The following is a 72,089-nucleotide window of genomic DNA, read 5'->3' on the forward strand; positions in this document are numbered from 1 at the left end:
AGGGTTAACAATTTAAATTAGAAAATGTTAATCAGTATGTGATTATCTGATATATTAAATTAGTATATGTTAGATTTCCACATTATTTTTTAAATTTTGTGCAGGTGCACTGAACCTTTGAGCAAGGGACTTCAGAAAAATAAATAAAATATTGAGCTGATTCAAAGATAACTGAGAAGACAGGTGATGTGATGTCTGCTGAAATAAGTCTTGAATCAAATACTTCAATTGAGCAAAATACAGTCAGATAATAGGAGAATCAGTGCCAAGATACAGAGTAATCTTGCCAAAGGTAAAATGAATTAAAATTTTTAATTTTTTGCAGCTTTAAGTTTTTACAGCTCAGGTAACACAGTGTAATATCTCTGTTCCTAGCATAAGTAAAGGTGTCTTATCAATATTCACAGTCTTTGGCTCATGATCTTAATGTATTTAAAAACAAAGTAAAATATCTAATTGCAGAGTGTTTTGAAAACTTCTGTGTCACTATCAGAAAAGTAACTGAGTGCACCATCCTATTCTAAGTCAGCCCAACCTTTGGTAAAGGCTCTCCCCACAGACATCATCAAATGATTCCACCAGTCTTCATTATTGCAGTAATAGCAACAAATGCTACTGGGACAAATCAGCATTCATTGACATCATTGATCTGACATGTTGAATTATAACTTAAGTTACAGTTAAATTCCCTGCACATGGTCAAATGGAAATCCCATCACAGGGATTAACATCTCAGTATTACTGAGCAGAATAAAAATGATAGGCAACAGATACATATAAACTTCCCTGATATTTCTCAGTTCTTAAGCCTGAAGAGGTTAACAGTAAAATGGTATCTTGGCTTCTACTCAGCTTCTTCTGTCTCAGCTAGACTATCCTCCTTATTCTTCACTGTTATGAGACAACGCTGATAACTCTATGTGTAGTTTTTTCTTAAGAGTCTTGAACAAATACTGTATGAGGGCTTTTTTCCCCCCTTCCTAACAGACTTCTCCTCTGAGACTTGAAGTACAATTTCACTCATTATTTTCTGTCATATTTTATTAGAAGTTACAGCTGAGCTGAATAAAGCATTGTCTGTGTTGTTTCATGAGACAGGAAAACTGTGATTTTGCATAATCTTTTGCATTTAATAAGAAATGAAATGCACGTGTGATTTCACTTGACTTTGGCCCTAACTCAGTGGAAATGCTTAATGTTGTGTCTTGGCCTCCCAATGTGAGAGTGAGGGAGCTTCAGTCTGAATCCAGTGGACCTGGGTCAGAGGTGGATCTGAGCACAGCTGCTTAAAATTCACTGTACTCTCTCCAAGTGTTGTGAATTCACAGGCTTCAGGTGACTCCTGAGTAAATGCTCAGGCCATGTTGGAACCACTTTTTTGGTTATTCTTCATGTTCAAAACTTGCAAGGAAAAAAGTTAATGAGGAAAACTGAATAGCTAACAGGAGAATGAGACTGTCCAAGGGCAACATAGCTTTACTTTTACTTTTGTTTTATTTCAAAATAAAAGTTCCCCTGACCCTTTAGAGGCTAATATTTAGTGACTAGGTCTCCGTTTCATGTGTCTTCCTAAATTCTGCTTAGTTTAGAGACTGATATAACCAAGCCCATGTCCATATAAACATAAACAGAGACGCATCCAACAATGAGTGCTTTTACATTTTGCTTTTAGATGACTCCAGCCCTCTGTTTTCACAGAGAATTTCCCCTCAGACCTAGCTTTGAGATAAATAAACAGTGTTAAAGATGCTCATTTTACTCATTCCAATATAATAAAAATAATAACACCTCACTATTTTCTTTGGAGGTTGATAACTGGATCCAGATCACAGGCTCTGTAAGTCTTTCCCTTTGGTGACCTCTTACTTTTTTTTTACTTATGCTAGCTTTTGTTTTTAATCTCCTTCCATTTGTTTTACGTTTTCTTCCTCTCCTTTTACTCCTGCCTACCATTTTCAATGGGAAAAGAGCACACATCAGCAGAGCTTTTCAGGTAGTAAACTTTTTCAAATTCTTTCCAGCAAAGCCTTTCAAATTTTTGCTTTGGATATATAATAGAATTTCAAATCTGAATTCTTTCTGGATATCAAATTTTAAAACATCTAAATTGAGCCCAGATGAACTATTAAATTTAAGTACTCATTTATGGTGGAAAACATTCACCCAAATTTAATTTTGATGTTAATTAGAGGTATAGAATTGTATATAAAATCAATATTGTGCCAAAATATGCCTATGCAATACTCACTTTAGAATTTTATTTTAGTCACAGCAGGATGAGTTTAAACTCTAAAAAAAAATCCCATTTACTTTGGTATGGGAAAAAGTAGGATAGAGTTTTTAAAAAACACCCAGTAAAAAAGTAGGTTAGAGAAAATCAGCAGGCATGACAAGCCTAGACACCATAGGGAGCAGTACCACAACATGAAAAACAATTAATCTCACCTATTACAGACACCTATATCAACTATATAACTTAAATCTTGGGCGTGCACAAATATATGCCTACTTTTTGGCATGTTTGTAGTTTTGCACAAGTCAAAAGGCCACTTGTGTAAGAGGGAGAGTAGGGGCAACCCACTGCTGGATCAAAAATTTTGAAAACTGGAATAAATGATGCAGTCAATGTTGTAGTGGGAGGCAATGGAAAATTATACCAACCTCAATGTTTAAAAATACATCACTGTAACAATCTACTTTTACAGGCAGCATAGAAAAGGGAATTTGAAAATAAACCTTAAAAGTGGCATGGTAAAAAATGCATTTCAGGCAAACTAATTCAGAAGTGGAGGATAATGGTATTTCATTTGAATGAAATGAAATCTAAATAAGCAGCAGCATTACTGAGCTTTGAAACACCAATGTTTACATAAAATTTAAAAGTATTTCTACTATAAATGCAGAAGAAAAGAAAAATCAACTCAAACCCAAGAAAATAGTGCCCATTCCTCTGTACCCTACCTTACTAACAGAACAATTTCAATTTAGAGACATCCAGTTGGAAGAAACAAAAGCTCATCCTTGTAGACTTAAACAACCAAAGAACACAAGAGTAAATCCTGGTTAACATCCATGTAATATTTGTATACAAATGAAAAAGTATACTATTAAGACAGAAAGAGTCAATGAAAGGCCAAATGTAAATTGAGAAGCTGAGGACTGCAATTTAAACCCCTGGAGATATCTCCACAACAGATTCTGCATGGAAGATGAAGGGATAGCCCCAAACTATATCAACATATTGTTTGTTAATTGGCTGCCATGTGTGGCAAAATCTTTTTGTATTAATCCCATAGCAGATGCTGGTGAATATTCAGTATAAAGTAGAGAAGAGTTCATGTTAGCATTCCTAGAACTGTGATTATAGCTCATAGAATCATGGTTGTAAATGGCCCCTTGGGATAATCTGTGTGTAAAAGAAGGACTCCAGATTGAGAAAATAAATCATGATCAAATATTACATAATTTACACTATGTGCTAACGAAGAGAGAACATTAGGCCATTAGTCCACATAAATAGAAGAACAAATTAACAAAAATGATAGCCAGGGGCATTTGAGCATTCAGCTTAGTTTTGTATTTGATGTGATCAATACTATGCAAAAATCTATCTTGACTTTTGTCCTTGCGTCTTTTTATCTCGTAATGGTGGTATGAAGGCAAAAGACAGCACTGTATTACTAATAATAGTGATTTGTGTGCTATGTCAGCTATCCTAGATCGGCTACAACGCTATGCCCCTACCTCTGCTCTAGCAAGCTGAGCAGCTGCCATTCCCACAGCCAACAAAAATAACTGCTGCCACAACAGGCAACAAAAGCAATGCTGTGGCACCTGCTACCTTGGCCAGCTGAGGCGATGGTAGGCTATCATTCAAGCCAGTGGCAATAAGGCCACATAAAGCCAAATACACACCCTTGCTAGCTCAGCTGCTGTCCTATCTGGGCACAGACACGTGCCCACCAGCCAGCTTCCCTCTCCCAGTTGCAGCCCTCAGGAAGATATTCAAATATCTTCCTTCTGAAAAGGAGAAAGAAAGAGCAGGCAGGGTGGTCTACCCTCGTGGCAGAGAGCAGCTCCCAGGACTTCAGCAGGACTGCATCAATTTTTGCTGCCTGAGCACTTTGTTTTCATGTCATATCATGCTGTCATGAAATAAAGACTCTGACAGGCTCTTCACGTCCTGCCGTAAGGTTGTAACATTTAGAACTGTACAGGTTATTATTCCATAGCCAGTTCAATGTCTCTCATAATTATTTCTTATGGAAACAGAGGAGTATGACTACAGACTGTTTGTCCTAGATTCTGTCCTTGGTTTCTCAGCATCGGAGGGGTGTGTAGCACAACCCTCTGGAGAATGACAGCCTCTGTCCTGCATCCAGATCTTAGTCTTAGCAACTCTAAAAACCAATGAAGTGAATACAATTAAATTCTTGCTGTTCTTACTGGTATGTGGAAATAACACAAAGGTAATTTTGCGTCATATAAAGTAACACCTGACTCTCCTTCATGTTACCAAGAGTGACAACCTCCAGGAGAAAGTTCAGAGTTCAAACTTCCCACTTAAAAACTTCAGATGGGTACACCTAATTTTCTTTGAACATATCATGGCTTTAGATCTCTGGAGGACCTACAGAGGGAGTTCATTTAAAGGAAAATCAGTAAAATTATATTAACATGCTTATTGTTTGATTTTGAGCACTGTAAATCAGAATGATTAGCATGACTGTATTTTCAATATCCTAAAATTATTCAGGACATGGGATGGAAAAATCTAGGAATGAGTAAAAACTTAACCTCAATGAAGTTTGGCTCTCAAAAGTTTTCAAGAGCTAAAGAACTTGAAAGGGAAATATACAGCCTTACACTTTACTAAACCAATTACCTTGCCATAGACTGTTTACCCACTTCTTTTTTATCAAAAAGGCAGAAATGCAGACAGGATGAACATGGTAAATCTCTTCATCTGAGGAAATAATGTGAAAAGGAGGCATCTGTAATGGCAAACTTAAGAGATGTTGGCTCTATACTCTCCTGAAGGAGCACGATTTTATTAACTAAAAAGAATGGGAATTGGACTCACAATTCATGGCCCAAGTAAAGTTCTGAAAAGAAAACAGAAATAATTTTGGTTTTCACCCAGTATTTTATTCCAGAAGGAGTCAATCCAAAATGAATATTATTGCCCTTATCTCTAGAATGGAATGGGACTCTTAGATGAAGCGAGTTTTCATTAAAAAGTGACAGTTTCTCAAAACTGGAATGTTTTATGAAAACACAAAAGGCTTTCACAAATTTCCAAAAGAACAGCAGCAGGATTCCTGTTGAGCTGAGCCTGAAGTCCAGCCAGCTTACCTGGCATGCTAGTTGAGAAGTCTGGGATTTCTGGCTCCATGTCACAAAGCTGAGCGTCTGGGTACCTGAGCATCCTGGTTGCCACCCTGTGAAGCCAAGTCCTCTTTGTTCTAGAAGGGCTGGAAAACATAACTGAGATGAAAATTTCGGAACAAAGTATTTTGATTATGTAAATACTAATCACATTTGGGTTTTCCTCTCCATGGAAAATTTCCAGGAAGATTCGATATCTAAACTTAGGTGGAAGGGTTTTTCTTTTGTCCCCAGAATCTTCTAATGAATACAATTTCTGGCTTTTGACCAGGCCCTGTAAGAGGTAGTTCCAAAACATGTCATGGAAAAGGAGAATTCAAAGCCATTGAGGCAGTTGATACAGTCTGAGGGGTGAGTTTTGAGGATGAAAAAGTGTTCTCTTGCCAGTCCTTAATTTTAAATTAGTCTTTATGCTACAGCTGACTGACTTCATGACACTTTTTCCACCAGCTGAGACCTTGCTTCTAATATTCAGGACTGCAGAACTCAATGGAGATAGATATTTTGACACCTGCTAAATGTACATGGTTACAATAGGGTAAAGTTGCTCTAGTTTCTCTTATTGGCACCTTCTGCTTCACCTAAGTCCACTTACAATCTGAACGCCTTCTGCAGGATCCTACCTCGCTAAGCAGAGCAAGTCTCTGTGCTACCTTCCACCCTGGAGTAATTTGTTCACGGTGTTATTCACATGGTGCTATGCTATTTTTGCAGCTAAACTGACATTTTATTTTTTGTTCTCTAAGTATAACTTGATTTTCTTTTCATATCTCAGGTTTTCCCCGTATTTTTTATCCATTCTCAACTCTTCTTTTCAGTTCATTTTTATAAATACATAGCGAACATACCATATCAAAAAGTAAACATTTACCATGACTTGGTATAAATACAGTCCTGTGGTATACATACATTCTAAATTTAGGAAATATTGTGGTAAAGGCAATGCCACAGAAGAGTATTTGTTTACCTTTTAGAGGCGCCCTAGTTATTTAAGTATAATTAAGTTAGAATCTTTTTTATAGGTTTTTGTCCATCACTGGAAAGTATTATTGGCACTAACAAAATTAACAACAAACCCCACACATTTTTCGCTATGCTTTAGAAGGAAGTTTTCACCCACATTGAGAAGCAACATGACACATTCTTCATATCATGTTTCAGCTTGGATGGATTGTTTTCACAGCTATAAAAAGGGAAATTGTAAGAAATATGGGTAATAAGTCTATGGTAAAACAAAAATAATTAGATGCATGATCAATTTGTTACTAATATTTATTCTTGTGGAAAAATATCATTCTGACTTTTAATTAAACATACACATTACAAACACTATTTGACTGTCAAAATTTTCAAAGAATGTCATTAACTAAAGAAATAAGGCTGGTTGAATTATTTGCTTAGCAACATTTGGCCAGCAAGTAATTTCCATGTCAGCCATGCTCTCTGGAAACAATTTTTTCTCTTAAGTATTTGCCAAAATAATTTCTGCCAATAATTTCAGATTTTTTTGTGATTCGTTTCTACAGTGCTAAATTCCTACAAATCTTAATCACTTCAGACACATAAAATTGTTTCTGACATATATTTCTAATTGTATTTTTCTCATAATATCTATTTGTTTATTGAGGAACTTTTTGAAAATATCAAATATTCCAATATACTTCTGGTATGAGTTTTTAGTCAAATAAAATATTTGTGTAAAAAATTAGCTTTATGATTTGGAGCATCTCAGCCTACAGTGAAGGGACACAAAAGAACCATGCCTTCCAGCTCAAATGGAAGGAAATAACAGTAATCCAATCAATTCAGGTCAGAAGCATAATACCAATAATTTATTTTTTTCTTGAGTTTATTATCACAACTACACTTTTCAATGAAGCTTATCAGGTGAATGAGATTCTTATTGCTATGATTTCTTTCCTATTTTGACTTGAAAACAGTGATTCCTTTTGTGTCTGAGGGGAAAAAAAATTGAACCGAAAAGTTACTGAGCTTTTAATTTTGAATGCATACAAATATCAGCTGCTTTTTATATTTTGACTCTTTTTTATTTGCTTTAAAAGGACCTATAAAATAACTTACAAATATTACAATTTTTCAAACAAGGTTTAAAATGCAAAATATTTCATTTTAAACCAAACATATTTTCTTTGTTTCCAGCAAACTGTGTAACAGAACTTGTTAAAATTTTCCTTCATTACATAGCTGATATGGCTATGACCTGTTTCTGCTTAAAGAAGATACTAGAATACTCAAAATATACTTGCCTTGGCTATGAGATATCCATTCCTGAATCCCTCCTCTACCTGACATGGAGTTGGATCTGAAACAGGTTTCCCATATCACAGGAGAACAAGTCAGGTATTAGACTTGTAAATACTTCAATGGTTCTCTGCATATTAACTGTGGAATCTGCTCTGTTGTTTAAAAAGAAGCATTTATTAGAATACATAAGAACATAGGAATGAATGTGATGGGTAAGGGCAGAAGTCCACCTAGCTTTGTGACAGTGGCCAGCAACGGACACATCAGAGAACAGTGGAAGTACAAAGCGACCTTTCCCAGACAGTGTCTCCCACTTCCTAACCTGCAAGATACCTGGAGCCACAAGTGGTATCAGGATCATGACATTCAATAACCCTTGACAGAGTTTTATTCTCTGATTTTGCCTATCTTTTTGATCTCATTTATGCTTTTTACATGTGATTTTTCCTTCGGAAAAAGAACTTCCTTTGGTTTTCTTTATACGTGCTATCTGATCATTTCATTTGGTGTCTTCCACATCCTGAGCTATGTGAAACATCAAATAATTGTTTCCCGTTCATCTTCTCTCTGCCTTTCAGGATATTATATTCTTCTCTCATATCTATTGCCTGCTCAGTTGAGTCATTTCCAGACAGGACTGTTCTGGTCTATTTAATTTCTTCTTATCTTCTTGTCATCTCTTTCATCCTTCTCTGTACTGTTTTTACTGTATCCTGTTTGATATGTTGCAACCATAACTCCAAGAAGTGTTAAAGATTTTTTTTTGCTTAGTTGTCTATTCCTTCTTCGTAGTAATAAGTCGCAGCACCCTGCTTCCTTTTTGACCACTGAGGAGTACTGAGGTGATAAAGTCAGAAAACTATCTATAGTGACTCTAAGATCCCTTTCATGAGTGAAAGTATCTAATTTATAGTCCATTGTCTGGCCTCTGGCTGAATGCTTACAGTTATTTTTCCATTAGTGCATTATTTTGCACGCACTGACATTGAATTTAATCTGCCATTTCATCGCCTACTCACTCAGTAGTTTCTATCAATTCACTTATCTCTCACTGCCACACACTGATATTGTTACTGCAGTGCTTGCCCTTAGTATGAACATACTAAGCACCACATGTTGAAAGGCAGATCCTTAGGAGAAGCTAGTGGCAAATTCCCTGTCATAAATGCTGACTATTTATTAAATGGTCTTCATCAAAGAAGGAAAAAAAGTTTAATGCTCAAAGTTGGTAGTTAGTGTGCTAATCTAAGAGACACAGATTCCAGGCACTGAGCAATGTGTGTTTATTTATAAATAATAATTTAATTTGCATCATTGGGGTGCATCTTTTGGGTGTACCCCTATAAAACCAATAATCTGGTGGTGAAGGCACTCTCCTGAGAGTTGGGTGGTCTTGGTTCAAATCAGGCAGGTGTATGTTTGAAGACAGATCAGCAGTCCTGGAGCTGAGTGCTCTAATCACCAAACTACTCAGCACTCCCTAGGGGTACTTCATGTCTTTGGGATTCTTTTTTATTCATTTGGTTCTTGAGATTTGTGAAGGATTTTTTGTGAAAGGGTGACTTGATTTTGGTGCCAAAAGATGGTTCGGAGCAAAGAACCTCAACTTTCTCTACAATTCCAATATATGCCACTATTAAGTCTGGAGGAAAGCACCTGAAGGTGTGTGAAGGGCAGGGATTAGTCCTTGCCGGTTCCTTTGTGTACTTTTTTATTCAGAATTTTGATCTGGATATATTTTTAGGTAGCTCTCTTCCTAGTTTTCTGGCCCCTGTCTCTCTTGTGTGGCAGGTTTCCTCCAATTTTTGAGTGGGGAACTTGGCTGAGGGCCCTAAATTACGCCTCTGGGCAGGACAGTGTTGATGAGTTAAGAGGTCACAGATCTTGCTGTGAATGTAGACCAGAAGCCTTTTTAGAAAGTGCCTTGACAGGAGCTATGGTATATTTGGCTATAGCTTCCACCTGCCACGGCCAGTTCGACTCTGTTTTGATCCCTGGTTAACAACTGATCTATCACGATGTTAACCACCAACAGTGTAATGGTGAGCGTAGTTTTATTTTTTTAAATATGTTAATGAATAAATAATACAAAAAATATGGCCTTGTTTCTGATGGAAACATGGCTTTTAGATTGGGGGACTGGAGTGGGAGTGAGGATGGAGGGACAGGCTCCCTCCTCCATCCTCCCTCCATCCCGTGGGTGAGTTCCAGTATTATTGAAGCCAGGACAGCTGACGTGGGAGAAAGATCTTGTAACTAGCCCAGGCAGGGAAATGTTTAACTTGGTGTTTACATGGCTTAGCTACTAAAGCCAGTGACAAGACTGAAAGGCACAGGAAAGCAGGTATCAGTAATTCTGGTGGTCATGAAGCCATTTGTCAAACAGTGATATCGTTGAATTACTTTGTGTTTGCTTAATACATTGAAATACAGAAATTAGACATGAAGATTACATACATTGCTATAATTGTTATGAGTTGTTGGATATTCTAATGACAGGCAAAATTTGATGATTTTTTGGGGGTATAATTACTTGAGCCTAAGGAGTTTAATAACCTAGACAGCTTAGTTTTCCACCTCCTTTTTCAGAGGAAAAATGAATTATCTGTTGAAACCAACAACAAAAGTGCCTTCATCTTGTCTGGGCTGACTGTGAAAGGATTTATAACAAATTGTTGTCAGAGCATTGTGACCAGCATTGAAATAAGTATGCCTGCTTGAGGTTTGTGTGTGTGTCCGTAATCTTGATGCTAAGATTGAACAGCTGCTGTGTACCTGTTGGTAGTGTGTGTTTGCCAGGGTAAAGCAATCTTTCTTTTCTTGTGCTTTCCTCTGCTGGAATGGAGCCAACCAAGTTCTGTAGAAAGAAATGGGAGGGAATGAGAATATGTAAATCAACATCCAGTAAGGGGTTATATTATGTAAGTACACTACTGACATCCTTCTGTATCATTGTTCTCTCTCCATATTGCTAAAAAAACAAACATGGGGCTGTCAAAGTTTTTATTCTTGCAGTAGGAACTCTGCATTGTCCTGACTAAGCCTGAGGTGACAATCAATGGCTCAGTCTTTGGAGAGTGGTCCAAAGACCTAGAGACAGCCCCTAAGTCCTCTAAAAATATTTTAGATGCATGTGGGGAACACGTAAGAGTCTAATAATTACAGAGCCATTGGACCAAGGAGAGAGAAAAGCTCAAACAACTTCACCGCAGGTGGCAAGGTAATGTATGGCAGTATTTCTGTCCGTTAATAAGGCACATCCAGCACATGGCTGAAAGAGGGCAAAATACTACATATTCCATCCTGTAGAACATGTTTCCTCCGTGTAAAATTTTTGAAAATAAGGAATAACCTATTATCTTTTTTATCTTTGGAAGGGATAACTTCAAGCAAGTGAAATACACATAATGAAAAAGTGCTAGTAAAGAAGACCTGAAAGTAGTCTAAATGAAGCAGTTCAGAACTCCAACATGTGGTTAGAAATGCTTTATAACGAGAAATGAACAGTTCCCACTGGCTTGCGTGACAGGAATCTACCTTGCAATTCTCTCCAGTTAGAGCACACAGCTGAGAGGTCACACACTGTCATTCAAATGCCTGCCCCTACTGAGAAAGAGGGAGATCTTGACTGTTGTTTTCTCCACCCAGCTGAGTGCCTTAACCACTACAGGCTATATGATATTCTGAGGTTGCCCTCTTGTTGGAGCCTTTATACAAAATGCTAAACAGCATGATGATTGGGATGCTTGGCATCATGATGTGAATTCTAATCCCTTCAGGAAAAAGGGAAATTAAATGCTTACAGTGCTTACAATTGGGGCAGAGATCAATGAGATGAATGAAGTCTCTCCCTTCCTGCACTTTTGGCACTCGTATTTTGACTTAATCTATATTCTTCCTTTTCACTCAATTATTCAATAAATTTGACTATAATTTGTAGACAACTTTGAGATGACCTAAAATATTTTTAACATATTGACTTTTTGCAAAAAAGTATTTTCTTTGGCTCTAGTTATCAGCACAGTAGGAAGAGTGGGCCAAGAAATCAGCAGTGCAAATCAGGGTAACCAGATAGCATGTTATCTAGTAGAATGTAAATATGAGCAGCAACTGCAAGATTGGAAGGGGTTATGAGGTTGTCTGTCAATCAGTACAGATGACAGTACACACTGATACCAAAGGGACGTGTCACTAGGAACTGCAAGGTTAAAAGATGACTGTGAGAATTTGGGAAGAGATTTGAGCAAGAAATAGAGAAACTAATGATTCTTCAAGTACCATGCACAATAGATAAGAAAAAATAGACAATCATGAACATTGAGTGTGATGGCATTTAAGGACCGCTGGACCACAGTCCCAGGGAACGGTACGTGGCAAGCAGCGTGGATTGCATCTGATCACAGTGATAATTAATTGTACTGGAAAATTATCATAACCAGCCATGGGAGCATCAGACTAACCATAAAATAAGGTAAATGCAGTCATGAGTCTAACTCAGCATGTGGTGAACAAATTGAGCACAAGATGGAAAAGAACATAAAATGAAGAAGCTTTATAATGACGGGTATTATTCCTAGATGTCTGAGAAATGAAAAAAAAAGGGTTCTGACTGATGAAAATAAATTTGATGGAATTGGCATTTTCTGAAACCTAATTGGACAGTTCACATACCTGGACAGTTAAAGGTCCTGGTCATAACCTGTTTAGGAAGGATAACATGTTCAAAAGGAGGTGCTGAGCTGGCCTTTTATTGTGGGATTGCCATAGCCTATTTCATGGGTGCATGTGGCTTCATGTATTAACTAATGTAGCCCAAGATGGGGCTTGGTGGAGGACACCGAATCAAATCAGAGAAAAGAACTATTTATTCCTTCAGTACCTGTCTGTATTATCTGGAATTACCTGTTAGGGGGATGTAATTTTTAGCTGATAATTTTCTAATGCAACAAGGTAGACAACTACATCTAAACTAACTCTGGATTTACTTATATAGATATTACAAATTTGTCTACTAGATGTTTGTGGTTGCTTGGAGGACCAGTGATCTTGACATCATTACACTGAGAAGAGGCAAAAATAAAATGTCCTCAGGGAGACTAAGGGTAAGATACAGGAAGACATGAAATGTCATTTCAAGATATGCAAAAGATACCTTTTCATTGGAAGGTAACTCAGAGAAAAGAAATAGTCTCAAAGAAATAGGTTCCTGGTCTATCAGTGGGGAAGAATTAGGTATCATTAGACAAAGGTTTGGAAAGCTGACATGCTACGCAGACAACTGCCTTGATCAGGCTAATGGGGAATCCCTGAGGATAGGAGGAATGCCTGAACTCCCATTTTTCCCTTGAGTTCCCAGAACTGCTTCTTTGTTATTTATTAGGCACTTCTACCCATTCAAAAATTAACATAATGTCTTAAGATAACAGTGAAGAGGAACTCGTTCCTCCAGAGTCTTTAACAGTTATAACTGGGACACTTGCCTAGCAAGTAGGCGACTTGATCTAGACAGGCCTCCTTTAGGTTAATGGGGTCAAAAAATTCCTTTCTGTAGGATGTTACCATAACTTCTCAGTGCAGGAGAAAAGATGCTCCTCCACTGGAGCACATTAACATGCTAAAATGAATACCAGAGTTGAAGAGTAGGTAATTTATTCCATTGCTCTGTAGCATATTGATTAGACCTTACTGGGCAAGGTAAAAAGAGGATTCCAAACACATATTCCTAGATTGTTGTTGTTGGGGTTTTTTTAATTTCAAATTAAGCAGTTATAGGATTGCTAGTCTGGGCAACGTCCACCATAACCCAGGCTTCCTCCCCTTTCTAAGGAGCTAAACATTCCAGATGAGTGTTTAAGGCCACTACCTGAGGCGGGACCAGCACACACCCCCTTCCCTGTCTGGCCATCTCTTAAAAAAGCAAAGCCAGAGATTAATTTGATTAAAATGGTCACATGCCAGTGCCATGTTTGGCATGCTATAGAAAGCTGGTATAGAATTTCGGTTTTAAGGGGTATAGAAAAACTTACATAGAAGAGTGATGACAATATATTCCACGGTGAAGAAAAAGATGTAGTTTCTACTGGCTGTAAAACAGAGTCCGTTAGTCATGCTAAAAAGAAAGTTGAAGAGTGACTTGATAACAATGCAGAAATACTTTTTTGGGAAAAGGAAAAAAACACCCTGAATACTAAAGTTTTTGTGAGGACAGGGGAAAAAAGTGCAACAAAAAGCAGTGGGTGAAACTGAAGCCAGGCAAGTTAAGACAAATCGGCAGTGCTTTTAGCAATTGCTTTCTTAATTATGGGGGAAAACTGTGAAGCTGTAAGGTCATTCCTACCCTTGAAGCCTGGACACTTTCTGGAAGGTATGCTGTAGCCAAAACCATGTCAAGCATGGCACTGCACATCTGGCTATGTTCTGAGCTGAACCAAGAGCTTTCAGGATAGGCATTGGGCAGTAAAGACATTCTGTCTGTGAGTTAGAACAGCTTTACAGGGAAGACAACTGAAAGCTTTTCTGGGCATTCACAGTAGCACAGCTTTTGCAGCCACAGAAAGCTTTGGAAGAAATGTAGGACATCAAGATTCCAGGTAGGATTTGTAGAACCACTTTCTCTGACTTCATGCATTTGCATTCTCCCCATGTTGTGTTTCAGGTGCCAAAGTGATATTTCAAAACACTCTGAAAAACTAAGCAGCATCTGAACAGTTTTTTTGAATAACTAATTTTGGAGGTGTGAGGGTCCAGAAATGGAAATTGAAACAGAAATAGCAGACAGTGCCACTCCCTTAGCATATCTATTATTTTTCACTTTTCATAGAATCATAGAATCACAGAATAGTTTGGGCTGGAAGAGACCTTTAAAGGTCATCTGCAATGAGCAGGGACATCTTCAACTAGATTAGGTTGCTCAGAGCACCGTCCAGCCTGACCTTGTATGTTCCCAGGGATAACATGCTGCTTTTATAAAAAGCTGCTGTTTTCTTTGACTCCCAGGCAGGGCTAAAATGAAAAGTGATGGGTAAGAGAATTAAATTGTATATCCTAACATAGAAAATAAATCCTTAAAACATTTCCCATTGAAATAGGTATTAAAACTTTGTTTTCCCCATCACTAATTTCTAGTTATTAACATCTTGAGCTAATTCCACTAGTCTGAAGCAGTACATCATGCTACAAAAACTGGACCCATAACCAGTGTGGAGCCAGGCTCTATGTGCTCTAAGAAGCTGGGTAGCTGGTAAATCTTCTGCTGTAGGATGTGGGCCTTATCACCCCACATCATCCCTGCCAGACAATTTGTGCACCAGCATGTAGCAGCAGTTAAATGAAAAAGCCTTTAGGCAACCCTCTGGAGTTGAAGGTGAAGCACCTGCTGCACAGGAGGCAAAATTGAGAAATGAAAAATAAAAATGTCACTGCAGAACAAGTAGGAGAAATCCATAATTATTTCTACTTTATGAAGTGTTACAGGAAAATCCTGCTGAGGGAATAAGTGGGCTGAAATTTCAGCAGAAGCTGGGCAGATGTCCCTCATCTTAATGAATAAAAGTTATCCTTATTAGATAAATCAGTCATTTGTTTTCAAAAATATTGTACTTTGATGCACTACACATTATTTACATGATTCTGGAAGCCCCCTATTTGTGCTGCACATGGATTATTTTGTCCCTTCTGGTATGGTGGCATATCTGGGGAGAACCATGGAAGCTGTGACCAGGAGAGACTTATAAAGTATCTCAGCAGGACAGGAGAGCAGAGTGCACAATGGGACAGGCAGCCTCACTCGCTTGTGGGAAGAGCAGGACTTGCAATATCGTTCTAATGGACATCACAGTAGGATTTGGGAATTTTCAGCCAAATGATTTGAGGTTAAAAAGTGTTGCCATTTTCCCTGTGAAAAAAATATTTCATGAAAATTTCTCGGTATTGGAATTTGATTTTATTCTTTATCAAAATGAAACTATGAAAGAAAATCTAATAGTTCAGTGGTAAGTCACTTGTCTGAGATACGAGAAACCTATATTCAAGTGCATCTTTTAGGGTGATTCTGTTTCTCAGATAAGAGTCCATTAGGTTTATAGTTTGAATGAATTAGTGCTTGCAGACAGTCAAATACTTTCCCAAACATTTTTTGATCAGTCATGACTATGCTAAAAAAAGTGGGTAGGCTGTGTTGTAAGAAGGGAATTTCCAGGCAAAGATGCATTTCTGAGATATGTCTATGGTCATGGTCATCCCTGACAGCTAAAATAGTCAACAAAAAGTTACAACAGCTCTGAGGCAACTCTGCTTTGGGCCCCTCTCAGTGCTCAGAACCAGGGTGGCATGAAGCTACATCTGCTTCCACTTTGGTCCTTACCTCACCTAGATCTGATGTTCTGCGCGTATGAATATTCTTTCACTTCCTATGGTGTGAGATCTTGTTCTCCTGGCTCCTGTAAACCTGCTTATCAAATCAAAGTTTAGGACTGGTTACAGGCACATTGCATAGAATCAGCAAGAAGTACTAGGTTAAAACGGATTTGACACTCTGGTTTATGTTAAATTCATCTGTTTGTATTGGTGTTAAAACTTCAGTAGCTGCCTGGTAGTCTTATTTCTTTACTCGTCTTCCACTGCTTCTATCCCCCAGGTACAAGGCCCTCTTGCACCCCAAAAACTGTGATAATACTGTGGGGTGCTAAAACTAATAGGATGTGTTCCACATCTCCTCAAAGTCAAATAGCTAATGTTAAGAAAATCTGTAATTGCATTAGCATTACCTATGCCCTACATCAGTGCAGGAAAAAATTATGCATCCTTTTCTTATAAACAAAAGTATGACCTCAGGTAATAGGAAATACAGAAGGCATTTAGTGTGATTTTCAGAGCACCCCTCAGTGAGTTAGGAACAAGAAAGTGAAATTTAAAAATCATGCTGTGGCGGTGCATTCCCCGCTCCCCCTTTTCTCTTGTACACCTGGCAGAGTATGGGAAGAAAAGATGCTTTACAGTCTCAGTAACTCCTGTCAAAACTTGGCCTTTGTGTAACAAGTTTGGCAGTTGAGCGTCCCTTGACTGTATCAGAAACTCTTACATGGCTGAGGTGGGAGCAGCACTGTCTGTACCAGGGAGGCAGCCCTGACAACCTTGGAACATATTTTTCGTCTGTATCAATCGCCTCGTGATAGCCTTGGGGCCTATCTTATCTGTGCTGTAACTCGGGAGGATCTGTACCAGCATCACTGAAATTTTTGAGAACTTTAGTAATTTCCAACACGGGCTGTGAAAGTAGAATGGAAATTTACTGATGCTTAAAGTCAATCATCTTGTGACCCTGTAAACAGCGGTACCAACTGAGAACCTTTGAGCTCTCCTGGAGCGCAGCAGGCTGCACCAGAATCTCCCTCCGAGTGGGACGCCTCTCAGAGTTGTGAACTTTAAGTCACATACAGAGGCCTGACAACAGGACCTGGGATGATCGCTGGTGCCTTTCACTCCTTGAGCCTTGACCTTCGCCCATTGAGACAATCATCTGAAGTGAGTATTTCACTGAACTCAAGGGGAATTTTTACTAGGTACCTTTATATATGCATATTGTCAGTATTTCACTAAAGACGCGACAAATTACTAGGCCTATTGTGTGTGTGTATCGATACAAATATTGTAGTAAACCCCATTTAATCACTTTGTAGATGCTAGATTAATTAATGATTAGTTATTGCTAAATTCTTGTGATTTTCTCCTTGCTGCAAACAAACCTTAAATTGCTGCTAGCGATTTTCTTTTTTTCTTTTCTCCTTTTTATATATATTCCATTCATTTAATAAGTAATAGAGTGAACCTTGCCATCAAACTCTGTTGAATCACACTTTTATAGATTTCTATTAAAATCACTATTTGCAAATATCTTTGATGGTGATTCTTTGAGCAGCCTAACCACTCATCCATGACACACGCCCATAATGAATTAGCAAAAAACCAATTTTCTCTAGCATAGACAATGTAAAGGTACTTTAAATGCAGAGCTTGCAGTACCTTTACCCTTGTTTGCACAAAATAACTGGCCATTGGACAGTAAAACCTTGTGGAAACCTGGAACTTCTGCAACAGAATATCATGTTTTTCTGAGAGTAACAAGTAGAAGAAAAACATTTCATATCTTTCCCTTAGTGCAAAACAAATCATGAGTCTGTTTTCAAAAATGTCTGCAGAGTACAGCTTTCTTTTCAAAAGTAATTCAGCTGCTTGGCCCAATCTGCAGGAGATTTAGATAACCAAGTCCCATAGACCTCTGCAAAACAACCTGTGTCTTAATGACCTGCTAGAGCAGTGGGGCAACTACCATTTGTACCTTTCCAGATCTCGCCCTTGCCTCAAAGCTGTTCTTATTCATCAGTAGAACAAGAAGGAATGAAGTGTAGGCATGCTGCAGTATTAAGAATGAAGTATAAGCATGCTGCAGTATTAAGACACTATAACGTGCCTATGTCTTCTCCAAAGAAAAATAAATACCCTGGTATTCTGATGTCCAGGTATGCGTTTCTGTGGTTGTTACCCCTCCAGCATTTGAGGACTCTTAGGGTTCAGTTTATGAAATATAGCTAAGAATTTGGATCTTGGAGAGTTTGGTGCCTCCCATGTCACTGATTCTTTCTGCAAAGGGAAAGATGTAGTGGAGAAACTTGTAGACCAGAAAAATAAGGAATGATATTTGTTGAGAGGTTGTTTGTAGCTGAGGATTGCCACAGATTATATGCTCTCTTTTTTTTTTTTTGTTTTTTTTTTGGCTTTATGTGATAGTAGAACCAATTGCTCATCATGTTTTAACATTTAATTTTCTATATATTGCAATGTGTTAGGAGCTTCAGTTTGAAAAAACAGATAAATAACCAAGTTGTTGTCCAAGCAAGTTATCCAAATGAGTCTTTCATGTTGTTCTCCTTTTTAATACTCTTTTATTTAGCACCTATTTTTTCCTTTTTTTTTAAGCTGCTCTTTATTTTAGTCATGTGAGAAGCTGCCAAATGTGTCTCAGAAACCAAACAGTATTTTAACATCTACTGATTTCTCCTTATCTACCATGTTAGTAATGTATTCAAACATGAGATCTCTTGCCCTACTTTAAGCTTCCCATCTTTAATCAAGCTGTGTCTTCCCAGCTGTTGTCCATCTTTAAGACAGTTTCTAGAGATGAGCTCTGTTAAAATACTCACAGCTTCTAAGGTAGGGAAGGAGGTTGGCTCTGAATTTGCATTTGTAGCTACTTTGCCCAAGATAACCCTCATGAATGTAAAGACTGGAAAATATAAAAATTTTACTACTATAATACCAAACTGATGGTTTTTCAACTGAAGCTTTAGTGGTAAATGTTATCTGATACTTTCAAGACCTTTTGAAATTGAATCATCTTATAAAAACATAAATTTAAAAGTCAATGCATGAATTTCAATCCTCATTTTCTTAAAAGCATATGGAGATAAGAAATATGGATGATGTTTTCCTAAAAGCAATTGGGCCAAACAACTTCTCAGACTGGATTATTCACATGTAGTACTGAAAAATTGAATATCTTTTAAATTTTATGCCTGTTCAGTGTTTTAAACAAACCAATTTGCTTAATAAAGATATTTGACATTAGCATAAAGGTAACCAAATGTGCAACTTGGTTCTTGTTAGTAAAAGTAAAGCATCCAGCAGCATATAAATCATAACATTATTTTTGGAGTATGCACCACTTCTAAATTTTTAATTTCTCAGATTAACTTGAAAACTATTTAGGTAGAACTTTGGATGATTTGAGTATCAAAGGATATACTGTTAAGAGTAAAATAATGGAAGCTTCCAGCTGTTTTCATCATTGTTGGTGTCTGCAGATACCGTAGGTAGTTTTTCTCATTTACAAATGATGTTGTATTAGTGATAATAAAAACATTTATGAGAAAATGCTCTCCTGCAAGACTCAAAGCAATTTGTAGGATTAGTTCTATACAACAGAGTGCAGGATACTGCACACTTTCAGTCTCTGTATTCATTATTGTTAAAACTGAATTAGCTAGGATTATATTTAAACAATATTAACTGTAGCAGACAATTTAGATTAGTGAAGAGCTACTGCATAAGATGGGTTTATAAAATAACATGGAGTGTGGCAAGGTTTTGCGTCTAATGCAATGGTGTTTCTGTTGCACCTTGCTAACCAGATCAATTGTCTGAGGTATGAGAAGTAGCAGCAACTATGAACACAACTGCAAGAGTGCAGGATTAAGTAATGAGAGTCATATTTAGAAGGGTTTGAAAGATAAGCTTAAGTGCATATGCCCAGCTATTATACAAAGTCCATAAACCCCATTTTTCTCATGTCTGGGTAGAAGAGCAAACACCAGTGGTACTTTAGTTACATCATCTTATTTTTTAGTATTTGTTTAAGGATGCCTGAAGACACCTGTGCTTTCAAGCTGACATTTTTGAGGCCCAAAGGAAAGACCAGTCGGTTGATTAATAAGGCGTTTGTACACCAGTGGGCAGAAAATAGTTTAAAAGAAGGTTCACCTGAGCAATGCATTGTTTTCAGGAACTTTATTTTTTTGGTAGCTTGAGCATGGGCTGTGAGCTTAAAAACTGAGGCAGTGCTGCCACCTTGAGGATTTTCTTGAAGCATGTCCCTCAGCAGCAGTGAAAATTAATTGTGCACACTGCATACAGTGTGTGTACTCGCTTGTATACGCATAACGTATTAAATAACAATATCATATTAAATATATATATACTATAGAAATGCACTGGAAAAGATAATAATTCTGTGACAAACGCCTATAAACATAACCTAAGAATATTTAGAGAGGAGCTGTTTTATAGACAGATTTTAAAATAACTTTATTTCTCATCATCAAGCGATCAAGATGGGCTACTTTTCTTGGCAATGCTAGGTACCGTTAGTCATTCATAGAGGTACCAGGTCTGTATGTGAAATCCAGATGGACTTATGAGTTCCAAGGCAACTTGGTTACAAGACCAAGCTCATTTACATGACCTGGGACTTAAGGAAATTGACTGTAATTATGGATTATTTGTGATTTAGGATATTTAGTCTTAGACATCTTTTGTTTGTGCATAGCTGAGATGGGAACTATATCCTGCAAAGGGATCCCCCAAACTGCAGCCCTGCATCAGAAACCAATATCAGCCACTGCTACAGATCCACATTTGTTCGGGATTCATTGGGGTACATCCACCTGCAGGATTTAGGATACTTTTTCAAGGACTTTGGTAGTATAATGCTGATTTTCACCACATTCAGTGTTTGTAACTCTGTTCATCAGTAAAAATCCATAGGCTGATAAGTGTCTATGGAAACAGAAAGTTTTGAATGGAACCCATTACACAAAGTACTGATGGGTGAGACAAATACATGTCATTACAGACAAGATGAGGGCATCAGGAATAGTGTCCTCAAAATCTGAGACTGTTCAGGGAGACCTAAATTCACAGTCTGAAACCTCTCCTTGTGTTAGGCATCTGCACCTGTCATTTAGAGAACAGAAGATTGATTTGATCTTTTTGGATACAGAAGGAGATGATACTGATGCTACCCCCTTCATACTGTTGCCCAGTGGCTACAGCACTCGCTTAGGAAACAGAAAACAAGCATTTTAGTCCTTCCTCATCCTGAGTTGGTGCAAAGCAATGTTTCCTACTGCTCAGCTATCTTGTACTTTGCTACTGGGACTTTTACCTGAATGAGTGCTGGAGAACGGTTGCTTTCATACCTCTTTTTTCTGGCGTTATGAAATGAGAAAGCTTAGCTGGTAGTTTCAACAGCAGAGGTGAAGAGTGGCCCTTCCTGCCCTATGATTAAGGTCCATTGTGGTACTGGAAGACAAAGATTTGAACTTGAATAGAGAATAGAACTGAGGTGTCTTACTTCAGAGGGAATTCTGTTTTGTAAGAGCATAGCCTCAATGCCACCTATTCCAGCGATGAGTGAAAGTGAAGATAGTTGCCCTGTTTTGCACTAATTTCAATATTTTGGGTTGGTATGGTGTAAGAACATTGATTAAGCCAGATTGAGCAGAAGGTGAAAAGGGAAGAAGGTGAAGGGATGCCTTAGATTGTCTGGAGTTGTCTGTCTCAGGTACCTGTAGGCAGGTACATACCCAATGGCAGTAGTTTGGAACACTTGCAGAAGAAAATTTCTAGAGATGTGGAAACTTCATTGATGAAAAGTTAGTCACCACAGTCTCCCTGGAGTTGAAGAGAGTTAGTGGAGCTGGAGCACCACAACCTTCACCTTCAGTGTTCAAATTCTCACCAACTCCCACTTTAGTGTCTAAACCTCTTAATAGGCTCAACTATATATACTGAATTAATATTTCATGTTGTCAAGAGTAGTAAAGTTCATCACCCAAGATAGACGTTTCATAAATAGGCACTATAATTAGCTTAATTTTTTTTAACTAGGCTCAAAAAAAATTTTGCCATTAGCCAACAGCAATGGATCTACAGGATATTTATCAGGTATGTGTCATTACTAATAGATGAGTGAGCAGATAAACACTCCTCTGCCAGGTTATGAATACTGCGAGGTATTCTGAGTGATTTACTGATAGGTAAAGAAATTAAATACCTGCTTATACTGCTTATAGAGAAGACAGTATGTCTGAGGAAGAGAATAGAGCTTTAAAGAAACTGACTCCAAAACCCTACCTTTATCTGAGGAGATCAGTGACACAGAAGAAGATTTGGTGGAGGGAAATGATCATACTCCTTAAGCTTCAGCTGAACTTCGTTTCTCCATGCATCTCAAAGCATAAATATGTTCCAAGCAAATTTTAAAAGCTTTCAATTGCAATCAGCAGATGAAGTTACATCTGCTTTGCATCCACCCAGTTTACATCACTGCAGAATTTGGCACTACTACTCTACCAAGTTCTTACAGCGAAAACATTTCAGTACTGGCATGCTTTTATTTATTTGTTTTTGCTTAAGATAACACAATGATGAAACAACTGGATTTTATTCACTTACTTAAATGCATTTCTTGGGCCACTCATTAAACAAGAACATTAAAATAGCAGGGAGAACCATCTGGCTTTTTGAAGTTTTTTTCAATACATTACCAAACCACATAGAGTATTTTACCAGGAAATAATGTCTTCCTGGACAGTCTGGATTCTTTTCCACATGTATGGAGGAGAATTGTCTATGTTTCTATCCATTTCTCACTTCAAAATAGCTGGCTATCGTGTGGTGAGGAATGCAGAATTATATCACAGAATCTTGTATATGTGTATTATGGAGAGAATGAGCAGTCTGTGTGTGTGTGTGTGTGTGTACAGTTATATTCCATACATATTTTAAGCTGATTCTGCTTTAAGCTGTTTCCATTGCCTGTATATGATCTGGTCACTTGACTTACCAAAAATAAAAGTTGAAGGATGAGCAGAACTGCTGGATTGAACAATTTATGAAAAGGTCTCTCATGAAGTCACATACAACTTCACAGAATCAAAGATCTGTCTGTCTGAAACCTCATAAACCAGGAATAGTTCCATTTTAGTAGCTCTGCATAAAAGTCTGGCAGATAGCTTCTGATCTTTTTTTTTCTTAAAGGTGAAGACACAAACTTTGAAATTGGTGCTTTAAGCATTCAGGTAATAATACATTCACGTAATATTTTAAGTGATTTGAAAGGGCTATCATCTAACAGAAAGTAGAGGCCTCAACTGAGAACTGTCTGAAATTCAGACTAGCAATTCCTACATAACCTTCTTCTGCCACAGGATGTGAGGGAAGGAAGAGAAGACTCCAGTAAACCCTGGTGTATCAGTCCAAAAAGGGCTTCAGGAACACATACGAGATTTACAGCAAAATGAGAAAGGTTAATAAAATCTTCTGGTTCAAAACCCAAGCTCATCATCACACCAGTCTGATTTAGTTAAAACAGGAATACATAGATAAACACACCGCCACCACCTACAACCTCACCGCACTTTCACTCTCTTAAGAACTCATTTCTCCTTAGTGATTCCATGTGAGCAGGCTTTGGAAACATGGACTGCACTACAGATTCATTGAGTGGATGTAAAAATGGTATTAGAAGTTCATTTATCAATGTTCTACTATCAGACTGGAAGGATGTTTCAGAGGTATATTGGCGAATGCTGTGGGTGATAAAATAAAAACATGCTTATTACAGTTGCATACAGGGTGAGTTACACAGAAAGAAAGGATTAAAATTCAAAATGAACAAACTGAGGAAATGGTTTGGGAAAAAACCAGATGCAGCTCTAATGCAAACATTTTCATTTATGCAGGAATAATCGACTGCATGAACAGACTGAGGAATGACAGGCTATGCAACAGTTCCACTGAAAAGCACCTTGGGGTTATAGCAGATAACCATCCAAACCCAAGTCACTGATGTTGTGATGTTGAGAAAAAGATAAGCATCATATTAATGTGTAGAGAGTGCCATGTGCAAGCTGCACACTTTCTGCTACTACTGCTTCTGCTTCTTTGGCTACCTATATCTCATCCACCCTAAAGGTCTCATATCTACCTAATGTCTCATCCACCTAAGGGTCTTCATTTTAAGGAATCTGTGGACCAGTCAATGAAAATGTCAAGAGGGACAGGAAAGGTCAGAGATCTGAAAAGCACTGTCTATGAGAAACTGCTCATGGTGGAGGCAGAGTAGTTTAATTTAGAAAACAGAGAAGACTAAGAGAAATTTACCGGAAGTCTTCAGATACTTAAGCTAGATACACAAGCTAGATACACAGAAACATAAAAACTAGGTGCAAAGAGGAAAGATCTTAACTGTTCCCTGTGCCTGCGTGAACCACATGAACATAAAGCCCCAAGGGAGTTGAAGCACTTACTTCACTGATGTTTTTAGGAACAATTTGAACAAATGTCTGCCAGGATACATAGTTGACTTTGCATTTGAAGCATGAGGATGGAGTAGGTTATCCTCTGGTATCTTTTCCTAATCTGTTTTCCTATTGCATTAATTGAAGAGACAGCAACAATCAAAATTTGCTAGGCTAGGAGGGTCCAAGCTGTAGTAAGGTACAATGATTACTATACTAGTAACCAAATGTTCCTTCAAGTGTACATGGCCGGAAACTGCAGCTAATGCCACAGAAACCATTGCCAACAGATGACCAGAGCACATCAGGGGCTCTTAGGCCATCTGCTGCTGAATTTCCTATTTCCCCTTGTTTTCTTGATGAACTTTATAGAGGCAGCAATCTTTTCTACCTGTCCCCAAATTATTGTCTAAAGAAGCAGTGACAGATGGTCAACTCCCCATTAGCTACTAGTGTCATTTCAGTATCCAGGAATTCACACTGTGATACTTATGAACGAGCTTTCAAGTCAGTGAACACACAGCATCCTGAGGTTTCCTAAATTCTGATCATCATTTGAGCCAACTACAAAATTGCTTTGTTGTACCAGAAGAAAACAGAGTTCAGTTTGAAGATCTGATCTCTATTTTTGCCTGCCTCATATTGTTGGATGATGTCATTTGGCCGGGGGGAAAATACCATTCTTTCAATAAGTGCTTGTAGCATTTCATCTTCTTTCTTATTTTGCCCCATAAAGTTGTGAGTATATTAGCAATATAGTATCCTGCATCCTTCAAACAGTCTAATCTAACATCTGGGGGGAAATAGATAAATATTGAAAGATTAGGCAAAACTTATAAAGTTCAAAATGAATACAAATGTGTAGTTGTCTGTTCTTTTTACAGAACATTTGAACCAGTAAATAATTTTAATTTAAAAATTAGCATATATATATATGTGTTTGTTCTCCCCACATACTTGCAGATCTGTTTATCTATGAAAGCTACTGAAATGTCTCTACATGGTTCAGATGTGCATATTGTGTGTATGTGAATACATATGTATATTATGCATCTCATTTCAGTTCAATGTTGGCTATCTAATTTGAGATAAACACAGTTCTGTTTAATCTTCTTTTACGTCTATAAATAGTATGGATATAAGTGCTTTTTGATCTCACAAAATTTTTGGAAGGCAAAGAATAAGGTAAATACAGATTTTTTTTTTCTCCTATATTTTCAGTTAATGATTTTTTAAAAAGAACATCTTTGTCCTAAATCAAAACCACACAGCCTGTCAATGGCTTTTGGTGATTTAGAAAACAACTGTGGATCATATGGCACACAAAGGAAGAATGAGTTCACTGAAACTACCACCAAACAGAATTTTAGAAGCAGAAATAGAACTGGGTAGGAAGTGGTTTTCCTGCCCCGCGAAAGTTTTCGAGATCTCGTTTTTCCCATTATGCCTCAGAATGAACCCAAGGCCCGCCAAAGATGAGAGAGGGAGAAAGATAACAAAGTCTGTCAAAACAAGAGAAACAGAGACCTAGGGTGAACAGGTGAGTTCATGGCACCCACATTTAAGTAACTGGTTAGGTAGGGTACTTCCCTGGGACAAGGAGCACCAAGGTGTAGGCTCCTGTTCTGACCCCAGCCTGGGTCCTGAGCGTCCCTCTGGGTGACTGAGAGTTTTCAGCTCACATCAGCTGCACATTGGATTGGCAGTATAATCAGTTACTAGAGTATCAACTCTTTTGCTGCAGATATCTGTTTGTCCATCTTTGTTAAAATTTTGGTCATGATAAACTGCTGTTTCCAACAAAAAATTTTCCAATCCTGGGAAATCTCTGCCCCTGTGTAGTTCTTATAGAAGTAATTTTTACTCACAATGACCAACTTGGGGGATGTAAAATTTCCTGTCAGTGGTTCTGGTAGCTGCATGTGAACTAGAAATAAAATCTTGGTCCCAAATCCTCAAAGGCATTTAGACACCTACATCCCACTGAAAGATGAACACCAGACCAAAAAAAAAAAAAAAGATCAATTTGGGTATTGGCACTGCGAGCTTGCAGATATCTGAGGCCTGCAATAGAATCCAAACTGGCTGTTTCTGCCTCAGTCCCTGAAGCATAGGTGCACATTGGACTGACTTTGACAACTGAGTCCCAGCAATACAATGTGCCATCAGAGAGCAGTCATGTGCTGGGGATGATGGAGAACCATCCTGTCCTGAAGAAGCATTTCAGAGCTGCTTGCAACTTCAGAAGATGTGTCTGTGTTGTACAACAGCCATGGACTACAATAGCTAGACCAAGCCTGCCCTCGCTGCCACACCTGCACTACTACTAATATTTCAAAAGACTGAAGTTAATGTATTTATTTCTACCCAAGACCAATTCAGACCTTTTACTGCAACTTAAGCATACGTGGTGCAGAAAGGAGCACACACAGCTCCTTTCCTTACTCTGCAGGCTTGAAAAGAGAATAAGCAGAACAATGAAAGCCCTCTGGCTACAGAGCTGTTATAACTGCACAATGAAGCTGCAGACTTTATCTTCCAGCTATGGTACCATCATATCCAAATCCAAATGTTACTCTGGAGCTGTATTAAGACAGGTTAGCTACACTTCCTCCGTCCTCCCCACAGCAGAGCCTCCAACATCCATTTCATTTGCAGAGGTGAGGAAGGCAGCCCATCCATTAACAGCAAGCCTGTCTCCAGTTGATAAGCTAGATCCCTGCTGCTTCTTTTCCGGTGACATCACTGTTTTATTTCTCTAGATTTCTCCTGACATGAAATACTCACGATATCGCTATGGCAGAGAGCACTGGCCTCAGGCAACAGTTCAGAGCAATGCTAATGCTGCAGGTAAATGGGGTGACTTCCGGAGAAGTAAAGCAAAATCTGTTTGCCCTCCTTTGTTACTTGTTGATATAATTTCATCCTAAAATCACATCCTAAAATCACTAAAATCCAGGCAAAAGATGACTGGATACTTTAAACAACATCGTTCTCACAGAGCAGAAAGAGAACAAGTGGTCTGCTGCACAGCTGTGTTCAACCCACCCACCGTACGCAGAGTGTAGTTCAGTCTTACTTTCTTATGAGGGTAATAAGTGTGCACATAGAATGAAATTAAGAACCCTTCCAAGTTCCGGGCCAGGTGCTGGGCAGATGTACAGCAAGGGGGTGGAGGGACTTTAGGGAAGCACTGAGAAGAAAACTTCTCTTGTAGGCCACTGGGCAGCTGCAGAGCCCCGCAAGGCAGTCTCATCCAGGTCTGTGGCTTACCTAGGTGCCCGCAACAGAAAAGGACGGGAGAGTTTTGCTCAGCAGAGGATTTAGCCTTTTCACGCCTGTGTCAATTAGGTAGCAATTCCACTGCTCCTTTGCTTTCATCACAGAACTAACTGCTACAGCTGCATCTCTTTCTCTGAGTCAGGCTCTGACACTTATTTGCAGAATGACTCTCAGAAGTGAGCAGGGGGCTGGATTTGTCTCCTGGTAGCTGTTACTGATTTTTATTAGTACTTCATTTTGAGACAACTGTATGAAAAGAGCTATCTGAAATCTGCATTCTGTTGTTAGCATTCAATACATAACCTTTCACAAGTGAGATTTAATAAGAATCATGTAAAAAATGATGAAGACTACACCTAATAAAACGAGCTGTTTATACACATTCACTATACAATCCAGATCATCACTTTCTGTTAACTAGCTACATTGAAATTTGCAGTGACTGATGAACTACCAAAGAGAAAAGCAGTTAGGCTGCTGTTATGAAATGTCCATGTAGCTCATTTGGCTTCATGGAATGCATTAGTATTAACACAGTCTACTATTTTATGTAAATATATTTTTAATGCTATTTAAAATGAAAAATGTGGAAGCAGCCAGAAGATGTTTATTCTGAAGTCCCAATCTTTGAACTGGTTTCCACCTTTTTTTTTTTTTTTTTTTTAGTTTAAAAGAACAACAATGACATCCAGTGGTTGTAAAATTCTCCAACATTTCTTTTCTTCCATATTTGACACCATATCTAGTGTAGAAAACAGATTTAGTTTTAATAAAATTGTAAACTAAGGTACAAATTGTGAGAATTTTACCTTTAATATATGCTGAATAGAAGTGCAAAGCCTTAGCATGTCACCTTGCAACATTTTACAGCAGACATTTTTAGAATGCATGAATGCCCTTTAGACATTTTTTTGGTAGCATTGAAATAAATATAATGAATTTTCCCTAGAACTTTGAACCCAGTTAAAGTCAGAATAAAATTAGCACATGCTTTTTAAAACTACTTTACATCCATAAGTACTTAGTAGTATCAGCCCTTTCTTTCCTGCCTTCCCTCCCTGTTTGATGCATTTAGAAATCAGGAGTACCTGGTAGCTTTTCTATAGTGGTATGTACCATACCATTCCTAAAGGTAGGTAAGTTAAGAATGAAGAATGTCCCTTATTGTTACATCACCCTTCCCCAAGAAAAAGAAAATACAGTTTCCCATAAATATTGAAAAAAGAAGTGAAGTGGTGAAGTCTATATTATTTTCCAAGGTTCTGTGAACCAGGCTGGAAGTGAGGGGGAACCTCCCAGCCTGAAGGCCAATCCACTAATGCAAATTAATTTTCACTGCTGGTAAAGGTTCAAAAATTATTAATTAAAATTATACAGGAGTTTATTTGAACAAATCCTTTTTTAGAAGGTAAGTTGCCAGAGGACTCTAGGAAATGTACCACCCACTTTCTTCTTCCACAGACAGCTTTTCTTCTCCCTTTTCTGAATACCTGCACTGTCCACCTTGCAGAAACCAACACAACAGGAGGCTTCCACACCTCCAGCTCCTGAGTCACCAGGGTGACCCAGTCCTATTCATTATCTCAGCCCTGTGCAATGCCAGCTACCGATGGCATTCTCCATCTAGTCTCTGGCTCACGCAGCAAACACCACCTGAATTCCCTCTCCTGGTCTCAAGACAGCTTCAAGGCTCCCAGGCTTCCATTCTGCAGTAGGTAAATCACTTGACTTCAGGAGCTGGAAACAATCTAGGGACTTCCCAGGGAGCCAGGCAAACCTGGAGTTGCAACAGGGAAGCATGGATTTCAGTTAGCCGTCAACATTTTAAGCAAAGATGGATTTATGTGGAGGGAAAGGGATTCAGCAGTCTCTCCTGTGGCCAGTTGGATTTAATGAGACAGCTCTTGCTGATTTCTTTCCCAATCTTGCAGCCCAGCAGGGATGAGTTAATAGGTGGGCTGCTATTTTTTGTTACATAGTCATTCTCCTTTCCTTCAGTTTAGCTTGAGGTTGTGCATGTCAGTACATTCGAGAACACTAAAATCAGTGTGAGAAAACTGACCTATTACTTAAAACAAAGAATAAAACTTTTGGAAGAATAGTGCTGTGTTTCTGTTCTCCTGGGAATAAGTCTGCACTTTGTGCTCTGTGAGATTTGCTGTATCAACAGTATATTTTATTTTCATTCATCTGTCTGTATTTGGCAGAGGTATAAACGGACTGGTTTTACAGTTTGAGAACTGTACCTGGATTGACAAATCATCTGCACTAGAGAACGAATTAAACTAATCTCGGTGTTTTCTCCTTGTTAGTGGTACCTGACAGCTTTTTTTCTCCCCAGCATTACTTGGAATTATTGACTAACTTTCATCAACAAATTTCATTCTGTGACCTTCTGAATGCCTTGAAAATATCCACAGCCAAAAACTGAAACCATGACAGTTAATTTTAAGAGATATAGACTGTATATTTCTTTCCCCTAAAAGGGTTGTCATGATACTCTCTCAAGCAAGGAAATCCATTTGCAGTCTTCCCACCTACTGCAGAGACTGGAGAGGAACTGATGCTCCTCCTGGTGTATCTCTTGGCAAAATACACTTGCAACTCACAGAATAGAAATTTAGCCCTTGATTTCTTCCTAACATGGTATGCATGGTTGGTAAAGTCTCCTCCCAACCACATTTGGGCTGCAAGTCTCCATAGGAAACAGGCACAGCCCTGCCAAGAATTGTATATGGCTTTATGAGTTTGAAAGTATCATTACTGAGGAAAAATACAGGGTGAGGGGGGAAAAAGGCTTGTTAGTGAGTAATGTGATCTGCTTCCCTTCTCTAGCGACTTGCCTTTGCTACACATATTGATCAACAGTGAAAAGCAAAGGCTAATGTGGAATAAAGGTGTTCTAATTATCAATGCATGTATAACAAAACCTTCATTTTGTATTTCTACAGACATGGTCATGCTTGTGTAAGTATAGTATAAAATATATAATACAAATATAATAAAGTGTAGAGGAATTAAGAGCATAACTGAAAGACAGTGCAGTCTCTGACACAGCATCTTGAAGGGGAAGAAAAATCTTCCCTAGGTATACACAGCACAATACTATCATTGTTCTGCGTGATCCTTTATTTGAGGCCAGAATGCAGCCAAAAAGAGAAATCCCCATGGATAATAACTGGCATTGTTTTATTAACTTTATTTGGGTGAAATCAATTTACAGCTGTCATTTTTAGAGCCTCTGTGCCCACTGCCGCCTCCACTGGCCACACTAGAGCTCACCTCCTTTCTCCTCTATCTCTTCTGCTCTCTGACTGGTCCCCAGGGACCTCTGCCCAGAGTTCCTGTCCACCCGAGCACAAGGTAGCCCCCGTGGGGGCAGCACCTCTCCCAGCAGACAGCCCACATTTGTTATGAAGCACACACTGGAGCTAATTAAGTCAAAACTCGTGTTTTCAATGAAGAACGTAGCTCTCCAGCAACCCACTTCGCCAAGGAATTAGCTAAGTGGTTCTCCTCATCAGTGGGAGTCATGGGCTAGTTTCCAGGTGCATCAAAAGAAGAATAACTGTTCTGTGAAAACAGAAGATTAGTTGACTTCACTTGCTAAAATATGTGCTCTCCCCTTAGGAAGAAAAAAAATCAGTGAATACTTGCAGACACACAGCAGCAGCATTTCACTTTTTATTATTGTCACTAATATTACCTTTGTGCTTAGCAGTCCCAGGCAAGACTGAGGAACATACATGTGCAACCACAGAATAAAAGCCACAGTCCCATCCTAACAAGTTTGCAATTTAGAGGTGGCAGATGGCCCCAGACAGATGGCAGAGTACAAGGGCACTATGAGACAGGACTGATCTCAGAGCAGCCTCCTGCCTAATGTTGCTGACCTTGTGTAAGCCTAATGGCCAGGTTTGGCTTGGTGTTTGAAGAAGAGGGAAGTAGCATCACCACCTGGAACTTACAGCCCCTTGTAATAAAAATATGTGATAATTTAGGAGCAGAAATACATATATATAAATATGCATATGTCAATCACTTTTTTCAGATTTTAGTGTCATGTGAAATACTCACCACACTAGGCAAAATTTCATCGAATCATACAGCATAAAATCATAGAATAGTTTGGGTTAGAAGGGGTGTTTAAAGGTCATCTAGTCCCACCCCCCTGCAATGAGCAGGGACATCTTCAACTAGATCAGGTTGCTCAGAGCCCCATCCAACCTGACCTCAAGTGTTTCCAGGGATGGGGCATCTGTCACCTCTCTGGGCAACCCGTTCCAGTGATTCACCACCATCACTGTAAAAAATTTCTTCCTTATACCTAGCCTGAATCTACCCTTCTTTAGTTTAAAACCATTACCCCTTGTCCTATCACAACAGGCCCTATGTCTGTCCACATCTTTCTTATAAGCCTCCTTTAAGGACTGAACGGCTGCAACAAGGTCTCCTCAGAGCCTTCTCTTCTCCAGGGTGAACAGCCCCAACTCTCTCAGCCTTTCTTCATAGGAGAGGTGTTCCATCCCTCTGATCATTTTTGTGGCCCTCCTCTGGACCCACTCCAACAGGTCCATGTCATTCTTGTACTGAGGACCCCAGAGCTGAAGGCAGTACTCCAGGTGGGGTCTCACCAGAGCAGAGCAGAAGGGCAGAATCACCTCCGTTGACCTGCTGGCCACGCTTCTTTTGATGCAGCCCAGGATACAGTTGGCTTTCTGGGCTGTGAGTGCACATTGCCTGCTCATGTCCAGCTTTTAATCCACCAGTACCCCCAAGTCCTTCTCTGCATAACTGATCTCAATCCCTTCATCCCTCAGCCTGTATTGATACCAGTGGCTGCCCTGACCCAGGTACAGGACCTTGCACTTGCAAAATTTAGAAGTCCTAACATCAGTTCCTGCATACTCATTCCTTTTGGATTCCACTACTATTTTTTTTATTATTAATTAGCCAAACTTGAACAGTTTTCTCTGTCAAGATATTCATCAAGTTAGCTGTTTTTATGGCATAGAGAGTAGATGTATATATAAGCTTTCATCAGTCTATATTCTTTGGAGTGTTTTTATTTCAAAAATATAAGTTATTTTGTTAAAAAAAGGTACATTTTAGTTTGCTTAGGACCCTAACTGTTAAAAATAATCAAACATAAATCTAAAACCTTCTGAAAGCCATTACCTTTGTCTTGAAAATCAAAGCTAACAAAACCAGCCAGGAATGTCAGTGTAACATAATAAAGTTGCTCAGGGGGTTGGGTTGTCAAACTTCTTCAGAAGTTTTGTAGTCACTGTATCATAAACCAAAGAAAACTGGTAAAGTCATTTTAGTTGCAGGTCAGACCACGCAGGATCTAACCATAACAGCTCTCAGCAAGCACATTTTAGGTAGTCCAAAATAGTAAAGTTTGAAAGTGCCAAGAGCACAGTAGCTACGCTTGTAAAATAGACATTTCCAGCTTAACTCACAGGGCAAAGTTGCTTCAGGGCTCATGGCTGTAATGATCCCTGGAGTCCATTTTTTTATTGAAGACGAGTCTTTGGTTTATCTGCCAGTCTGTCCTCAGCTTCTGCTGATGAGCTTTGTCCTTCCTGCAAAGTTCTCACATAATTCTGAATCCCATTTTTCCTTGGCTGTCCAAATAGTGGCAGAATCAACTAGACACGTAAAGTCTAGCTTATTTTCTCAGTCCAATTATCCTGACTTTATTTTATGAAGGCACAGTTCATAATGCAGACTACCTGTCTCTTTTTTATCCTTCTCTTTTATCTGGACAAAATCTAATACTTTTTTCTCTGTCCCACCTCATACTTTATTATTATATTTTATTATTGTTAATGCCATGTACTGAATATTCAACCCTGCTGCTATCTCATGCTTGTTGAGAGTGCTACATTGAAGCACCTTTGCTTCTGTCCTTTCTTTTAGTGCACTTCCTTCAGACTTGGGTCTCACCCTCAACTCCCTTTTCCTGTTCTTAGATGGGGTTTCTGGACTATTGTACTCTTACTCGCAACATATGGGTGACTGGCCTGCCTTCTCAAATCAGAGAACTTTTTACCCTTAGCAATAGTAAGCTTAAGAGAAAAAGAGCTCTGAAGTCACTAAAGGCTCACAGGCACATGTCTTGCCCTACATTCTATCCACTCTCTGATAACAGATATGCAGGCATCTTGCTTCTTGAAATCCACCCATAAAATCTACTTTTGGCCAATCTGTTCTCTAAGCAGTCCTGTTCTCAGTTTTAATACTGCCTGTTCAGTTATACAATAACACTTTGATTTTCTGGTTCAACATGTTGGCAAGAGGAGCCTTGTAGCTGGCTGCTGCCTGGCAGCTGAATTTTCCTAACAGCAAAGTCACTGTCTCTTAGTGAGACCCTTGGCTGTGGAGAGCTTTCCTGAAGCAGAAGTTACACTCGCAGTAAGTGAATGTGCATTGACCAGCTTATCCTTCACAGAGCCGTTCTGTGGCTGGCAGCAAGGGTATTGCCCAGCCAGAAATTTAGGGAGGCAGCAGCCCCTTATTCCCCGTCTCTGAATGCTTCAGCCACTTGTCATTCTCCACTTACAGGTCAGCACATGCCCCTTCTCTTATACTCCCTATCCCCTCTACTGCATTAGTTGAAAATTAAGCCACTTGAGTATAACTGTTTTAAAATATATGTATAAGTTTCTCTATATTATTGGCTGGAGGATTGGGGATCAGCAAAGAAGCCACAATGGACTTGATATTTTGCTTCCTCCATACCAGATTCATTGTGTCAATTGAACAAAGTTCCTCTGTACCCAGTAAAGAATAGAGCAGAAATTGTCAGCGAAACATGCACAAGCTGAGGTAGTGAAGGACTAAATGTCTGCTCTGTGTCACACACCATCTGCCAAGAACATTTCAGACAAATTTCAGCAGTTTGACAGTTATAATGCTTCATCCACATGGCATTCGATGGACCATGCCCTTAACGTGAAGACTGAGAAACTTTTGTCCACTAGAGATTCCCACACACAAAAGGTGTATCACCTGACAATTTACAGGTTAGCAGGTCTGAGTCTTAAAGAAGGGGGGAAAAATAACCTTCTTCTATTCTGTTTCTTTTGCTAAAAATGTCATATATTGTTATTTCTTCACCATCAGCAAAATAAATAATAATGTACCAACATATTGTGAGATACAAATAGAGGCTTTGTGGGAATTATTTATTATCATCAGTTTATATTTCAACTTACACTAAGTTGATGCACATGTAGATGAATGTTAATGCCAATGTTTACTATAGATGCAGAGCTAACATTAAAAAGAAAAAAAAAGAAAAAAAGATCTTAAAGAAGATAAACCATTCCAGATATGGAATGCATTGTAAAGCATTATCAGATATCCGAAAGTTTTAACATTTGCCATGGACGTCGACTTTGGGAGTACAAGAATGTGATGTCTGTGTCAATAAATCTGATCTTCTATAATAACAGGCAAAACTTCTCTGTTGAGGAATTTTTAAATAAAAACAGTCACTGATATATTGCACTAAAAGTAAGATTATAATTTATATCTCATTTAGAAATATAAATCTATTGTGCAAAGAGTATGTTTGTATGATGTCACATAGATCAGAAGCTAGCAACTCAAGTTAAAAATTAATTGGGAGTCCAATGCAGGCTGTACATAGCTTTATGTTTTATAATCTGTTAGGACCTAAACTACGAAGTCTTCAAAGTATTAATAACGTCCTTGACAGGGAATCCCATTGTACACTCAACTGTCCTTTAAGCAACTACAGTTTAGCAGCTTTGATAATAAATAAGATCACTTGTGAATGAAAATACTTATTTACAAATACAAATTAATCTTTTCAAAACAAGCTTCGTAGTCATCAACCTTTCCTGCGAAATCCATATAGGTTATTTTTTTGTATTCACTTATCCTAAGACAAACAGAAAACCATATTCAGTTCACAGTAATCACCTTGATTAGCCTCACCTTCTTATTCAGGCATATTGCTAGAATAGAGACCTTAAGGTGAATATGTTAACAGCCTCCTACTTTGTAAAACAGTGTTATATTTTAGCATATAAAAGCCTAGCTAAAATATGTGATTATTACTCTTTTGATTTCTCTATGGGCTGCTGTGGGATTTATCAAAACTTTTTTTTAATGAGGAAACCCAATTCTGCGTGTCCCAAAACTACAATTATGATCTCGCTTCTGACAAAAGATAAATGTGGGTTTTTTTTTTTTATTTCAAGACAGCTGACTGGCCTTATTTCTTTTAATGTAAAACCTGACTGTGGATAGTGCACAGGCTATTCTCATCCTGCAGAACTATTTAAGGCTAGCCTTATTCCCTGTCTCTGAGGTTTACCTTGGTTAGCTATGTAGATATAAAAACTGAGCATCTGCACTAGAATTTTACATCAGGACAACTACTTAAAATTTTCAGTATGAAGCAACCACAAAACACTGCTGTTTTCAGCCAAGAGAGTCTATGATCCTCTGAGTATGTTAGCACCTTGTTTGTAATGAACTGGAGAATGCATCTGAATCTGGTCTCAAAAAACTTAGGTGTGCATAGTGCAATTCAGTATTTCAGCCATGTTTTTTTGAATGGATCAGGGGATCTTGAGCCACCCAGGTGGGGAAAGAGAGGGTGAGAAGAGAGGTCCCTGGTCATACAGGGAAGGAGAGAGCCTTGGAAAGGAGGAACACCAAGAAAAAGAGGCCAGTTGCAGGTCCTACAGCCATTGCTCTGCCTCAGCAAGAAATGCTCCATTGAAATTGGGAACTGCAGTGGGTTAATGTGCACAGGCAGGAGATCTTGAGGGGCCTAGCAGAGTGGGAAAGACAAGGCAGTATTTTTTGGAGCCTGGTCCCAGGCAGCTTCAGTTCATTTTAAGAGAGGAAATATGAGTTTCTTTTTCTTTTTTTTTTTCTTTTTTTTTTTAAACCCTGGGGGGCATTGTAACCCCCAGCCTCTCTACTTTCAGTCTTGCCCTTGCTGCAGACTGAGAACTGGTGTGATCTATTGTTAATGTTTGAATGGATTTCTGTTTGGGGTTGGATACCGAATGTAGACTTGGTGAGCCACAGAAAATAAATAATGGACAGGAAAGCTTGTTTTCCAGGCTGAAGTGGAGTGGGATGGGGAGTAGGGGTTAGCAAGGGAGGGGCTGGAAAGGTAGTTGGTTAAGATTTATTTGGCAGACATGTACAACTATCCTGTTTGAATTGTATTTGAATTAATTAACTTCATCTGTGTAAACTGGGTCAGTATCCTGTAATTTCCTAAGGGTACGGCTGTATCAGGAAACTGAATAGTCAGCAGAGCTGGTTGAATAGTTAAAATAACTGATTTACAAATATTTCCAGGAATAAAACCACCGAGTTTCATTTCTTATGATTTATAGGGCAATATAGGAAAATTTATCTTACCTGAAAAACGTCCTTTCTGTAAGAGGGGAAGTCCACAGCTCTTTGGGTTTTGCTCTCATACTTTCCACTCTCTGGAGTCAAAGCCAGGCTGGTCAAATGAGGCCGTACATCAGCAAGTCTCACAAGTTTCCAGTGCAACTTTATAGAAAGGAGTCCTTAATTCACAGCTAAGCTGATAGGAAAAAAAAAAAAAAAAAAGACACCCACATAAACAATTTCTGCTGCAGAACAGTTTAAACTTCCATGGCAACTGCTTTTCTGTTCCGTAGCATCTCTCATAAAGATATGTATACTTGGGAGGCAGATAGCTCATTCACAATGAAAACATAACACAATTTGCAACATTTTGCTTGACTCTGAACTGCTCTTGTTGTGCCAGGTGGGTAGATGAGGTTTTCTAGTTTTCTTGCTAGAAGAAATTAAATGTATGCAAACATCCTCCCAGGAAAGACCACAGGTTTACTACCATACAGTACCCATTAGATGTCAGGGAATGTAGGAAAATAGTGAATGCAAGATGTCCCGCTGCCCTTCCTTTAAAAAGAAAAAGAATATCAGTTTGGAAACAGTATGCCGAATGTGCTGCTTCCTCCAGATAATGGCAGGGTCTGAGGAGGTTTGCCTGCATAGTTTTGAGAACTTAAGAAAAGAATGAAAAAATGTTCATACATTTCTGTGTATGTTGGAAGAGCTGCCTAGCCTGAAGGCTTCCATGGCTAATAAGGAAAAAGCACAAATATTTAAAAGAGAAGAAAAGAATGCTGGCTTTTAAAGCTTTGGTAAAGTATTGTTTTAGTCATCTAATAACTGGAGCTTTACCAGCAGGGTGTTATTTTAATTTGTAATTAATGAGTAGGATTACAGATTATTATGATGAGAGATTTCTGAATGAGATATTTCATTTACTTGCTTTTTAAAGATTTTCTGACACCAGGGTTTCTCAAGGATTTGTAGAGGACTTTTTTTCTGTGTTTGTGGGTTTTTTGTTTTTCATATGTGGCTAAATAGAACATGAAAGAAACTAATTTCTTTTAACCAGTACTACTTCTACCAGATAAGTCTGTAATCTTAAAACACATTCCTTAGTGAAAGGATTGTGAGGTTAACAGCCTTCAAAGATGAAAACTTTTCAGTATTTCTGGAAGAAAAAAAAAGAAAGATAAAAAGTTGCTTAGTCAGTGAGTTTAATTTCCAGGTAGGAATTGTTTTCATTAATAGAAGTTTAAAAACCTTGTATCTGGTTGTGAGAACTGCTCTGCAGCTTTACACAGTCTATAGTGATCTAGAAACTGAGCTTTTTTTTTTTTTTAAATCTGTGGTAAATAAAAAAGATGTCTTTTTATTTCTGATTCTCTCTCTATTGCTAGATAAATGAGAGAGGTAAGATCTTTGAACATGTCCTGTTTGCTGAGTATTTTCTCAAGGTTAAAAAAAATGTGGTGAGTCCATCTGGATAGACAGCTTTATTTCTTCCTCTCATCTCATCTTTTTTTTTTTCTGTCTAAGAGTAAAATTCTGTGGATTACAAAACCAAGAAGAAATTTTGAGAGAATCTTGCATCTCAAAGGAATTACAATATGTAACCAGTATTTTCCTTCATTTTACTCCATTTTACTTTCTTCATGGACTGCAGACACAAGGACAAAATGAAAGGCCTTGAAAATTAATTTTGAAGATGAATGACCAGAAGTTTCCCTATTTTTTTTATAGCATATCAAAGCTATATCAGGAACAAGCTATATGGCCTTGCAGATGCAGACACAGATGTCGAGGTCTCTGAACTACTTCTGAAATTGGAAGCAGCACAGTCACATCAACATGACGCCCTATCATAATTAACTAATGGCTACATGGCTGCCACAACCCACTCTAATATGTTGCCCTGCTCTATGCGCTGTAGACAGATTGTATTTTGCCAAGCTTTTTGGCTATCTCTGCATGCCACTGCAGTGTATGACACCAATGACAATAAAGTTGCACAGAGATGCGTGAAAAGAATGTATAAATCCTTGCAAAAAACTAAACCAGTGCAGAACAAAACTTGGATAAGAATATGTTGTTTCATTACACTCCCCTAAGATACGTTTCTTCAATCTAATTCACAGCAGGCTCTCAGGACCAGTAGTGACAAAAGAAGCAATGTGGGCAGTGACATTTAATTGAGTAAGTATTCACAGTTAAATTTTCAGATTTAAGCCTTAACTCATTTCCATTTCTTTTTCCCGTGGTTCTGTGGTGTTTAGTGGTTTGTGACCAGTACAACAAAACACCTCAACATATGTTCAACGGTAACCTGTGTGTATTTCTATTGACTTCAGTGGGACTGCTGTCAGGTTAAAAACTGTGTTCCTGTGTTGACCATGTTAACACCTAACACTGTATTTTAAGCAAAAGTACTAATAGAGGTAGAAATTAATTAAGAAATCTGAGTAACTGAAATATTTGTGGTTGGCAATAGGAGCAGAAAATATCCCAAGAAACTTCCTAGTAGGAAGTTATAAAGCTTTGTTTTGACAAAGAACAATTTTGATATTCTGGATAATAAAAGAACAAAGCTTTTTAATGTACTATCTTGTTGGACTAAGATAGATAGGGTTGATTTGTTAGGCTTGTATTTTGATAAGATATTTGGGAGGTTTAAGCTGTGCTGGTATTAAAGATATTGATACCATGTTTGTACAATAGCTGTGACCTTAATGATGTTGACAAAATAGATACAATGTATGTGCATGGTAATTGATGTTAAACAATAGAATAAGAGGCACCAAACACATTGTGAATACATTATTCTAATATTCTAGTTGTAACACATATATACATATTTTTGTATGTATATATCTCCATGAAAGTAAGGCATAGGTGGCAGTTTTAAGAAAAATTTATTTGAAGCACCTTTGATAACTGCTCAACACTTTATTCTACCATACCAAGCAGGTGTGGCCATGAAAGGGTTAAAAATTTATTCTTACATTGTATGTAAGAAGGCTTGTTTAATTTTTGTTGTGAAAAATGCTACTGCTGCCTTCTGCTTACTTAACACCATACTATTTGAAATTATTTCAGATGAATAATTGTTTCTTTTAATTTCATTTGTTGGGTGGCATCCTTGTTCACAAACCAATGAGAAGCAGGAATATCAGGAACATTAGTAAAAGCACAAATGATTATTTTCTGCTTTGCAACAACATTGTACTATGGTTTTACTGAATATGCAAAAAGAAAAAAAAAAGGAAATATATTTTCAACCTAAAGCTAGGATATTGTTTACAGCAGCATAAAATGAGACTGCACTTACTTGTATGTACAATATCAATAAATCAATTAAAAAAAAAAACAAAAAACAAAACCAAAACCAACAAAACCCATTTTTTTCAGTGTTTCCAAATCCTGGATCTGGCAGCTACAATATTAGCTACTAATTACTGTTCAAGACTGATGTCCTTTGCAGGAGGTGAGCTGCAGAGTGGCTTTGGTGGGCTGCAGAGTTTGTCATGAGCTGTCTATCTCAAGGCCAGTCAAACAGATATTATGGTCACAAATATTGTATTTTAATAGTCAGTGTTTGATGCTAAAAAATTATTTTGGTTTCTGGGATCCCACTGTGTTTACTTAAGGAGCATTTGAGTTTTATTTGGTCTAACGATTTACACATTTCCAAAGAGCTTTTAAACTTCTTTTCTGTACTGTAGAGTAATGCAGATCAGACAGCCCACTTCCTCCCTAGCAAAGGGGCTTTTATTTGTTACCCTATCTGTGTCCCTTAGGCATTTCATGATGAGGAAAAGAAACGCTGTGCAAGTCAATTTGTTCAATTGACTAAAGTATGCACATAGATTTAAGCACACAGGTAGAGTTACTTAAGACATTGAGATTTTTGTTTCTAAGCATGATGGCTGCTTCTGTTGAAAAGCTGTTCCTTATAAATATTTCATATATGAAAGCGCTTGCAAATTATTTTTCTTCCCACCCAGTAGGTAAAAGAAAATTACATTCCATGTGAAAGACCTAGTATTTAAATCCCTTTACTGATAGCAATTGTGAACTTTCTTAACTTCATGCAAAAAATTATCAGTTTTACCCTATTTCCTAGCATAAGATCTTTCCCATATCCTTCTGGGGAACTGCTGAGCATCCTGTCTTTTAGCTTTTCTCTGGTCTTTCCTCAATTACTGAGCAGCTCTGCTCTCATTATCTAATTTTTCTTTTTTCCCCAAAGAAGAGCAAAGATGAAAGTAACTTAACAGAGAGGAAGTGAACACGTCTTTCCAGAATAGGATGGAGCTGATAGATTGCTTCAGAATAATGGGAAATACTAGTTTTCTTGAGGTTACCAAAAATTCCTTAATAGAAGAAAAAGTGAGAGAAGACAGAAGCAGGCAGTATTCAGAGAAGAGGGACTCCAAAATAGAAAGATACCTTTAACTAATGAAGGTTGGATGAAATAACTGAGGAGAAAATATCAGTTTGAAATAACAGGATAAAAGAAGAAACAAGGAAGAGGAAATATGAAAGAAAAAATTAATGAGATAAAGAACATGTGGAAGGTAGAGGTGACAATGAGAGTAGCATCGGGCACTAAGGGACCCATGATGACATATACAGAAGAAAAGGGAGAGAGAGGAGGAGAAATATGGAAATACTGATAACAAATAGTCTTAAACTATTGAAATGAGTCCTACATGGATTAGATGATTGATTTGGTATATTTATAAAATCCCTTTCCAAAGTTATTTGTATCAAGAATCCCTGTTTATCTCAAGGTCTACCACATAATCTTATGGCAATATTTAATGCCCAGGTACTCTCTTATATGCCTAGCTGTTTTATTTTTATTTCTATATATGATAGCTTTTTAAGAAAACACTTCAGCACATTTTTCCTGATTTTTATTTAGCACTTTTCATATTAAAATAATGGGAAAAAACCCTTTCTTTTCTTCTTAGCATGTGTCACTGCTATTGAAATGACAAGGCTTTTTTCCTCTATTCTTTTAATCAGTTTTGTATAGTGATGGGATAACTGCAAACTGTTCTTCTGGTATCAATGATCTTTGGGCTATTGCATCTTTCCCCTCCTCCGAATTAAACTTGCTGAGTTCTAAATCTGTGGCCCAGCTGGTGTCAACAACAAGGATTCCGTTTTTATGACCATGAGAATCTCTTTAAGAATCGAGGACTGCTAGGAAGAGACAGGATCTGCCTTAGGAATCGGACAAAAAAAACGTATTTTCCAACAGGCTGACCAACCTTGCAAGGAGACCTTTAAACTAGGAATGATGGGGAGGGAGATAGTAACCCCCAAACAAACGTGTAAGTGTTGGACTCGGTTGGCAAGCAAAGGGTGCAGAGGGATATGGATAAGAGAGCCCTCAAGTTTGCAGATGATACAAAACTGGGAGAAGTGTTTGATAGACCAGATGGCTGTGCTGCCATTGTGATCCCTATCAGCATGAAAAATACAGCTCTAGCATTTAATTTCAGCTTCTGTGCATCAAAAATCCAATGGTAATCCATCTTTTAAAGGCTATGTGGCTAGCTTTGGTCAGCCTTTTTCAATGTGTCCGGCTACACCTCCCTTGGTCCCCCAGGGAATGTAGTATTTCCCAGCAGTGAGAAGTGGGTCTGGAGGAGAACAGCCTGGATGGAGGCTCCTGGAAGGAGTAGAAATGGCTGCCTTTTGTGGGATGCCATAATACCCTCCAGGTTTTGTTTATGTGATGGGAAATAACTGCTTCTGCTTGAGCAGCTCCATGCAAAGGGCAGCTCTGAAGGCTGGGCTTGGACGCGCTGTGGCACTCCCAAAAGCAGCATGCTGGACTGCCATGGTGCTGCCGGTGTAACAGACAAAAGGAATTTCATAAAAGCAGCAAAATACAGTGCTTTCAGCATAGAAACAGACACCTGTGAAGAACTGATGAGGTTCTAGCTCTGGTTGCCTTATACAGGGTTTATGAGCTAGCAGAGGCTAATATATGTCTGCACTAACAGTCTGCCCTAAAGAATGTGCTAGTGATTAAATGAGACTGCTGGGGGCTGCTTGCAATGCCAAGGGGCGCACTTACCAAAGCATGGGGAGGACCATATTTGCTAGTTTATCCTCACACAAGGAAATGGCACTGCAGTTTCCCACAGCTGAGGGAAGGCAGGAGAAGGGATGAGGGCTAATTGGAGCATTGGACAATGACTAATGGGATGAAATTTAACAACTCCAAATGCCAGATTCTGCACTTAGAATGGAGTAATGCGGGGCACAAGTATAAATTGGGAGAGGAGAGGCTGGAGACCAGCCCTGCAGAAAGGGATCTGGGGGTGCTGGTCGGCAGCAGGCTCAATATGAATCAGCAGGGTGCCCTGGCAGCCAAGAGGGCAAACCGCATCTGGGGTGCATCAAACAGCATAACCAGCTGGTCAAAAGAGGTGATTATCCTGCTGTATTCAGTGCTGGTGAGGCCTCAGCTTGAATACTGTGTGCAGTTCTGGGCACCACAATTTAAGAAGGATGTGAATGTCCTTGAATGCATCCAGAGGAGGGCAACAAAGCTGGTGACAGGGCTGGAAGGAATGTCCCATGAGGAGCAGCTAAGGACTTTGGGTTTGTCTAATTTGGAGAAAAGGAGGCTGAGAGGCGACCTCACTGCTCTCCACAGCTTCCTGAGGAGGGGAAGTGGAGAGGGAGGTGCTGATCTTTTCTCCCTGGTATCCAGTGATAGGACATGTGGGAATGGTTCAAAGCTGCGCCAGGGGAGGTTTAGACTGGACATTAGGAAGCATTTCTTTACCAAGAATATGGCCAATCACTGGAAAAGTCTTCCTAGAGAGGTGGTCTATGTTCCAAGCCTGTCAGTGTTTAAGAGGCATTTGGACAATGCTCTTAACAACATGCTTTAACTTTTGTTCAGCCCAGAATTGGTCAGGCAGTTGGACGAGATGATCGTTGCAGGTCCCTTCCAAATGAAATATCCTATCCTATCCTATCCTATCCTATCCTATCCTATCCTATCCTATTCTATGTAATAGTATGCAAATCATAGACTAAAGAAAGATCTTTGTTCAGCCTGAGATTAAGGCATCTGAATGTAGGTTTCTCCATATATGTCTTTCTACATGTCATTGGTAAATTGTGAGCTTTATATTTGTTGTAATACAGAAAGATTTAAGGATTCTTTCAGTCACTGTAGTTTAATATTTGGTGTCCATATTGTTTTGGAACAGTGCATTTCTGAAGAACAAACATCATGTTGTTTATGTGAATGTCCATCTTATATTTGTCAGTGACTGTGTGTACCTCAGTTTCTTTAAACCTGTTTCTAAAACAGTGACTGATGATGAAATTAACTACACCTGTAGTAACCTGACAAGCCATTAAATCACTTTGTAAACTGGCACCCAGCAGCAGAATAAATGGCAGAAAATTGGAGACACAGAATAACAATTTACTTGCCAGTTTTGAACTGTTCAGCATTTTAGCTACAGATTCTCCTGTGTATTATGCTTTTTTATTGGAAGCTTTTTAAGACTCTAATTTAATTCTTCAATAAATTCTTTGTAAATCAGATATTTTCATTTTCCTAAAAGTAATTTTATGAAAGGATGTTATAGAAATCATGCCTCTACTGTGTTTTTCCTGGGATAGCTACAGCTTCATAATTAATAATTCTATTATAGCTGAATGATCCTATCGAATAAACACTAATTACTTTTTAGGTTTAGTTTGGCCTTAAAATCTGCAAACCATTTTTTACCATAGTCTTCCTACCAGGAGGAGATTACTTCAGTTATTGACATTAGCATGTTATTCATGTAGATTTTTTTCAGATTCAACAGCTGGTAGGAGATGTTTTTCTCAGTAGATGCCTTTTGGCTTCTGATGTGCCAACCCAGTTTCCAAGTGGCTTTTCTAAGGAGAGTTATTTAGTATGTGACCAACTGGACAGGCCTGTTATTGCTGTTTGCTGAGGGACTCCCCAGGATCTCAGCCTTCCCAATTTGAACGTAAGCTTTGCAGATCCTATGGCAGAATATTTATTCTGAAATAACTAAAATAAGCAAGAAACCTTTTTATTGTGTCAGTTCTTCAAACTAATCATCAGGTATCATTACAGGAACTTTTTAGTGTATGCTATTGAAGATTATTTTAGAATTAAACTAAGATAAACTGAGTTTCTGAAGTTTCTTTTAGGCTTACCTTGTTGATATGGGCTATAAGGGCTATCCACTAAGAAGCACATATGTTTACTGACACTTTTAGTTTTGTTGAAAATGCAGCAATAATTAAAGAGAAATCTTTAAAAACATAATTTTGGCTATCATAACTAAAATGAACTGCAGAGTAAATCCAGCATTACATAATTTCATTTGAATATTTTAAAACTACAAATAAGTGAAAGCAATGCCGAGAGTCAGCATATTTAAAGCAGATAAGTTAATAAATTAGTACAGGACATACTTTTTTTTTTTTTTTTACTCTAAGTGGATGAATGAAATATTGGTTGAATGAACATATTGAATAAAGTTATGCCTGTTCATTATCAAAATGGAAAAGTACACTGAGTGGGATTTTGCAGTTTGCAAGGGACACAAGACCTGTCCTGAGCCTGATAACCTTCATTTTATTTGCTAGTCTGGAGGATGGTATCAAAATACCTATTAATTTGCAGATGATGCAGGAAGTATGGCAAGTACATTAGAGGTCAGGGTTAGAATTTAAAATAATCTTGACAAACCAGAGGAATGATCTGAAAAAATAGGATTTAATTCAATAAGAACAAACAGAAGATACCATGGTTAGACAGAAATAATCAGCAGCACAAATCTAGGGTGAGAAAAAAACAGCTGCCAGTCACACAGCAGATGATTGAGATATTATAGGGAATTGTGAGTTGAAATTGACTCTTGATTTGGAAAAATTAAAAGAGGACTGAGTGGGACAAAACCAAGGATAACTGCCAAGAAATGTGAGGCAATCTTTCCACTCTGCTTAGCTGGAGCACTGCACCCCCTTTGTGACAGTACTCCTCAAAGAGGATGTGAACAAAGTGAGACACTCTGCAATACAGCAATGATAATTGCCATGGGCTTAGTAGTACAAATATTGAGGAAACACTAAAGTAGGCTTGGGGAGGAATCTGAGAAAAGAAAAGAATAACCTGATCCCTATTACAGATGAGTATAGAAGGCAGAAACATTTGGCTTAAATTAAAATAAGAAAACTCAGGCTATACGTTGGAAACACTTTCTAATGGAAGAATGATAACTGACCCTCTGGACTATTCAGAGTCCGTGTCTTTACTTCTGACTTTGGAAGTCTTCAAGAGCAGGCTGAACATGTGAATCAGGCATGACAAGTACCTATAGAGATTTTTCCAACACTGTTTTTCTTCTGTGACATATTCGCTATAAAAAGAAGCTCATTATTAACATTCCAATTAACAAGCAAGAAAAACAGATTAAAGTTTATTGAATGTTGGCAGATAAACAGATTGATGTAATACAAATTCCTGTCTTAATAAGATTATATTCCAAAATTAAGATTTGGGAAATAGCCCACGTAAACATTATAAAGGGCAACAGAAAAAAAGTTTCGATTTTACCATCTTTGTGGTTAGATTGTTATTTAAAATAATGATGGTAACTAAGAGTTAATGGCCTTTGTAAAACTCATTTTGTTTGCAGCTGTTTTGTTTTTGTTATTTGATACCCATGCTGAGCCTTTCAAGAGAGTGAACACAGCTAAGTTACAACTTTCTGTATCAATTCCTTCTTTTTTATTTTAAGTAAATCCTCTGTTTTTTTCCTTTTAGGTTGTACCACTCAGATGACACATAGTGACTCATCCAAATATATCCTGCTGACAGAACTTCATAACCCTTCAATATGTGTTTGGGTACAGAACAAATTTCTATGAATTTAAAGTTATCTTTCCTTCAACTTTTGTGAAAGAACTTTTAAAGAATATAAAGGACACTGAAAGTGTATTCTGGCTTCTGGTGGAGAGTGATGGGATCCTGAGAAAGAGAAGAGTGTTCGAATTCAACAGTTGAACCTGTCCAGGAAATTATATTTACCTAAGATAGTTATGGGTTCCAGCAATTCTCGTGCTCACCAAATAAGCTCTAAGCCCAGGGTTTTGCTGAAGTGGAAAAATATGTCTAGAGCAGTGGTAGCCAAAGAAAAATTTGAATATTGCTACAGAGGGAGAAACTTGAGGAAATCAGGAACTTCTGCTAGATATGGGCAGGCATATACCATTGAGACTGCTCAAACACGTCACATCTCTCCATTTACCCTAACTTTTCTTTTGACAACTGTGTACCTGTGTTTTACTTTAACCCTCCCTATGTGCTGCGTATGTCTTTAGTAATGTGTATTGTTACTGAAACTACAGAGGAAACAGGAGAAACAGAGGAACTCTAAGACTGATCTTCATAGCTGGAGGTTATATGGAGATTGTAGTATTTGGGAACACACAGAGCTGTAGGTCATTTGCTGTTCTGAATTATTCATTGTCTGTCTTCACAAAAAGTAACCAACCTACTTTTTCTTCTTCTCTTCCTCCTCTCCTGCATTCACAAAGTAAAATTCTGGTGACTGGCAGAGGTCAGTGCACAGACAGAAACTTCTGGCTGAGCCTTAGTTCACAGGGGAATGATGCAAAGATGGCTGGAAGGGAAATTAACCAATGAATCTGGTAAGAAAATTATTCTCAGTGCAAGGAACAGATGTGTTTTTGCTGTTTTCTGATATGGTTTAAATGGGGAGATTTGCATTTATACCCACATTGCAACTATACAGTTCTGATTCATTTTGATATCACCGACATACTCTAAAAATTCATGCATCCATGTGATTGTACCCATCCTCTGACTGTAGACTTTGCCTTCACAAGGTTAGATTACTCTCATAATCTCTGCATGATTTAAATCCATCTGGAAACTAAAGCTAGTGTAAAATCTGGCTGCCTCAAACCTGGCTGCTCTTCTAAGAAAGTATTGTGCCTTTATGGAGTTCAGTACACTTTTGCCATATGATCTCCATTGGCTACCAGTAGACATTTGGGTGTTTTGACCTTTTAAGCTCTAAATGACTGTGTACCCAAGAGACTAACCTCCTCTCGTGTTATTCCTGAGCCAGCTGCAGGCAGCAGGCATGCTGGATGCTTTTCATCTACCAAAGAGGGAAATCTTGGCAAAGCATGGGCTGTGATAGCTCATTCAGACTGCAGACGTGGTCATCCAGCTAGTCCTAACTTGCTCAGTATCCTGAAATCTTTACTGGTTTGGCCTTAATCTTCAAAAGATTGTGGTACTAAGCAGAAGGAAAAAGCAAGATGATTAATGATTAGAAAGGGCAGTATGTCTTAATCTTTTCTTTGATGGTTTTCTAATTGGGGAACAGATGGAATTGCTTCAGATTAAATGGTGCATCTTTTCTTAAGTAGAGAGAAAGATGTTGTAAATGTGCAGTTCCCTTAATTTAGATTTGGGCTTCTGTCCATGTTGCCTAAAACCCATAGGTTGTGTGCTTTTTCTCCAAACCCTTGTCCATCTGCCCTTTCCTTGTTTGTATTGGGCATCAGTTTAATAAAGGTAGCTTGAAGGAACATGATGTAGTCTGAAGCTGGAGCACCTCTTTGGCAGCTGAGATTGGCATGAGAAGGGTTGAGATGAGGCACAAATATCCTCCAGCTGCTATGCACAAAGTCCATCAAGAATCAGCAAGGGCACAGTGAAGTTTAGAGAAGTCATTTATGGTGGTGAGGCTGCCAGCCTTAACACTAGTGATGCCTGTCTCTCCTCTGGAGAACCACTGCCACCAAGATCAAGGTGAACAAGAATGTTGACTGGTCTGATCAGCCTTAAGCTGGGACAAGACAAGATCAGAAAGCCGCAACTAGTTTCCCGACAGTCTCTCCCTTCTTTTTTTTTTTTTTTTGGACTCAACTTCTGTTCCCAGAGTAAGAAAGCTGAAGTATAGGCTCTAGTTCAATAGTATAAATGGATTTAAAAAAAAAAAAAGACATAATGTGGCCCAAAATTATTTGGTAGGTAAGATGGAGAATGTGCTAAACAACAAACACTAACTAGAAAAATTGCACAATGAGGGAGAATTGCATAGGAACATGCAAAGAAGTCAAAAGGAAGACTGAAAAAGAGGTAACAGGCCAGCTGTAAGGAGCAATAGTTACTAGAGGGTGGCTGGTCTTGAAATCAAAGGGTGAAATGAGTTATCTGGCACATAAGCTGTAAAAAGGATAACAACTGTAGCATCTAACTAGGCACGGTAAATGTTAGAAGTGTATTTCTGTTCTCATGTACAACATGATATTGCCTTAGAAAGTATTAATTTCACTTGCTTAGGAAACAGAAATGCTTTTTGATGAAATATTTATGAGGCAGACTCAATTCTATGTTTACTCTATAAAATGTCATTATTCATATTTATTTTTGACTTTGCATTTGCATAGCAAGAGGAGACCGTTATCCAGCAACAGGAGACCGTTATCCAGCAACAGGAGACCATTATCCTGTAACGGTACTGTGGGGTCTCCAAGGTATATGGCACATGGGGCTACTCCAGCTGACTAATAATTTAGTTACTTCTGCTGTAGCTATCTGTGCAGAATAATTACCAGCAGTACTAATTCATGCAAATCCCATGTATGCAAGGGAAAGGACATAACGTCTCCAGATAGCATACAAGAGAATGGTATTTAACCTCTTTCACACTGAATAACAGAAATGAATAAAAATAGGGGAAACAATCAAAATATCAGAGCAGTGAGCTGTGCAACCACAGGATATTAGTTTGTGCCAGAGACCACATTTTGCTACGACGAATGTCAAAAGATTGACGTTTTCAACACTGAATATAAAAGCTACTGGAGCTGAAGCACTTGCCAATAGCATTGCTAAGCCATTCTAAATTCACTTATGAATTGGAGGATAATAAAGGAGAAAAACACAGGAACTGAGTGTGCACATAGCAGGGCTCAGAGCCACTTTTCCCCTCCTGCTGTGTTTACTGACAAGCCAGCACTGGAATATGAAGTCAGGAAGCATTGCAGTGGGCACATGCTGCCTCATCTCAGATTAATATGCCTGATACAAGTCTCGACAAATTCAGTGAAAGGTTTCTAACTATCTGCAATGGACACAGGATCATTCTTTATCATCTTCCAACTCTTGTCAGGCAGAGGTAAATATGATGTCTAGTAGAGTGCCCATGATGAAACAGACACTTTCCAAAATTCTGTGAAATTTTCTATTAAATGTCTCAGCACTGCTGAGATGATAGATGAAAATAGGTGACATATTAGCGTAACAGCAGAGCTTATGCCCTAAGAGATCACTGTGCTTGGAACTCTGTGCTTTAGACAGACAAAGCAGTGATTGAGAGGGAAAATGGAGACATGGAGGGGTAAAAGGTCTTACCAAAGTCCTCTAACCTTCGTAATTCTTCTTTTCATGTCTAACGTATTTCTTCTTGCATTCTGTGGTTCCTTGCAGACAGAAGAAGTGCCCCCAGATAGCATTGTGCCACAGCTGTTCCCTGTGCCATGCTGTCAAGTTGAAAAGTGACATACTCTTACTTATTTAGGGAAGGAGCATATGCCCAATATGCTTTGTGTGCATATACATCCATAAATAAAATATCCAAGTTTAATGGAATTAGGATAAGAAAAACAAACATTGAGAATATACACAAAACAGGTGAAATCCGACTTCTTCCCAGTTCTAAAGTCTGTGGTGGGCTGGGGAAGGAGAGGACAGGAAGAATGGAGAACACTGAGTGACAAAATCACTGAAGAATCACTAAATCACTGAAGAATCACTGTCTTCAGTAAGCACATACAGTCTTCATAATGGCATAGGAAAAATGTTAGCAAAGTTATGCAACATGGGAGTCAGGGAGGGGTAGAAGGACTGGAGAAAATGGGTAAGGGAAGAAAAATAATACGATGAAGAAAAAACTGGTCAGAAAAAATACTTTGATCAGCAACTTGAAGGTATCATTAAACACATACTATGCCTTTCATCTTAAATTATTTGTGGAATTCTATTACCAGATGGAAACTTGCACCTCTTGATACTGAGCCTATGAAATAAATAAAGGCTAGAAAACACTGCTAGTCTTCATGCTGAAGCCATCTGTTGATCTTTAGTTTTGATACCATTTCATATTATGCACATTTTAAAGTCTCTTACCAGCCTACTTCTCTTTGCACTGTTCTGTTTTCTCTTTCTGTTTACAGTGATTTGTTTTTTATGGTAATTTTCCTTATAAGTTACTAATTCTGACATCAGCAAAACAGTGAACCATTTCAATGGGGATTTGAGGCTAGGTTTGGGTATGTTCTCATGCTAAAAGCTAAACCTTCAGACAGCTAAAAACTGGAAGGGTTCACAGTCTTATCCCAGTGTAATTTAGAACAGCTGCAGAGCAGTTCTAAACCACTCTGTCCTGCCATTTCCCAGCAAGGAAATTCCTGGGTATGACTAATGGTGGTATACGTGGGAATAATCAATGCAACATAGAAATAAAATCAATTTTTTTTTCCAAGTACCTATCTGTCTGGCTATAATCTACTTTGCTCCAAGACAGAAATATAAGAAATATGTTCTTAAAGCAAGAAGACAGAGTGCTCTAAAGAAAGGTTTTCTCTTGCATATCCTAAAATGAGGCCCTTGTGCTACACAAAGTCTCCTGAAAAGCAGTGTTCCAGCATCTCAGAGACATTTAAAATAAAAACAAAAACCAAAACAAACAAACAAAAAAAAAGCCAAATCCAAAAGAGAACAGATTACGAACCCCTAGCTGTTGGAGGAAAATGACAAATTTGCATGTCAGGACATCTACCAGACTTGTACATTGGGAGCAGGAGAGAGCATGGCAGTGCCTAATGGGTTGGTGCATGGTGGTGGAGGAGCAGAAAGTGGGAAGTCAGTGAGTGTATCTCATGAATGCAGTTATTCCTGATCTCTGAAACCCTCCGCTGCAGCCTGGGAAGCATTGGAAACCCTGGCCTGGTTGCCCAGCACTGAAAACTCATGAAGCAGAATTTTTAATCTGCAACTCTGGAGTAAAATCATAATTACTGATGAATGTGGCTTGTAATTCAGTGCCACAGGGAACTGTGATTATTTAGAACCCACCATGATTGTGGTAATTCACACAGATTATTCATGTGTCATTTTCTCATCAAAAGCTTCATTATTAAAATGCTCTATGATTGCCACAGAATATAAAATGCATATTTTTTTCTCCCAAAGAATAGCTTCTTAATCAGCTGCTTTAACTTAGCCACATGACGTAGAGCACACCAACTCGTGCAGGGTTTCGGTAGCGGGGGCCACAGGTGTCTCTGAGGAGGCAGCTGGAACCACTCTGTGCTGGTCACAGCCACCAATGTTGTAGCCCACCACCTGCCAGGACTTCCACCTATCAGAGGAGCACGTGGCACCTCTGCTCAAACTTACTGAAGAAAAAGGGCAATAGCCACTGTGGGCAGGAGGCACAGGAGGACACACAAATGGAGACATGGGGGACGCCATGTGAGGACACACACAGGAAAATACAGGAGGAGGCATGTGGAAAGGGATATTGTTGAGGGCAAAGCAGGAGACTCTCTTTGAAAGAGGACCTCCATGCTGGAGGGGATATATTTCTGAGGGACTGTGGCCACGGGCAACCCACACTAGGACAGGGACACCCTGAGGGACTGCAGCCCATGAAGTCATGCCAGAGCAGACAAAACAAGCAAGAAAGGAGGTGCAGGGGAGTAAGAAGGAAGGAGCAGCAGGAAGAAGCCACCAGGTGCTGACCCCAGCCTCCTGCACTGCCTGTCACCTCACCAAGGGGCCTGACCATAACCTGTGGTGCAAATGAAGGGAGCAGAAATGAGGAAGGGGGGAGGAGAGGTGCCTGAACTGAAGCTGAGCCTGGAGAAGGGGGAAGAAAGGACTTCTCCCTACGTGTTCATTTAATTTACTTTCTTTCTTTGTTTCTCAGTACCCAAATCAGTAATTAACCATTTCTGTTAATTGGCAATAAATTAAATGAAGTGGAATTCCCTAAGTCGACATTATTTTGCCTGCAACGTTATTCTGGTGTAAAAAAAATTTACTGCACTTGTTTCTGTTACTTCATTATTTCAGAGGTAACACCAGGAGTTAAAAGTAGTATTTTCACCTTATACATAGAAACCTTGAATTAAATTGACCGAAATACGTGAAAAAACATGGCCAGTTATGAGAAGTGGTGTCCCAGTGACGCTGAACTACAAACTGGGAGACAATGGACCTATTCTAATCTTTATTACCATTTCAGTTTGAATTTGAGCAATTTAATTCACATCTGTCCACCTGTGCCTTATTCCTCTGCTTCTTGGATTTCCCACTTAAGAGTATACTTCTTGGGCAACTTAACCATCTCACTAAATCTGTATATTGTATTTTTTATGTCGGAACCATGATCTGACTTTGGTCAGTATCTGCTAGATACTGCTGTAATGTAAAAGCAAAAATAAAATAGCTAATAAAACTAATACCTAAATAAGATAACTAATAAAAAGAAGCCATAAGCATGTGAGATTTTTCTCTTAGGTCATGACAAAAAACAACAAATCTTTTGCTGTCATAACATGAGCTTACAAGAGAAAAAAACACATGAATATTGATCACGGCTTGTCTGTTTCTTCTTAAGAGATTGAGATGTATTGATTCAGGATTATTCTACAACTTCCCGTTCAGTCAGGCAGAGCAAAAATGGCAATTCAAGAGATGAAAATATATTTTCTTTAGAATTCCAGTTGCATAAATTGATCCCAGGTGCTTATTTCTCACATACACACTGCATCATGTAAAGGTACTCAAACTTGAAGATCATTTCCAAAAAATCCTCTAGGAAAGTAAAGTAAGATCTAAGCAAACAGTAGTGCCTCAGCTCAAATTATGATCTTGAAAACTCTACAGCGTAATCCTAAAGCCAGTTAAACTCTACAGGTTTTTAGAGTTACAATATTTCATCCTGACAGGACAGTTCTCTTCTTCCAGGAGACCATTAGCTATAAGTGCAACTCACATTCTTTATTTCTACTTGGATAGTCATAGTTTTGACTATTTTTAGGAGAAAAAGAGAGTTAAAAGTATTCTATTTGCTTTTATCATATGCAGAAAAATCCATCCCTCACTGGAAGTGGCAACATTGCCATTTCCAGTATAGTGTCTGCTAACTTTGGTTGTCAGATGAATATGGATTCAGGTGGAATCTTTTCCATCTTAATCTTCAGTTCTGATGAAAATCTTTTGATTTGAATGGAATCTAATTCAGTTTACCATTTAAATGGTATCTTTATATTAAAACTACAATTTTTCAGAAAACCCTTACCTGTAGTAAAATACACAGAAACATGATCAGTTACAGAACACCTTAAAGGCACTAGCCTGAGCTGCTAAGGAAGAATTGTAGATAATGCAATATCAGACCCAAGTCAATAATTAAAAGTAAATTTATCCTTCTGAGCAAAAAAATTAGTCTATTTCTAAAGTTACTACAAAAATTTAGTTTCTTAATTTAAGCACAGAAAGGATGATTAGTATCCCTCAAGCAAATAGCAAGACAGAAGTAATTTTTTGCAAGTGATATCATTTAACCACTTTCTCAAGAATTAGGTATGATGTTGTATGTATCTGAAATCTGGGTGCTGGTACTTTGCCTGCTCATTGTTTTCTAACTGAATTTCCTGATGCAGAATGGCATAAAAGAAAGTATTTTAAAAAGACAGAAAAAACAAATCTAGGAAAGGTACTGCTTATAAAAGACATCCCATATACACAGAAGAATTTATATGAAAATGTGTGTGGAGGCATTAAGTCCACTGAAACATTTTCCATATTGCCTATTTTCTGTCTTCAGTATCAAAGACTTGGAAATACCCTCTTCTTTCAGAGTAATTATTGCTTCACTGGGAGGCTTTTCTTTTCCTACTGATGCAGTAGTCAGCAATTTATAAATGCAGTCTCTGCTCTTCTGGAACACTTAGCCCTTGTGTTGCTGTCAGTCACTCTGAGCTGCAAAAGCAAAGTAATTCAGAAGGGACCAAATAGATAATGTGCAGCTTACCTGGTCATCCAGTGTGCACAAGGAATCAAGTATGTTTTATTCAGACAGCATGTAATGCAAAGCCATCAAACAATTTCAACTTAAATTCTTTTAGAAGAAAGAGGTATGACTGAGCAGCAGTGTTGTAAAACCCCATTTTCAGAAGCTTAGTACTATCAGATGAAAAATACCATTTGGATGAAATTTCCAATGCTTATTGTCAGTCCAAAGATCTGGAGTGTGTGTTTCTGAGAATAGTTGGTAAAAGTCTATTCATTTATCCTAAGACAAAGTGTTTTTCAGCTGCTTTTCGTCTCCTGCCTTCCATATTTCTCTCCCCAGTGAAATGAAGTACTGTCATCTGCCCAAAAAAATGCCAAATACATCTTGATAGATGAAGTAGAAATAAGAGGAGGAGCTCACACAACACAAGGAAATGGCTGGAAGCATGAGAGAATTGCTTATCCAAACTGAGGAGAGAGGGTGAAAGAAGTTACTTTGGTGTGTTTAAAGAAAAATGCTTGCAAAACAAAGCAATAAGTCTCTGAAATTTAATCCATATGCACAGTATTATTTTTCCTGAAAGTGTTGTAACATATGCATTCCTGCCAATTCTTATGAAAGATATATGAGATATATGTCATACTATTAAGTATGAGCTTATAGAGTTATACAAAAGAATTCCCAGTTTGCTTTTTGTTGCTGCTATTGTTGTTGGTTTCTACCAACTGAAATGGTGGCAGATTAAAACCAAGCTAAAAAAATAGTTCTTTTTAATGCGGGTGCACGATTTTTAGATTCTGAATTATACCTCTGCAAATCTTGGCAGTTGAAGGTATCACATAGTATATGTCCTTGTCAATACTAACAAAAATGTTACTTATTTTACGGTAACTCCATTTGGCCCGCCTCCTGCAACATGAGAAGCAAAAGCAACAAAAATGTCCTCTGCTTAAAGGAAGGTAAGTGCGAGATTACTGGCTACTACTATGATCATTCCAGTCCGCAGTCAGGAGCTGTGACCTTGGCATGCCAGGCATTATTAAGTTGGCCATTATCTAGATGGTTTGTGCCACTACACCAATGGAGAGGAGGTGGCAGAGAAGGTAATATTAGGACATGAGCTGTTGCAAAGTCAGCTATCTTGTCTAAGTAGGTTCAGCTCTCTCTATGGTCACAGAGAAACAGAGAGATGAGGGGACCATCCCTGTAAGGTAACTCATTTAATCATAAAACCAGTACCTAAGATAGGCACTTCCAGAGAAATCTCATGGGATAACCAGCTTCAACTAGATCCCTAATTTTCACCTGGTGAGAATTAGGCAGGGTGACAGCCAGTCTACCTGTACAGGCTTTCAGTGTAATTTACTTTAGCTAGGGTGTGCTGAAGTCTGTAATCCATCACGTCATTTGTTGTTTGGGATAGTTAAAGCTTCTTCAGCTATGCATGTACATATTGCAGTCAGACATTTAATTCCAGCATCTTTCTGTCTGATACAGACACAGGTGAAATAAATTTCAACAGCTTTGTGAAAGAGACCATTCCAGTAACCTGATTGAGACTAAAGCTGTATTTAAACGGAAAAGAGTTCTTTAGAAATGCGAACAGCATCTGGTGTTTGTGAGACACTTTCAGAAACGGTTACCCTAAATAAATGAAGTCTGAAGTGATTTGAGTAGACTGAGAATTTGGCTGTTTCTACAAGCCCAAATAACGCTTAGCCAAGATTCTTCGAGGTACTGAAAACAGACTTCTGAGCTGTTAGGAAGATATAATTAATCATTAAAATATCATTTACACCGGAAACCTGGAAGGTGGCCAATAAGTCTTTGGTCTTCCTGGGAGGTATTAATAATCAGTTTTAGATTTGCAAGGGGCATACCTAAACCAGGGCAAAACAATTGAAAAAAAAAATCATTAGTGACTTTCATAAAGCATCCAAATGTCTGTAAGAATCCATGGTTAAATGAGTGAAGTTTCTGTTTTCTGTTATGTTTTCCAGAAAACGATATTCAAAAGCTCTAGAAAGGCCTACAGAACTGCAAGTTGTTGTTAACGAAGCCAGCGCTCCACAGTTAGACAAACCCCCTGTGGCAGAAAGGACGTAAATCTTCAGAGTGCCTTCAAAGTCTGCCTTTAAAGCTGTGGAGAAAGCAAAACCAACTGGTTTTTTTTTTCTGGTTGAGCTTGTCAACGATCTTTGCCAATCTCTGTCATGCATTCACCAGTGTTGTCACGCTCATTGAGTACAGGGTTTCTGTATCTCTAGGAAGCCATAGATATGCTGGTAATATAGACCATTCAGATATGAAGTCTAAAACATCTTGAGCCAATTGAATTCCTTGAATATGTTCTTACTGTCAAGATACACGTACCCACCTGGAAAGTGCTGCATCCATCATGCTGCATCTCTGTTGCTGGCTAATGAACTTCAATGCAGAGAACACACTTGGGGTTTGCAAATATTGTACAGACTTGCAGAGACCGCTACAACAACCACGCAGCCAGAATCCTTGATAGTTATCCAGAAGTCCTCAAATTCTGTTTCGTTAAAGTTTCTAGATGGAAATAAAAGTTGATTGCATTGAAACAGAGATATGGTAGCCCTCTCTGAACATTAGTCGGTGCAGCACTGTTATAATATTCTACAGCATGCATGTTCATGTTAATAGCAAGAAAATGTTAAAAAATAATATGTTAATAAATGTTAATATGTCATGTTAATATTAAGTAAATATTCTGCATGAGTAATTACTTGAAATTATAAAATACTTCAAATTTTATCTTATTTTTTTTAATTGTGACATTGGGAAATATTGGCTAGATGAATAAACTACAGGTAGAAAACTTCTTTGTTACTGATTGCTGTATTTTTCTCCAACTTTATAGAAAACTAATGAGCTATGACAGTTCTGTTGTTTCTCTCCCTACTCCCAATGCAATTTGAGTATTTTAATGTTCAGCTTCTTTTTGTAATTTAAACTGATACCATTACATTAGGTGCATGAGCAAGTCAGTACAGCGTCTCAAGCTAATTTATAGCCTCTGGCAATTACTGACTCCCAAAGTTTCATATCAGTGCCAAATTTCTGTAACACTTTGTTTTTCAAGCCACCTTCAATTATAAGGAATTTATAGTATATTGTAGAAGCCCATTAATTTTAAGTGTCGTGTCTATTCAGCCAGCCTACTTATTGGTTGCAGCAATTCTAAACTGATATTTTACCAGGAGAAAATAAATCCTGACTTCTCCACTTTTACAGCATTATGACCCAAATGCTGAGGCAGAACAGTAAATTCTCACACGACTGCAACTCTGCTCTCCACGTAGACGTGTCCTAGAACTTAGTGACAGAAAGAGTTCAATTTGTGGGGTGACATCTCGGCCCCATTAAAGTCAGTGGCAGAATTCCCACTGACTTCAGTAGGGATTTTACTGATACAATACATTTCCTTGTCAATGTGGTAGTTCTTGTTACTCCGTATGCCATGAGGCATCATCCTTCATACAGTCCCAGACCACAGGCTGTTTTAAGGATAAAAGACTGCCTTTCCTAGCATAAAAAACATTGTCCATTAGTTCTTCTTTACTTTTTTTTTTACTGCTAGCCCACATGTATCCATACTCACCTTAGAAGGTATAAATAAAAGGTAGGAGAAGACAGAGGATGGCAGTAGGACAGTGGAGCACAGCTAAGCTATGGCACACCTATTTGACCTATAGGTTCCTACTGCCTATCAGATCCTAATCAACTTTGCACATTGTAGCAGCCTTGGCCAAAAGGCACTATACTTTCTTCTTCTGCATAATACAAGCCCGAATTCTTGTAATGCTGTCTCAGCTCCTATTTGTAGTATGTGATTTGGTTTTTGGTTTGTCTCAAATCATAAGTATGTTTGAAGAGATCATTATTATCAGGATTTCATTAGATGAAATAAACAAGTGCCTATACTGCACATTTCTGAGGAATTAAAGTCATAGTTATTTGGAGAGAAAAATAACTTACTCAGATGCACCTTTATACACATATGGAAATATTTAGCTACTTGTTGTCACATAGGCATATTCTATAGATTTGGTATAATACACAGTAGTAAGATTGCAGCATTTCATAAAATCTGCAAGTATGTAGTTCAAAATATTTACAGGATATATATTTAAAACTGCCAGGAACAAGAAGGTTAGGTCTCAATATTTTGTTTGCAGGTTTTTTTGTAATTGTGACCTTTTAAAGCAAAGTATAAATTCAACATGAACTGATGTCATAAAGTTGGCCAAGTAAGGAACTAATTTATATAAACTCACGTACTAGATATCAAGCATCTGGCTCTTGCTGTAAAATGCATAAAAAGCACCTAAAACCAGTATTTATGTTGGACACTAGAGATTCAGTTATCAGGCTTTACAGTGATTGCTGTCACTTTATTTTTAGCTGCTCTTTATTATACATCCTCCACTGAGTACTTATTTTCCCCAGGTAGCTGGAATTCCAAGATTTTTAGTCATCAATCAAGTCCTGCAGAATGATATAAAATAAAATAGGACTGGTTTTGAGGCATCTGATATATATCTGATTTCCTGCAGTTCTCACATAAACAAAATTTCTTCAAACAGGTAAACCGACTTAAGCAAGAGAAGTTGAAGTTAAAAATTGCAGCTGTGGTCCTACAGTGGGATCTCTCTGTGTGAGACCGTGGCAAGAGCGGAGCCTAGCTCATAAAATCTTTGGAGTGAAAGGATACAATAGAATTGTCAGTAAAGATACAATACTGAGCTAATCTCTGTAATGGTGGAGCTGGGAATTCATTTAATACTGCTCACATTTTTAAGAGTGCACTCTGTGAATATTCTTTAGAGATTTAAATAATTGCCAAGATGTCCATCATGATAAAATCTCTCTCTTTTTTTTTTGTAACTGTGAAATGGAGGAATTAGTTCATTTATATCCATTTATCTAATAACCATAAATGTGAGCAAAATATAATTTGCTACAAATCCTTGTTATAAATCTTTTGGGTAATTATATCAAGTAGTCATATTATTCTAACTTTGTCTTCTTCTATTATTTTATATATGCTGCACCTGTAGGATCATCTTCAGTGAGATGTGGCCCAGGATAATTTTGCTTCTTCATGTAACTATTCCACTGTATAGTAATTGCTTTCAGAATTTTGATGCAAAAAATTAAATGGTTTTAAGAATTCATTACAGCCTAAGACAAACTTTTAAAATAATAAAAATAACCTTATTAGAATATATGCTTGAATTTTAAATGTGGGCTTAATGTCTAAAGGCAATGTAAGTTACTTTGTTATACTTTTACTGCCCAGGCAGTGTACATAGTTATATTTTTTAGAGATTTATGTCTTATTGTACATCCCACTTCCAGCTATTTGTGTCCAAATTGTGTTCCCGAGAACCAATTAACCAGCTACACCTTCAGCATGGGTTTTCCAAAATACATAGATTTCTCAGCTTCCACCACTAAATGCTTAGAGACAACTTATTTCTCAAAAACTCCATATGCACCAGTGTGCTCCAACACCGTCTAAAATCTTCTGGCTATTCTGCCAGCATACATTCTTTAAACACTCCTAGTGGAGCACATGATATAACAGATAATGCGTGGAGTGGATGTTCCCATGCTCTCTGTTTCCTGGGAAAGAAGTTACGAGCTCAAACAGCAACAAGGGAGACTTAAGTGAGGCACAAGGAGAGTAAAAGTCTAAACTAAGAGTACCCACCTACTGTAGCAGACTGCCTGGTGGTAAGCCTGTGGGGTGCTAAGTGAAGAAGGTAGATTCAGAGATTGGAACTGCAGGTTGTCTCTGCCAGTTGTGCAATTAGTAGTCACTTGGAGATGCTGTCATAGCAGAAAAATTAGTTTAACAGATGACCGGTGAGCATGTTCCCCTGGAACGAAGGAAGATTTGAATTTCAATCCCTTCTCTAGTAAATAAATGATTGTGTATCTTATGTAAAACAGAGACTACATAAAAAACCATGATGTTAGAATATGGGCAATTGTCCTTGCAACAAAGATAATTTGCCCATTTTGCTGACTGTCTTGGAAATAATTTCCAAACATGTTCTACCATAAGCTAAGAAGACTTATTCTTCAATCCTACTTCCTTGTAGTCCAGAATCACAATTTATTATTTGACTGCCCAGTGACCCCAACTGAAACTTCTCTTTTAGCCAAAAAAGACACACTGCAAATAGAAATCTTTTCTGTGAACCACTCTGTTGAACTGTGAATGAAAACTAATTCCACTTAAAATATGGAAAGGTTCACGATCAATGTTCCTCTACTGGTAGAATGCCCAAGAGAGAACAAACAGTGTAAATCATGTGGTGAAATGTGTCCCCTTATGATATTATAATTTCTTTTGGGCAAAATCATGTAGGAAGAAAGTAGGTACTACTTTAGGGCTGACTGACCTTAGTTCTGACTGGCCATAGTCTCATGGGTTTTGCACAAAGGAGGCACAATCTGGTATGAAAGAGCACATTGCCTCAAAGGACCATTCATCTCAAATGCATGTCTCAATCCATCTCATCCGCATTAATCTACAACCATTGCAGCCATTTATAATGGGATTCTTCAGACAGTGAATGGATCACAGGGGATCTTCAAAGGATCATTCAGATGAAGACAGGCCAGAAGAAGTTTTTGAGGCCATGCACCTTAATTTTCTCAGTCCAGTTCACCTTGTCTACATTCTTTCTTGATCCATCTGTTGTACTACATCTAATTACCTCTAATTACCATTTCAGTTCATTAAAATGGGATCCCTAAGGTAGGAAAGAGAACTGAGGAAACTTTTGGATAACCGGTTGTCTGAAAACAGCCAAAAGAAGTGTCAAAAGTTATGCACTTGAATTATGTTCCACCTTATTGAGCAACACTAAGCATTTTAAATGATAGGCACATTATCTTGTGTTTAAGCAGGTTTTGTAGGTGCATGGCTGCATGGTGATTCAATGGGTCACTGTTCTTGGAGGACTAGTACAGCAAGTCCCCAAAAGCATTTGTCAGCTTCTGGCTGTAGCTTATTCTGGTCTGGTCAATATAACTGTTGCCATGCATCTTCTTAGAGGATATCCCATTCTCACACAAGAATGGCTAGATTTTTCACTCAGAAATTAAGAAGCTGCTTCTCCATTTCGTGTATGGCTGCTTGTACATTCAGAGCTCCAAGAGGATAGTTGCCATCCTCGCTGATCAACCTGTGTCTCAGCCTACCAGTATGTGTTCATGGATGAGCTCACCTCCATTTTGCAGTAACAGCATGAAAAAAGGCTTGAAGAAGAGTTCTATCTCTAGATGGACTTTCTACTAAGAAAGTTTGCTTTTCTCCCTTTTCAGCATATATTTTTTGCTGTGTGCTCCCTCAAGTATCACATAAGGGCAATAATAATCACCTAAATATATACGGGGGAGGGGGGAGGAGAAGCTGCCAAGACATTACGTAGGAAAGAATATGCAGATTATAGTGGTTCACAAGCTGACATATGTTTGCAATGTTATGCTGCTGATGCTGCAAAAAAAGAAATGAAATCCAAAGATCGCACTGGGATGTATAAACAGGAGGATAGCTTGCAAAACGCATTAGTAGTAAGGCCCATAAAGACAGCGTACCTCAAAAGAACTTTATTTATTGAGGAGCAACCTTAAAGAAAACTGTTAGTCCATATGCCTGCTCTCAGAACAGAAGTTCCAATTGGTGAACTGCTGCTTTTTCTAGGAATAGTCTTGGGAGACATCAAGCTAAGAGTGACTGTAGTTTCAGCAGATCTTGTTACTCATTCTCTGAGTTTACTTAATTCTTTATTCTTGAAATGTGGTTCTTCCTTTTGCCAGTTTCTGTGAATCATGAATTCTTACCATATTCGTCATCACTGTTGCCCAAACTGCTCTTACCTTTTGATTCTCAACCACTTATTTTCAACTCAGATCTTCAGCAGCTGTAGATCTGTCAATATAGTGTACCTCAGATGAAGTGCTTGAACCCCTTCTCTCTCACCTGTCATTCTGAACAAGCTATACACTTTCTATGAAACAGCCAGTCATCAAAGTTACCTCACCACCCTTTTGCGATGCCAGTTCAGTCATAGTTTTGGTTGTGCATTAAGCATCCCCGTGCCTCTTGCTTATGTCTCACACTTCTTGCATTACTATCCAGGATTTTAAGTTTGATGGACAAATTTAATCATGATAGAGCAATGGGAGAAAGCACAAAAAAGAAGACAGTGGATCAATCTCCCCTAGTTTCAGCTATTGTGTGGACTTTCAGATGCTGCTCTCTGCTCCTAGTTTAAAGCATTAGTCACTAGATTAGCAGACAGGCACACAAAGTCACTTTTCCACTTTCTCATGAGGCAGAATATACCCTTTGTCAACACAATATTACTACATGTTCAAGAAAGCCAAAAGCTTATTGGTGACACCATCTCACAGCATTCATTCTCCCTGAATCGCACCTGTGAGAACTGAAGAAAACATCTCCTGAGCTCTCTGTTCTCACCTCTGTTCCCAGAGTCTGGTAGCAAAATTCAGTGACTCCTGAAAATATTATTGACAATACACATCTGAAAAAAATACAACATGCATATTCATAATGCATGTTTCATTAAATAAGTGCTTATAATGTTTATTCAATAATATGACTTTTCATAATGTGTAGCATTCATCATGGTGTATATGCACAATTTGTTCTGGCATTTCCTACCTTTAAAAATGTGACTATGCAAAAGTAATGAAATTGTTTAATGTGGTACTGTATAATAATACACGTCCTGTTAAAGGAATATTTTCAAAGGCAATTTCAGATCTAGTCACAAAAAAACAAAAATAAATGTGTAATATTAGCTGACTTACTTAGTCAAGCAACTTCTGTATTTTGGGGTATTCTTATTCTGAACTGGAGCCATACTGATGTGGCCAGAAGGACATCACAAAATTTGACTGTATATATCACAGAGGACATCAGAAAGAATTAATGAATTTCAGGGCCACAAGTTCTGTTTTAGTTGTACATTTTTTTAACTTAATCACAAAGATCAATAACGGATGCAAAGGAGAAATTCAAGTGCCATTTTCATTCAAAATTAACGAATCAATATTAGCTTACATTAATAGTGGTCCCTGTAGGCAAAGTTCACTGCAAAGATACAGAGGATGAGCAACCAGTTGAATAAAGTCACCTGCTGGGCTAACAGAATAGCAAGAATTTATCCACTCTGACATTTAACTATGCAGTTTCCCAGCCTTCATTTATGATGACTCTTGCTCACTTTAGCAGTGCATGCCTCTAACCCATTAGATCTGACAGTCACAGATGGTTTCACAGAAGTTTTTCTGGTACACTGGCTATAAAAGCTGGTTTGGATTGGAATCAAGCTGTTTATTGCTGAGTATGATGTAACACACTGATGGTGGTGAATCAATTAGGTGTTTCTGCAATAGCCTGCACAGCAAAAATAGCATTTACTGCCAAATAGTAAAATGATTAAGTAGAAAATCTGGAATCTATTTTTCTTCAGGTGACTAGAGAGAACATTACCTTTTATAATCATCTGGAGTTCCCTGCAAGCAATCCAAATTTACAGCAATGTAGGAGGGAGGCTCATCAGCTGATGGGCATAATGGATGAATTATGTGCTAGTTGCAGTAAATCTGGGTGTATTGTCATACTCTGCACTCCAGTGACCAGATTGTCACAGACTGTTTGCATACCTTTCCTCTTCCTCAGGCCCAAGCATGCTTTATCTTGAGCATATAGTTGATGCAACAACAGTATGTGCTTGTCCCTGAGCTAGGCTGCTTCTCTCTTTTTCTGTGGGGGATAATCGAAAACCCAGTGAAGACAGAGAGATTTCCATATGCCTTAGAACACAGTTTTGGTGTGGGGAGTTTTTTTCCTACCTTGTACACTGAGTAACTTTTCTTGGTATAATTTAATGTTTCTGCCACAGAATAACCTTCATTTGTTTTGTTCATCGCTTTTCATTACTTCTGAACAGAATTAATTTAGTCCAGATTCTATCAACACACTAATCCCTGTACTGTTAAAATCTGATATAAGATAATGAACTGTTCATTAATCTCTGGACTGGAACTCTGTAATCAGTGTTGGGCTGAGTATTGGGCTTAAATTTACTGGTAGGATTGAGAGTATTCGCTTATTACAGAAATCGTAGCCCTGAAAACTTGACTACCAGAAAAGCAAGCAAGCAAGCAACCAAACAAAACAACAACTTAATTTTGGTTAAAAAAAAGTAAGCATTAAAAAAAAAAAAAAGAAGAGAATCACAGCACTGTGATTTAATATGGTCTTTCAGAATTCCCTTCCTTATGCCATTGGAATACTTGGTATACAGATTCTGTTGGTTTGGTACAAAATTGAAGCCCTAAAGAGCGTTCCGATACTGTCCTACACTTTTATAATAATTACATGTGAGACGTGATAGATTCTAAGTCATGGTTAAAAATTCTCACTCTTCTGGTTTTGTCTGTTTTACTGCTGGAGAAAAACAAAGATTTAATGGTGTTAATTAGGAAGTAAATAAACAAATGCTCAATCAAAATTGATTTCCTAAACAGCCAACATGTAAAAAGAAAGTTGATTAAGAGCCCTATATGGTCAGTAAAATGGGAATGCATAAAGAGAATCCGTTAACATGCACTCCCTCATCCACATGGGAGCTCTATGTTTAGCTTCTTTTAAAGAGCATAGAGCACTTTCTCAGTGAAGATAAGATATAGAGACTGGACTTCTTATTTTGCTTTAATTTGGTCAAATCTATGGAAGAGATAAAAATACATTCCATACTGTTCACTGCATGTATATTCTCCCCACACACATCTATCACATTTCTCTGTCTTTAACCCACTAGCTACTTGTAGCTATATTCTATGCCCTCCATTCTTTTAGTACACTGGCCACTTAATAGAAAAAGTTCCCCTAGCACAAAGTCTTACTGCAGCAGCCAGACATACTAGTGAGTACTAATCTGCATCTAACATTACTTAGATTCAAATAAAATTCAACTAAACAAGCTTAGGTTCCAAATTCCCTTCCTCCTAGTCATTAGTGGCCCAGTTCCAAATATGTTGATGGAAAAACCCTCAAGAGCTTTAGTAGTCTTTGGACTGAGCTGTCAAATAACCACATTATAAATCCTATTCTTTTTTACGATCTCTTTCTTTTTGACCCAACAGTAGAAAATCAGGCTATTCAAAATATTTACCACACACAGCATATATTCTGCAACGGGAATGAATCTACATTTCAGATACATAACCCGGGGGTAAAAGGAAGGGATAGGGTTCTTTAGCCTTTATATATTCATTGCAGAGATGAAGGAGGTTTTGATTATACCTTCTGTCCATCAGAGAAGATTCAATCTAAGATGGACTCCCTGAGCCAATGCATTCAGGAAAGTCAAGAACCTGTGGAAGATGATCCAGACCACTTAATGTAGGTATCCACCTCTTTTCATTGGCAGTATATGAATTCTACAGGAAAGGCTATAGTGGCTGTAGCTACATGAGATTCAGGCTATCACAATTTCCTGGCAATGTGAGCATATGCCTGCTAAGCTTGAGATATGCTCAGAATCCAAGTTTCCCCTTCCTGGACAAGTGTTTTAGTTAATGCCATTGTACAAAGGGTGAAACATCCCATCACTATGAACTGAGACACTTATGCAGTAAAGCATCACTGGAAAATATGTGAAAAGTATCCTGTGTCTGCATCTGGCGTATTAAAGAGAGATTCATCTCTGTGCTGACTGGGGGGGCTGCACACCTTTAAAGGAGTCTGCACAATCATGGCAGAGAAACTATTCCCCTAAACCTGCTCCCCTCTTTCTCTGTTTTGCAGAAAACTAAACAAAATAATCACAATGTCCCTTCGCATCATATACATAAGTCCTTATGTGAGTATGCTGTACTCTTGCCATTTCTGTCAATGACATCTGTTTTTATATTCAAATTTTTCTTGGACCGTGTAAAGCCACAATACTTTAAGTTACACTATAAATCAAATTAACGTGGGACAAAACATCACATTGTCACACGTTTTCTAAATGAATGGTATAGTACATGTGGTGGTGTTCAAAAATCAGGTCTTTTTCTTTGCAATTTTTTTAAGATAATTAAAAAAACTTCACACTGTTTTTGGTAATTATCTTATTATTTTGCCAGTCTAGCTTTATTTGCCCTAAAATGGTAAGTGTATCTTCTGAAGCATGTTCCATGCCCTGGCTGCAATTAATTGATTGTAGTTTCTGCTACCACAATTATGCTAAGCTTTGCAATTGAAATTAGAATACACCAATTAAAAGCTTCATCAAGTTGTAATGTATCAAATGGTGGGCCTATAATAGATTCTCTTTCCTGATTTTTGTAACTATGTTTAGTGGTTCATAAACCATTGAACTTATTGCAATTCCTAATTATGAGAAGGTCACAAGGTTTGGTTTAATTAGCTAGTGTCACAGAATATTTTAATTTACTGCAGTAAGTTATGGCTAGACTGCACTAGTCTGCATATAAACACATTTCAGTATTCAATAAGAAAACTTGGTGGGTCTGAAAAATGCTTTTTAGTGCTGATGTCTGTTGTGTAACAATTCATGTCACCATTTTTCTTAAGGTCTTTGGCCTTCCTGTCAGAGAATATATTGCTTTATACAAAACTTGGCTATGATATTTCATTCAAACCAGACATATAGTGGCTACTACATACAGTTTGAACTAAGCAAGATAGTAAAAAGTTGGAGCTTTGATGATCTAAAATTAAGGGAGAAACAAGGTGTGCTCTGTTATCTCTAGATAATAAAAGACATCAGGCTCATACTTCAGCTCATTCAATGACAGCTAGAGAGATTCCCTTGTTTATTCACAGCACTGAACAAATGATTACATCTTTACAGAGGATGAATACTAGAGCTTTCAAAATGTCATCTTGTTCTAAGCCATTGCTGAAGTCAGGACACTAGATTAAATTAGCAAATACTTACACTCTTTAACACTCTTTTATTCTCATGGTTCTTTTCTTTACATTTCTGAAACATACATGTAATGGTCAGGTTCCATGAATGAAATTCAGACTACTACTAGAATGTAGACTACTGAAGCCAAAACCAGAGTCCTGAAAACCCTCCCTCATCAGTGCTTTTGAAATTTGGCACCACTTGAACTTCTAAAACCTCTTGCTTTGTGACTCTGAATATACTCAGAAACTACACAGTTTAGACATGTCTAAGAACTCATGGCCAAGCTCAACCACGGCTCAAGCGCCAAAAAGCTAGCTAACCCTCTGACTAAGTTTCTGGAGACACCTCCTGTTGTAATTATTCACTGAGGATCGACGTTTAATACACTGACAGGCTCAAAATCCCCAGAAAATATGTCAATAATATTTTTTTTCTTTTAAATCGCAACCAGAAATAAAACCATGTGCTGTGGAAGTCACCCACACAATGCAGAAGATATTTCTGCAGGGACTAGAGTGCATTTCTGTTGTGTTTATGAAAGCATTCAAATCCTTTGCTAGTGACTGCCTTGGCATATGAGGGACAGGAGAGGAAGAAAGGGAGGAAAGTTTCACCATGAACTGTATTGTGGGGTGAGAATGCAAACTCCCCTGGACTTGAAGGAAAGCACAAGTGCTAGTTTAACTCTGTAAATTGCCTATGTTTGCATGGATACTTGTATTACAAACTGTCCTTTTCAATAGCAAACAAAAGAATCTCTGGAACACATACTAGATCCTCCTGAGAGGAGCATGTCTTTGGGCTGATGGAAGAATTAGGTTAGCGTTGCTACTTTTCCACTGGACCGAATAACACTGGTCATAGGACAATCCCTCAAGTTTGAAGCAACCCTCACTGTAGTGCTGGTGTCCTACCCAGTCACACCAGTTACTGAAGGAACGTGTATGTATCTCCAAAGGAAAATGGCCAGGGTTTGTTTGTAACCTAGCAGTTTTCCTGTTCTCAGTAGCGGCCCTGTTCTGCTCCATTCTGTGCCAGTAAGGGGACAGCACACATTGGGGGCAATTCATTGAACAACAAGAATGACAGAAGTTTGGAAAACATGGCCAACATGGTTCAGTGAAAGAACTAGATTTGTTCAACCAATGAAAGAGAGTATTCTAGATACAGGTCTTCAGATATGTGAAAGTTTTCTCAATAGATTTGTTTTGCCCAAGAGGCAGGTATTACAGTGTGCAAGAAAAACACACAGTTGCAGAAGGCAGAGGAAGCTACTGAAGCAATTTGTTTGCTTTTCAGAAAGTTTTTAAATCTATGCACAAATGTTCTACATACCTTTAAGCCTTAACAGGCACATATCCGTCAGTATTTGTCATATTCTTCTAAAATAGCCTCATAGTTGTATGACCATATTTGTTCTCCATATTTGCTTCTCCTATTTTATTCTGTTCTATTTTAATACAGTAGAATACTGTATATTCTTACAGTTATAAGAATATATTTGGTTGTGCTGAAGAACAAAAACTAATCATTAGTAATCTCAATGTTTTACCCAAGTAACCATTGCAACCAAAGCCACCAATATAATTGAAAAGACCTTGAGATATTGTAGTTTTTATTTTATATTTTAACATTAGAGTATTACAAAAATGTTATCTTTTATCTGTGGTGTTATAAAGAAACGAGGATGTTAAAATTTCTTTAAACTTTAAGCTTCCTAGGAAGAGTCTGAAAAGCTGTGAGAACTATTTGTTCTGAATGTTTCAGTTACAGTGTAATTTCTTCAAAATAGTTCTGATTTCCAAAGATTTGTATTTTAAGTAGTCTGAAGAAAAAAATTTACTCCTGAACTGAAATAAATTACCTTCTCCTAGAAGTGATATGAATTATCATTACCAGATTTATATATAATCTGAATTTCTTATCAAGGAAGTTAATATCCATCAGCAAAGTTAAATGACTGCAGAGCTATTCAAGCATGTACTACTTGTTAGAAATTGTTTCACTGTTCTTAAAATAAATTTTCACTATGGGCTTGAAGAAATCCACTGAACTCAAAAGAAATACCTTCCAATTTCCTGCAGACAAAAATCTAAAAACTTATTAACTGCTAAGACTTACAGATCTCACATCAAGTTGAAGTTTGAAATGCAATTATGATTATGATTGCATTTTATCTTTGATGGTAGTTGCCAGCAACTACAAGTACTGAACTTTTCTAATTAAGAAGTACTTTTCCTGTTCTCATTATTCAGGAGGTGCTTTCAACATTTTTCCTTAGAATTGAAGATCCCATTTTTAAGTGCTTAAAAATAACTGCTGGTGCCTAATGTTTTTTATTATTTCTTCTAACTAAGGAGGTCATATGAGTGTTCTCATGCTATCATTCATTATAGGCAAACACAATTCTCTTCCATTAGAGACTAACTTAAAGCAGGAGTGGTAGCTTGATGTTTTGAAGAACAACAATGGTCTACAAGGAAAAAACTGTTAGGAGAAACAATCTCCTTACGTTTTCAGTGCAGAAAAAAGTACGTCACAAAGTGCCTAGCAAATTCAAACTCTATACATATTTATATATACACATCATTTTATGTATACAACTTTTGCTTTTACTACTGCAGTATAAGGCAGTAAAGCACATTTTGTTGTGGACTCTTGCCTTCTGAGTGACACCTATATTATTACCTCATTTTGAGTTAGTCTTTTATCCTTGTCTTACTGGCATTCCTAGGGAACTCTGATTCTTAATTTATTCCTTTGCTTGAGATGAGCTGGCTGTCACAAACCAAAGCGGCAGAGTGGTATTAGGTCTCAGCCATGCAGGCACTTCTGCTGGCAAAAGTGGAAATGTGTAGACCCCTTATCAAGGCAGAAAATTTCACATCCCTCAGATCTCTCAACATTAAAAAAATAATTAAGACAGATAAATGTGGAGAAGGAGAAAGAGATTCATAAAACTAAGTGCAGGGCAATTAGAAGGATACATTTGTCCATAGAAACTGGTGTTTAGTAACATGTATCTCTAAAGATATCAGGTGCACACACTAGAAGGAGAACCTAGATGTACACTGGAATTTATTGTTTCAGCCAGACAAGTGCAGCTGAAAAAGATTGAATCAGCGTAGCTTTCTAGCCTGTCTACTGGTTCAGACTGAAAGCTTTCCCGTTTTGAATTTGTAGCCTATACTAGTTCTGCTGTGTTAGCGATTGTTTTATCAGTCACAGGAACTGATAAGAACTTACCCACAGCATAGTCAAGACCTTGGTGTGACTGCAAAACATAGTTCCTTTATAACGTGGCCAGGGATATATCAAAGGGTTTTGAAGGGAAATACTTTATTTTATTTTTATTAAAAAGACTTAACTATGTGTGTATTTTGCCTAACCAAGTAACAGCCCCCATAAAAATACATATTTGACCTTGTTCACATGCACAGAACAGTTGTCATACTGGTTTCCATTGGCATGGGCTGACTGAGCAGAGTGTCTGAAACCTGCTCCACAGATGTCCAGATGCTGCAAAAGGTTAAAATTAAGAGGGCAGATGGTAAATTTGGTCATAAAGAATTTGCTCATTGGTACTGACGCTGACACTGTTCCTTGGACCTTCTCACCACCAGGACGATACTGTCATGGCTGCAGATGGGGGTCTCATTAGGCTTGTGCACAGGTAGAATAGGTAGAATATGCTTGTACGTTGTTATTTTGGGTGTGCTTACCTGAAGATGATAGCTTGCTGCCACAGCCTATAGCCAGCTGGCCAGAGATTG

The 72,089-nt window shown here is 38.1% G+C and overlaps 1 long non-coding RNA gene across 4 annotated transcripts; it reads left to right on the plus strand.

Annotated features, from left to right (window-relative positions):
- Nucleotides 1-16,987: 16,987 nt before the first annotated feature.
- On the plus strand, nucleotides 16,988-58,629 carry LOC148053397 (uncharacterized). 4 transcript variants are annotated; one of them, XR_015708875.1, is made up of 5 exons: nucleotides 16,988-17,175; nucleotides 39,317-39,374; nucleotides 47,011-47,897; nucleotides 49,674-56,271; nucleotides 57,313-58,629. It is a non-coding gene; the product is annotated as an uncharacterized LOC148053397 (long non-coding RNA). The 4 variants fall into 4 exon arrangements; XR_015708874.1 differs by having other exon boundaries at nucleotides 47,011-47,093; nucleotides 47,784-56,271; XR_015708876.1 differs by having other exon boundaries at nucleotides 47,011-47,093; nucleotides 56,237-56,271.
- The last annotated feature ends 13,460 nt before the right edge of the window (nucleotides 58,630-72,089 follow it).

Source organism: Nipponia nippon, unplaced genomic scaffold (assembly GCF_047370975.1).
Source record: "Nipponia nippon isolate SJK-2023a ecotype South Korea unplaced genomic scaffold, ASM4737097v1 scaffold_4, whole genome shotgun sequence".
In the NCBI taxonomy this organism is placed as follows: Eukaryota; Metazoa; Chordata; class Aves; order Pelecaniformes; family Threskiornithidae; genus Nipponia; species Nipponia nippon.